We start from the raw sequence: 72,089 nt of genomic DNA on the forward strand, positions 1-72,089 counted from the left end.
GAAATCTTGTTAGGGTCAACTTGGATCCCTTCCTTAGAAAGGAAGTGACCTAGGACAATCCATGCATTCATAAAAAAATCACACTTTTATGGACTTAGTGAGAGATTCATTTCAATGCACTTTTTTAAAACTTTACATAGATTGGAGAGGGCTTCCTGGAAATCATTCCCATAAGGAGTGAAGTCATCCATATAAATTTCAATTGTATCATGAACAAGATCAACAAAAATACTCAACACTACCCTTTGGAAGGTAGCAAGGGCATTGCACAAGCCAAAGGGAAGGACCCTATAGGAAAATGTCCCCCATGTACATGTGAAGGTGGTCTTATCCTGATCCTTAAGGTTGATTTGGATTTGATTATACCCACTAAAACCATCCAAGAATGAAAAGAACTTCTTCCCTGCAAGACCATCCAAAACTTGATCAATGAAAGGCAAGGGAAAATGATCTTTCTTTGTAGCCTTGTTAAGTTCCCTATATTCAACAAAAATTCTCCACTTCCCATTCTTCTTTGGTACTATAACAAGAGGAGACACCCACTCACTATCTGAAATAGGATAAATGAATCCTACATCCAATAACTTCTGTAGTTCTTCTTTCACAATGTCTTTAAGGGAAAGGTTCATTCTCCTCTGGGGTTGGCGCATAGGTTTACATCCCTCTTTAATGTAGATGTGATGTGTACAAATTGATGGATGCACCCCTTTCATCTCTTTATATTCCCAAGCAAAAGCATCAAGATGTTGCCTTAACACAGTGAGCAATTGCTCTTCTTGCTTTGTTGAGAGGGAAGGATTAATTTTCAGGGTTTTAGATGGACTGATTTCCATAATCTTAGCATGATCTTGATCATAACTAGTAGTAAATAATTCATCCCATGGGTTTTTCTCAAGTTTCCCTATATATTATTCTAATAGCTCATCAATTGGCATGGTAGCAAGAGGTTGATTTTGTAGAATGTTATCAATAAGGTCATCCTCATCTAGTCTCCTATTTCCTACAATGGTGTCTAATGTACAGATTGGGTAGGGGGATGACTAATAAAAATATTCCTCTTATTCTTCCTCTACCCACATAGGTAAATCATGCTCAAAAAGGGGTTGAGTAGGGGGGTATAATACAAGCTTCTTTGTAAGCTGCCCATTCTTGATTGTCATGTTTCCAACTCTACAACTAATGTAAGCATCAACAGTAGCTAACCAAGGTCTCCCTAAAATGAGAGGATACCCATTAAACTTGGTTTTGGGTTGGAGTACAAGGAAATCTGTGGGGTACTCCCAGGAATCAATGGAGACCATCACATCATCAATAACACCCTCAAGGGATATTATGGATCTATCTGCAAGCTACAACACCATGGTGGTCTTCCTCAAGGCTCCTTGGAGGTTGAAATTCAACATAGTTTCCCTGGTCATGACATTGATTGTAGCCCCAAGGTCAATCAATGTGTTAGGGACTATAATACTATTAATTTCTACATCCACTATCAAGCTACCAGGATCCAAATACTTTGGGGAGATGACCTTCCCAAGCATTAGGTCATCCAACTGCCCAACAACGTTGATAGTGGGGCATCTCTTTTTCTTCTTCGAAAAATCTTGAAACACTCTTCTTTTATAAGCTTGTTATATATGGGAACATCTTTGATGGCTTGGAGAAGGGGTATTTTAACACAAATTTTCTTCAATTCTCCTAGAATTTTGGCCTCTTCTGGGGTGTGTTATTCAGGTTGGACCAATCTTTCAGAATATGGAAGTATATTGGCTTGAGGGGCACTGTCTTCTTTCTCTTCTTCAAGACCTTCATATGGATAATGTAGGTGAACATTTGGAAGTACCTTCCCGGACCTGAGGTTGATTTCCTGGATCTCCACAACATAGGTAGGATAGGATGTTTCCCCACTATATACCTGTTGGGATGGCTTGTTGTTCAGGTTCATAATTGTTTTGGCATGCAACTAAGGTTTCTTGGGTCGATTATTGTGGGGTATATGTGGTTTAGGAGGAGGAGGGGGAATTAAGGTAGGTGGTTGGGTTGCTTAAGGCCTCCATCCTTTTGAGGGGTTACCCCATTGAGGAGGTTGAGATTAATATGGTTGGAAGGGTGGATTGATATGCTAAGGAGGACAAGAAAAATGGGTAGGCATGGACCACTGTGTGTTGGATGGAGGATACCAAGGTTGAAAAGGTGAACTCTGATTTGGATTGAAACGAGAGTAGTGCACAGCTTGCATTCCTTGTTGGTATGGCCAAGCACCTTATGACCTTCTCTAATTGACAAAACAAAACTTCTCTAAGCCACCCTCTACCCCTTGATATACAACCTTCAAACTTGGAAGAGGGGAAATTTTCAGTTGCATGGTTCTCCTCACAAACAAAGAAAACTATAATGACATTCAGTGGGCACTCATTTCTAGGGTGCCTCTTGGTGCATCTAGGGAAAAGATAACTAGTGCCCTTGACTAGACCTACCCGTCTTCCTTGCAACCATAGAATGATTCTTAAATACTATCTTGATTTCCTCATAAGTCAGTTGGTAAATGTCTCCACCAGAAAACATATTGAGTGTCTCCATATAATCCTCTTTAATCTCCCAGAGAAGTACAAGATTCTAAGATTCTAGGTCAAGGGTGCAGTTAGCTCTTCTATAGTTGAGTTAAAATGTTTCTTCATAATGATCTAAGGATCCATTTGGTCCCACGGTCATCCTGAAGATATCCTCTTTTTTGTCCCTTGATCTAAAATAATCCTTGTATTTATGATTGAAAGCTTGTTGCATTTGAGCCAAAGTGGTAATGTTGCCTCGTTCCAAGCTCATAAACAAACACAAGGCTACATCCTTGAGGGTGGAAGGAAACAACTTCAACTTCTTCTTGTCAGAAGTGTAATCATAGGTTTTACAAACCACAACAAGCTTAAACATGAATGTATCAGGGTCCTCAAAAGCTAGGCCATGGAAACATTGTGGGAGAGCAGTGGGGATGTAATAGCCTCCTCCCACATTTAACCAAGTTAAATGGTCCGATGGGGTAAACATGTGACGAGAGGCTACTATGATGTGATTCAAATCCCCATGTTGATCCAGGAATTTTTTGCTTATAGATGTATAGAAAAGAATCACATGTAAAATCGCAGCTTAACACAAAAATGTGCACATAAGAAAAGAAAAAGTAAACACATAAAAAGGCACAAAAGAAGACACCAAGGCTTGATAATGGATTTCGTCCAATTCGGACTACATCTCCAGGCCCAGCTCAACAATGGGGAGTCCTTTCTTATTAAATGGCATGAAAGAAAATAGAATTGCATTCATCAACTATCCACAAGAGGCTTATACCTCCAATCTGCAAGATGGCTTGTGAAATGGATGCTTGAGATGGAGAGGTAAGCAGCACCAAAGCGTCTGTAGCAATGAAAGGGGCTGGAGTCATGTAAAGCTATCTAAATCATAGACAAATAGTTCTCTTGGCCTCCTGCCAAATGAAACAGCGTGCTGCCCAAAATGCCTCCTCCCCTTGCGATTTCCAATGATTGTGGCTTTATAATGGCTTCTTTGGACAGAATCCCATTCAAATCAAGGCTTGTCTTGGTTCATAATAGAGGCTGGTATCGAGGAATGATCGGCGGGCATAATTGCCTCTTTAAATGGCCTTTTAATTGTTGAGGCGATAAGGCCTTAAAAATCCCGAAAACGCTGAAAATCCGCCCCAAAACCATTTACCCAGACTTCAGAAAATATAAAATCGGGCTTATATGATTATCGAGTCTGACCTGAGGTCGCAATCGGCGTATCGCTGTTTCCAAGGTCCTGTTAACGGGGATGACCAACCACCGATCACCAATTGCTGATATCGGCGTCGGCCGATCACGTCGGCATCTCGCTCACATATCCCCCGGTGTCCCAACAATGATCCCGCCAATTGTGTTATCTTTGATCACTCTTCCTGCTCGCCAAGTAGGATCTCTGATCTGGTTGCCTTTGGTCTGCCGACCTGATTTGATCGGCGATCGGTGATTGGGGGTTCCACTGCACCTTTCCTAAGTCCGCCTTTATGCAACCTCCGATTTCGATTTTGCCTTAAAGGCTTAAGACCCAATTTCAAAGGAAAATCCTCATTTTCTTAAGGATCATAGCATCCTTCTTTATGCGATAACTTCATCATTCGGACTCAGATTGAAGTGCCATTCACACCGTTGGAATCAGGATGATGAGAACTACGCTCTAATTCTGAGTTGAATTCCTTTCGATCACTTTGATTTTCTGATTTTTTCCATGCCATTGTATCTGAAGATCCACCTGGATCAATCCTCCCCATTGGGGAGCTTTTGGACTGCCAAAAGCTTTTCATTATTCAATTGGCAAGTGAGGGAACTGTTCCCTCACTTTCTCTTTCTCCACCCATTTGGCCTTGCTGGGGTGCATTCCCTTGAACCCAACTCGAAGGTATTCTACTTATCCTCACCGTGAAGTCTTGGTTCTTCTGTCGAGGATGATGTCTTCGGGCAATTCATTGAGATATTCTGGTGCAAAATCATCGACGGTAGGAACTGTGCCCACCTCATCAGTGTCCATGATCAAAGGTGGTTCATACAACTTTAGGTTCTCCACATTCACTACTGAATACATCTGCATATATACCAGCAAGTCAAGATGAAAGGCATTGTTCCCAATCTTCTCCAATATGGTGAATGGTCCATACCGGATTGGTCACAACTTCTTTCCTTCTCCCTTCATCCTGTCTTTGCTGATGTGGAACCACACTTTGTCGCCCACTTGGAATTGATGGTCAACTCGGTGTTTATCATGTCGAGCCTTGTAATGGGCTTGACTTTTCTCCAACTGCTCTTGCACTTCTTGGTGAATCAATTGGATTCGCTGAATGAACTACTGAACTTTGTCCCTATCATTACGTCCACTAGAGCAATATTCCCCTCCAAAGACCATATCAAAAGGGTCCTTTGGCAAGTAACCAAAACATGTCTTGAATGGTGAACGCTATGTAGATGAATGCACTGCTCAGTTGTAGGAATGTTGTATATAGGGGAGATGTTCATACCATAACTTGGGATGTTTCTTACAATAGCCTTGTAATAAGTGTACGATGGTACGGTTAACAACCTCTGTCTGTCTGTCGGTCTGCGGGTGAAATGTTGTGCTTCTTTTCAATTTGGTGTCCATCATCCTCCACATGCTGGTCCAAAACTCTCCAAGGAAGCAAGAGTCCCGATCTGAAACAATTGATGTGGGTAATCCAAAGTGGACCCAAACATGCTGAAAGAAAAGAGAAGTAGTCTGCTCTGCAGTAATCTGCTTTTTACAAGGCATAAGAATACACATTTTTCTGAAACGATCAACGACAACATACAAATAGTTGTGACTCTTCCTAGACAAAGGTAAACCTCCTACAAAGTCCACTGACGCACTTTCCCATGGACAACTCGGGATAGGGAGTGGTGTGTAGAGCCCAAGTTTTCTATTAGAGGGCTTTGAAACAAAACATATCACACAACCCTTTACATAGTGAGTCACAATGTTTTTCATATGAGGCCAGAAACAAAATCTTTGTACATGACATAAAATCTTTTCGACACCGAAGTGTCTAGACACAAGAGAGGTGTGGGCCTCTCGAATTACATGTACTCTTTCTCCTGTGGGAATACACAATTTACCAAGGTGATACAACAATTTCCCCTGCAAGTGATAGTTGTCCACCTGTGAACCATGGGTTAGTTTTGCATAAACCTCCTTAAATTCATCATCGTTAGCATATTGTTCAGAACAACTTTCAAAAGATAACGAAGCATTATGCAATATAACGGAAGCAGAAATAGGAGGGCGAGATAGCACATCAACCACTTTATTACTAGTGGCCTTCTTATACTTTATTACCAAATGAAACAATTGAAGAAAGCCCATCCATCTAAAATGATGAGATTGTTGCAACTTGGTTTGTGACTGAAGGTATTGCAAGGGCTGATGATCTGTATGGATGATGGTCTCCTTGCCAATCAAATAGAATTTCCACTTTTTCACACTCTGCACCAAGGCATAAAGCTCCTTGTCATAGGTGGGATAGTTTATCACAGCTTAAGAAAACTTCTCAGAATGGTAACAAATTGGCTCCTTTTGTTGCATCAGTACAGCTCCCATGGCATAACCACTGGCATCGGTTTCGATCTCAAATGGTTGTTGGAGATCAGGTAAGGCTAAGACTGGCACAGTGCTAATTTTTTCCTTCAATGTTTCAAAGGACTTATGCTGCCTTCCTCCCCATTGGAATACCTATTTCACACTTTTCAAGGTGTGCAAAGGTGCTGCAATAACAGAGAAATTAGCAATAAATCTCCTCCAATACTGGACTGCACCTAAAAAGCTACGGACCTCGGTTACACTAGTAGGCTTAGGCCAATTTACAATTGCTTCAACTTTAGAGGGATCAATTTTTAACTGACCATGACCAACAATATGACCTAGGTAACCCAAAGAGGTTTTCCCAAACTCACACTTTGACAATTTTACAAAGAGTTTTTCCTTTTTCAGCACATCAAGCACTTTCTTTACATGACTCACATGTTCAAACCAACTCTTGCTAAAAACTAGTATATCATCTAAATACATGAGAACAAACTCATCAATGAAAGGCTGAAATATATCATTCATAACCCGCATAAAGGTGGCTGGAGTGTTGCAAAGCCCAAATGGCATCACCATCCATTCAAACAGCCCCTGCTTGGTCTTGAAAGCAGTTTTCCACATGTCCTGCTCCACAATTCTGACCTGGTGATAGCCACTGCACAAATCCAACTTTGTGAAATAAACAACACTTTTTAATTGGTCTAATAAATCATCTATGCATGGGAGGGGATAGCGATTTTTCACCGATATCTTGTTGAGTGTGCGGTAGTCCACGCACATCCTCCAGCTGCCATCTTTCTTTGGCACTAGAACAATTGGAAAATCACATGGAGAGGAGCTTGGCCTGATGATGCCCTGGTCCAACAATCCCCGCACTTACCTCTTGATCTCCTCCATTTCAATCGCCGACATCCGGTACATGCTGATATTTGGCAAAGGGGCATCATGCAATAGATGGATTTCATGTTGGATTTCCCTCTTCGGAGGTAATCCCTTCGGCTCCTGGAACAGTTCAGTATAATTAGAAATTAATTCAATTAATTCCTGCTTATGCTCCCCATCACATCCCTGGAATGCATTAGCGAATTCAGCCTCTTTCTCCCTTACAACCATAAGCATGCATGTTTTACTGGAATTCACCAATCTTTTCATTTGCCCAGCGCTTACAAGGCTGGAATTAATCTTATTTTGATGAGCCCGCACTATGTATTCTACCCCATCCTTGGTGATGTGATATTTATTCTCATGGCAGAAAAATATTGCTTTTTTGTCATACAGGTATGGGCTCCCTAATACCATGCCACAGATATCTAGCGGTATAACATCCAACTCTACTTCGTCTACTAGCTTAGATGCAATCACAAATTTGACCTTGCACTGTTGGGTTACATTCAATTTTGCTTTATCATGTATCCATCCTAGCGGGTAAGGCTTTGGGTGTGGTTTTGTCTCTAAGCCAAGCTTCTTTACCAGGGATTCTGCAATTAAGTTTGCTTGGGACCCAGTGTCAAACAGAGTTTCAACCTTGGTATGATTTACTACAACTCTGATATGAAATAATTCAATTCTTTTTCTATCATTCGAAAGGGACTCATCTACAAAACTAGTGCTTTCATGCGATTTAGAATCAACAGGAGGTGTAAGGGTACCTTTTGTTCCCGCTGCTGTGATTAGCGCTTCATCTCCCAAATCTGATCCAAGGTCTTGCTGTGCCGCTGCCACTGTTTTCTGCTTCCCTTTTCCTCCATACTTCTTTGGACACTTTTCTGGGTGTTTCTTCCAACAGTGATCATCATCGTGGCCTTCCTTCTTGCAGTGATTGCAATAAGGCCACTCTCCCTCTTTGGTTGTTGTTGTTTTCTTCTCCTTCCCTTTCCATTTTGCTTTGGATTTGCCATTGGGAGGTTTGAACGGTGGCTTTCTGGATTGATCCTCTCTTTCATTCTTTCCCCTATTCTCAATATGAATTGCTTTTACACTGGTTGAATCAATAGTGGTTGGTTCAAACAATAACAATGAATGCCCAATATAACTTTGCAATGAGCCAATATACTTAGTTACAACTTCAAGTGCATCCAGTGCAATACCCAAATTTAGTGCTTGCTTCCTAAATTCTTCTGTAAAACTCTGAACATCCCGCCCTTTGCCTTGCCTTAAATATTTCTAATTCATCAAAGCTTTATGTTTGTATCCTAAGGGATAAAATTGTTCCTTTAACGCAGAAGTAAAATCATACCATGAGGAAAAGAGCTTACCCACATTTTTACTGCTCTGCAATTTGTTCTCCCACCAAACGAGAGTTGTGCTGCCCAACTATAGAGAGGCCAGCTGGATTTTCACCTCATCCTCTACAATTTGTTGAATCCTGCAGTAAACCTCAATCTGCCTAATCCAATTATTAAGCTTCTCTGCATTACTTTCACCATTAAACACGGGAAGATCAAATTTAACATCTAATTTAAAAAAAGGTTTCTTAGACGTATCCTTTGGATTTCTCTGATTATGGTGGTGAGAGGAAGGAGAGCCTTCACTAAAAGAAGGAGAAGGAGTGGGTTCTTCCCCACCATTCCTATGTGCTAAACCTTGTCCTTCTAGATTTCTCTCCTTTACTTTCTCTAGTCGTAAAACCAGTTGACTAATGTTGTCTGCCATTGAATAGAAAGTCTTTCTGAAATTACGCTCCTCTTCAATATGAGCTTCATCTTCTGCCATGTTTCTCCTTTGAGGTGCACGCCCTGCTTCTTGATCGAAAGGTGCTAGATCCCTTCACCTCTTTGAAGCCTGCCTCTTGTTAGCATGCAAAAATGCAATTCACATCTAAAAATCCCTTCTCCGATACCACTTGATCCAGGAAGTTTTCTCTTATAGATGTATAGAAAATAATCACAAGTAAAATTGCAGCTTAACACAAAAATGTGCACACAAGAAAAGAAGGAGCAAACATGTAAAAAGGCACCAAAGAAGACACCTAGGCTTGATAACGGAGTTCGTCCAATTCAGACTATATCTCCGAGCCCAGCTCAACAATGGGGAGGCCTTTCTTATTAAATGGCATGAAAGAAAAGAGAATTACATTCATCAACTGTCCACAAGAGGCTTATACCTCCAATCTGCAAGATGGCCTATGAAATGGATGCCTGAGATGGAGAGGTAAGCAGCACCAAAGTGTCTGTAGCAATGAAAGGGGCTGGAGTCATGTAAAACTGTCTAAAACACAGACAAATAGCGCTCTCGGCCTCCTGCCAAATGAAACAGTGTGCTGCCCAAAATGCCTCCTCCCCTTGCGATTTCCAATGATCGTGGCTTTATAATGGATTCTTTGGATAGAATCCCATTCAAATCGGGGCTTGTCTTGGCTCATAATAGAGGCCAGTATCGGGGAATGATCGGCGAGCGTAACTGCCTCTTTAAATGGCCTTTTAATCGTTGAGGTGATAAGGCCTTAAAAATCACGAAAACACTAAAAATCTGCCCCAAAACCATTTAACCGGACTTTAGAAAATATAAAATCAAGCTTATATGATTATCGGGTCCGACCTAAGGTTGCAATCAGCTTATCTTTGTTTCCAAGGTCCTGTTAACGGGGATGACCAACCGCCGATCGTCGATCGTCGATAGCCAATATCAGCATCGGCCAATTGCGTCGGCATCCCACTTGCATATCGCCCCGGTGTCCCAACAATGGTCCCGCTGATTGTGTTATCACCGATCACTTTGCCTGCTCACCAAGTAGGACCTCCAATCCAGTTGCCTCTAGTCTACCAACCCAATTTGATCAACGATCGATGATTGGGGGTTCCACTGCACCTTTCCTAAGTCCACCTTTATGCAACCTCCGATTGCGATTTTTCCTTAAAGGCTTAAGACCCAATTTCAAAGGAAAATCCTCATTTCTTAAGGATCAAAGCATCCTTCTTTGTGCGATAACTTCATCATCTGGACTCTGATTGAAGTTCCATTTGTGCCGTTGGAATCAGGATGACGAGATCTACGCTCTGATCATGAGTTAACTTCCTTTTGATCACTTTGATTTTCTGAGTTTTTCCATGCCATTGTATCTGAATATCCACCTAGATCACATGTACAGTTAAGGAATTGGAACCGGCCACACCCAACCAATCTGACCTTTCTTAGGAGCTATAGACCCTTCAAGAGGAAACCAACCCTTCCATGTGCCTAACCCTTGAGACAACTTGACATTTTACTGATATGGACCCTCAGCCACTCCCATGAAAATTCATGCATGCGGCTGAGACCTTCTAATCACTACCACAGTAAGGCATGCTAGTGACTATGGACTTTTTCAGCCAGTCCTAAGCCAATGACCTCGGATTCTGAGCCACTTTTTCAGGGCTACGTCTCAGGCCACTGCCTATAACTTCATGAGACCTTCAAAAATGGTAAATAACAATGGAATAATTATACTAATGAAATCATTGGTATAAGTACTTGACCCGACCCTTACTATCCATGATAGGGATTTCATCAAACATGTCACAAATATGTAATCTACAGGTCATAAAAACAACTCTAAGCATAGGAGTCTCATACTTGTAAAGAAGCATTGTTTCCTTATCACAATAGCTACATTATCATCTATTAGGTCATATATTAATTTTACATTCATTTTCTAATCAAACATTATGAGATCCATACATCAAGTTTGTCATAAAACATACTCATAACCAACATATAACCAACATAAATAACAAGGATATAACATCCATAAGAATTACATATGAACCAGTGCATTTACATATGAAATGTCAAGGAGAAGGAGTTATTATTAATGAATGTATAATCCAACCAGGACTGGGACTTCCATGAACCACCCAACCATAGATTGGGCTAAACCAAATCTTTCTTTCAACTAGTCACCCTCGTGCTATATTCCAAGCCTGAATGTTGGACTCACAAAACAAATGACCAAGGCTTCCTCAAGCTTTATCGTATATCCCACCAACAGATTCCTAGGCCCAAACACTCATCGATACAACCATGATTTACCATAATCCCCATCGGATCACTAGGCCCTAAACAAGCATGGATGCCTCCATATCTCTCCACCGAAACCATGAGGAATTTGTCTGTCTTAACCTCTCAACTTTACCATGTATCTCGCCAATACCGATCAAGGGATTCCTAGGCCTACAAGGTCACCATCCTTTGAGATTTACTGTGTATAACGCCATTGCTAGCCAAGGGATTCCTAGGCCCAAATCAAGGGTATTCACCTCTGAGCTTTACCATGTATCCTGACATTAGCGGTCAAGCGATTCCTAGGCCCAATCGAGGTGTTCATAACCAGGCTTTACAATTTATCTTGTCCCAGGATTCCTATGCCTTGTGAATAATCCTGAGACCACCCCACTTAGCTTTGAATCCATCCGACAATCCATGATCCAGGTGGATCTTCAGATACAATGGCATGGAAAAACTCAAAAATCAAATTGATCAGAATGAAGTCAACCTACCTAGGACCAGAGCAGATATCTTGTCTTTCTGATTCCAACGGCGCAAACGGTACTTCAATCCGAGTCCGGATGATGAAGTTATTGCAAAAAGAAGGGTTCTTCAATCCTTAAGAAAATGAGGAATTTCCTTTGAAAAAGGAGTCTTAAGCCTTAAGGCCAAATTGAAATCGTAGGTTGCATGAGGGCAAACTTAAGGTTTGGGCTATGGAACCCCTTATCGTCGATCTCCGATTAGATCAGGTTGGGTGCAATCAGTGATTAGCCAGATCGGCGGAACCCTTATCAGTCACCCAGGGAAACCCATGTGGGAGATGCCAACGCGATAAGCTGACGCCGATATCGGCGATTGGTCATTCCCAAGGACCAGGACAGGGACACAACGATATGTCGATTCGTGACCTCAACACAGACTTGATCCATATTATATGCCCGATTTAATAATATTTGAAATCCGGGTGAACGGTTTTTGGCAAATTTCTTACTGTTTTCCTTATTTTGGAAGTTTTATCATTTTAAACGATAGGAGGCCATTTTCAAGGACGGTTGCGCCCACCGATCCTTCCACTCTACCAACCTCTCTTATTAACCAGGCAAGCCTCGATTTAAATGGGATCTTGTCTGAGAAACCATTATAAAAAAGGGATCAATGGAAGAGCACGAGGGAGAGGCAATTTTGATGGTTGCAGCACGTTGTTTCGCAAAGGCCGAGAGCATCTATTGAGTTGTTTGGAACAGTTTACACAATTCCAACCCCTTTTATTGTTGCGGGAATCTTTGGTGCTGCATACCACTCCATCTCAGGCATTCATTTCATAACCATCTTGCAAACTAGAGGTATAAGCCTCTTTGTGGATAGATTGATGAATGTAATTCTGTTTATTCATGCCATTTAATAAGAAAGGCCTCCCCATTGTTGAGCTGGGCCGGAGACATAGTCCAAATTGGACGAACTCTATTATCAAGCCTTGGTGTTCTCTTTTGTGTCTTTTATGTGTTTTCTTATTTTCATATGTGCACATTTATGTGTTAAGCTGCAACTTTATGTGCAATTCTTTTTTGTACATCTATAAGCGAAAACATCCTAGATCAAGTAGTATCAGAGCAGGGCTTTTTAGATGTGAATTTCATGTTTGTATGCTAACAAGAGGCAGGCTTCAAATAGGCGAAGGGAATATAGAACCTTTCAATCCAGAGGTAGGGCGTGCACCTCGAAGAAGAAACATGGCTGAAGAGGAAGCTCGTATTGAAGAGGAGCGCAATTTCAGAAAGACTTTCTATTCGATGGCAGAGAATATCAATCAACTGGTTATAAGACTGGAAAAACCTGAAGAGAGGAATCTAGAAGGACAAGGTTCAATACATGGGAATGATGGAGAAGAACCCCCTCCTTCTCCTTCTGGTGGTGAAGGTTCTTCTTCCCCTCACCACCATAATCAAAGAAATCCAAAGGATGCATCTAAGAAACCTTTTTTTAAATTAGATGTTAAATTTGATCTTCATGTGTTTAATGGTGAAAGTAACACAGAAAATATTAACAATTGGATCAGGTAGATTGAGGTTTATTGCAGGATTCAACAAATCGTAGAGGATGAGGTGAAAATCCAGTTGGCCTCTCTACGGCTGGGTAGCACAGATCTCATTTGGTGGGAGAGTAAATTGCATAGCAGTAAAAATGTGGGTAAGCTCTTTTCCTCATGGTCTAATTTTACTTCTACATTAAAGGAACAGTTTTATCCCTTAGGATACAAACAGAAAGCTTTGATGAATTGGAAATATTTAAGGCAAGGCAAAGGGCAGGATGTTCAAAGTTTTACAGAAGAATTTAGGAAGCAAGCACTGAATTTGGGTATTGCACTAGATACACTTGAAGTTGTAACTAAATATATTGGCTCACTGCATAGTTATATTCGGCATTCATTATTATTGTTTGAACTAACCAATATTGATGCAGCTAGTGTGAAAGCAATTCATATTGAGAACAGGGGCAAGAATGAAAGAGAGGACCAGTCCAGAAAGCCACCGTTCAAACCTCCCAATGGAAAATCCAAAGCAAAATGGAAAGGGAAGGAGAAGAAAACAACAGCAGCCAAAGAGGGAGAGTGGCCTTATTACAATCATTGCAAGAAAGAAGGCCACGATGATGATCACTGTTGGAAGCAGCACCCAGAAAAACGCCCAAAGAAGTATGGAGGAAAAGGGAAGTAGAAAACAGTGGCAGCAGCACAGCAAGACCTTGGATAAAATTCAAGAGATGAAGCGCTGGTCACAGCAGCAGGAACAAAAGGTACCCTTACACCTCCTGTTGATCCTAAATCACATGGAAGAACCAGTTCTATAGATGATTCCCTTTCAAATGATAGAAAAATAATTGAATTATTTCATATCAAAGTTGTAGTAAATCATACCAAAGTAGAAACTCTATTTGATACGGGGTCCCAAGCAAATTTAATTGCAGAATCCCTGGTAAAGAAGCTTGGCTTAGAAACAAAACCACACCCAAAGCCTTACCCGCTGGGATGGATACATGATAAAGCTAAATTGAATGTAACCCAGCAGTGCAAGGTAAAATTTGTGATTGCTTATAAATTGGTAGATAAAGTAGAGATGGATGTTATACCACTGGACATCTATGGCATGGTATTGGGGAGCCCCAACCTGTATGACAGAAAAGATGTCTTTCTCCGCCATGAGAATAAATATCGCATCACTAAGGATGGGATAGAGTACATAGTGCGAGCTCATCAAAACAAGATTAATGCCAACCTCGTAAGCACTAGGCAAATGAAACAGCTAGTGAATTCCAGCAAGACATGCATTCTTATGGTCGTAAGGGAGAAAGGGGTTGAATTTACTGAAGCGTTCCAGGGCTGCGATGGGAAGCATAAATAGGATTGATGGACTTAATTTTTGATTATAATGAACTGTTTCAGGACCCGTGGGGACTACCTCCAAAGAGGGAAATCCACTTATTGCATGACGCCCCTCTGCCGAATATCAGCATGTACAGGATGTCGGCAGTTGAAATGGAGGAGATTAAGCGGCAAGTGCAAGAATTGCTGGACCAAGGCATAATCAGGTCGAGCTCCTCTCCATGTGGGTCACCAATTGTTCTAGCTCCCAAGGAGGATGACAACTGGAGGATGTGAATGGACTACCACGCGCTCAAAAAAATATCAATAAAAAATCACTATCCCCTCCCACCCATAGATGATTTATTGGATCAATTAAAAAATGTTGTATATTTCACAAAGTTGGATTTGCGCAATGGCTATCACCAGGTCCAAATTGTGGAGCAGGACATGTGGAAAACCACTTTCAAAACCAACCAAGGGCTATTCGAATGGATGGTAATGCCATTCGGGCTTTGCAACGCTCTAGCCACCTTTATGCGGGTTATGAATAATATATTTCATCCTTTCAATGATGATTTTATTCTCGTATATTTAGTTGATATACTAGTTTTCAGCAAGAGTTGGTTTGAACATGTGATTCATGTAAAGAAAGTGCTTGATGTGCTGAAGAAAGAAAAACTCTTTGTAAAATTGTCAAAGTGTGAGTTCGGGAAAACCTCTTTGGGTTACCTAGGTCATATTGTTGGTCATGGTCAGTTAAAAATTGATCCTGCTAAAGTTGAAGCAATTGTAAATTGGCCTAAGCCTACTAGTGTAACTGAGGTCCGTAACTTTCTAGGTGTAGTCTAGTATTGGAGGAGATTTATTGCTAATTTCTTTGTTATTGCAGCACCTTTGCACACATTGACAAGTGTGAAACAGGTCTTCCAATGGGGAGGAAGATAACAGAAGTCCTTCGAAACATTGAAGGAAAAAATTAGCATCGTGCTAGTCTTAGCCTTACCCGATCTCCAACAGCCATTTGAGATCGAAACCGATGCCAACGGTTATGTCATGGGAGTTGTATTGATGCAGCAAAAGAAGCCAATATGTTGCCATTCTGAGAATTTTTCTCAAGATGTGATAAACTATACCACCTATTACAAGGAGCTTTATGCCTTGGTGCAGAGTGTGAAAAAGTGGAAACACTACCTGATTGGCAAGGAGACCATCATACATACAGATCATCAACCCTTGCAATACCTTCAATCACAAACCAAGTTGCAACAAACTCATCATTTCAAGTGGATGGGCTTTCTTAAACAGTTTCATTTAGTAATAAAGTATAAGAAGGGCACTAGCAATAAAGTGGCCGATATGCTATCTCGCCCTCCTATTTCTGCTTCTGTTATTTTGCATAATGCTTCGTTGTCTTTTGAAAGTTATGTTGAACAATATGCTAACAATGATGACTTTAAGGAGGTTTATGCAAAACTAACCCATGGTTCACAGGTGGACAACTATCACTTGCAGGGGAAATTGTTGTATCACCTTGGTAAATTGTGTATTCCCACAGGAGAAAGAGTGCATGTAATTCAAGAGGCCCACACCTCTCTTGTGTCTGGACACTTTGGTGTCGAAAAGAATTTATGTCATGTACAAATATTTTGTTTTTGGCCTCATATGAAAAACATTGTGACTCGCTATGTAAAGGGTTGTGTGATGTGTTCTATTTCAAAGCCCTCTAATAGAAAACTTGGGCTCTACACACCACTCCCTATTCTGAGTCATCCATGGGAAAGTGTGTCAATGGAATTTTTAGGAGGTTTACCTTTGTCTAGGAAGGGTCACGACTATTTGTATGTCGTTGTTGACCGTTTTAGCAAAATGTGTATTCTTATGCCTTGTAAAAAGTAGATTACTACAAAGCAGACTCCTCTTTTCTTTCAGCATGTTTGGGTCCACTTTGGATTACCCATGTCAATTGTGTCAAATCAGGACTCTCACTTCCTTGGAGAGTTCTAGACCAACTTGTGGAGGATGATGTACACCAAACTAAAAAAAATCACGGCATTTCACCCGCAAATCGACGGGTAGACAGAGGTTGTTAACCGTATCGTGGTACACCAATTACGAGGTTATTGTGGGAAACATCCCAAGTTGTGGGATGAACATCTCCCCTATATACATCATTCCTATAACCGAGCAGTGCATTCATCAACACAAGGTTCACCATTCAAGACATGCTTTGGTTACCTACCAAAGGACCCTTTACACATGGTCTTTGGAAGGGAGGATGGCTCCAGTGGATGTAATGATAAAGATAAGGCTCAGCAGTTCATTCAGCAAATCCAAATGATTCACCAAGCAGTGAAAGAACAGTTGGAAAAGAGTCAATCTTGTTACAAGGGTCGACATGATAAACACCGATTTGACCATCAATTCCAAGTGGGTGAAAAGGTGTGGTTCTGTTAGGTTCCTATACCAATAGGTGTCATATTTCATGATTGACTATGGAAATGCCAAATATGATCATCCTTTCCATGCTACAAAGATTCCATATTTTCAAAAAACCAAAAAAATTAAAAAAATGTAAAGAGGGTATGCCCTAAAAGAAAAATCAAAGGGAAAAAAGAATGAATTGGTTAAGAAAGAAAGAAAATGAACCCCAAAGAAAAGACCAGGAAAGTGTGCTAGTTAAAATGCCACTACTATCCTATTTTTTGCAGACAACTTCAAATCATGCAATCAGTGACTTCTGTCACACTTGATGGATGGCCCAACAGTTCAATCTTGGCCAGACCATGTTTAAATTTCTTGTTTTAGCATTAGAGAATAAGGTCAGTTCAAACAGTTTAAGCTTGGCAGATCAGTAGTTAGGTAGAGAAGCAAGGGTTCTCAACAACTAAATCTGAGCCCCTGGAAGAGATAAGGGTAGACTTAGATAGGACGACAGCTAAAAGAAAACAAAAGAGAAAAGGGTTTGCTAGTTCAAATGCACCTAATCAAAAGGAAGAAAAAATGTTAGGTATATTAGGCTGGGTAAGCAGTTTGATGTTGCAGAAGCAAGTTTGTGATCAGTTTTGTCTTGTTGAATATGATCTATCTTATGAATATCATAAGTGCAATGGCACTTGTTTGGTCACAGTTCAGGTGGAGCATGACTAATTTCCCCTCTCATTTCCCCGAGAACACTTACTAACATCCCTTCAAGGACAAGTGAGATCTGCTCAGTGGTCCTAGTTCATTTCATTTTATGAGAAATACTAAGTGGAACTTTGTGTTTACTTAGCCAAAACAAGCCACATTTCTTGTGTAAAAATAATCATTCCATTTCACTTTCATTTCCCTAAAAACCTAAGTTGTTACCTTATAAACTTAGTGTTTCCTATCTACAAAACCATATTAACACTTTAACTCTATTATATAGCTCCTATTTAAAGTTTTCCCCGCCCCTATTATACATAAAATAGCATAAAAGTCCCTAAAAATATAAATATCCCAACCCCCAGCTTAATATAGCCATATACTAAGGTTTACGGGAATTATAGGTTCACTTGGAACCTTATAATAACCCCTCCGCATACACAAACCTTGGGATTTAATTAACATTTGGTTAATTAAATAACCAACCCACAAAACCCAAAATTGAAATACACTGTGATTTTCTGCAAAAACCTTAAAAAAACGATGGAATAACATGGCGGGTCCCATATATTACCCCTCTGCCTGCTTAACATGCCGCCAGCCGTTGGATCCGATCCCCCAGATCGGACGGCCCTCATGCATATCGCAAGCCATCATATGCCGAACGATAGCGTCCGGGGGATGGGTGGTATTGCCGCCGTACAGAGGACAGGTGTCAGGCGCCCGACGTGATCGCTGCCCCCTCTGACAAAACCACTTTGGCCCAAAGGCAGTGCGGGGGCCAAACCGCTTACCGCCTATGCCCCCGCCCCGCTGACGTCACCCTCTCGTCACCCTCACGTCATCAGACACGTCATCCACCACCCTGCCTCCGTATCATCCGTCGTGTCCGCCACGTCACTGCCAAGTCAGCCTCCGTACCCCCACTATACGACAAAATCATGACGTCATGTTGACGTCACCCGACCAAAGCGCGCCAAAAACCCGCCAAAATCAAAATTTTTGTCAAAAAGCCGTTAAAACGTTGTTTTTGTCCATTTCACCTTGTTTCTTCTGCGCGATGTTTGCATGATTTTCAACATCCAAAACACCATTTTCGCTGCACAGTCCACCACCCATGGAAATCAACTCCGCTGCTCGGTCCCTCAGCTCGGCTTGCCACCCACATTGTGCACCAGGCGTCCATAAAATAGGTATTTACCCAAATTCTTCTCCCAAACCTTGTTTTTCCAAGTTTTTCTCCAAAAATTGCCCGTAGAACCAAATTTCGAATTAAAAAAACAGTGCTGCCCCTGAACCTTTGTTTTTTTCCTCTGTTCGGTCCATTTTGTCAAAGAAAACCTGTGAACTGTATTTCCCTCTGCAAATTCGCCCATCGAGCTGAAATTAAGCTTATTTCGCCTGCAATTTCCACAGAAAAGCCCACAAACTATCATTTTACCATATTGTTGCTGCAAAATCCCTAACTACAAGTTGAAAGAGTCATAAAATAATTTGAAGAATGGAACCTCCAGTGGCCCTCAATGTTGCCCCCTTGAATGCACCACACAAGGAGCTGGAATGGTTGCCCTTAGCTGATAGGGACTTCCAAATACAAGACTTAATGGGTATCAAAAACCATCTGCAAACCTTTTGTGAAATTAGAAACAGCTACCTAAACAAGACTGATCTCTATGGCATATGGGAGTCCAATCTGCCCATATATTATCTTCCATCAGTCAATGTATTTCCAGATATAATCTGTTTGTGTTGTGCTAACTATGAGCCCACTCAAAGAGCAGTCATGTCCCCAAATGGCACTGTCCTATTCTATATCACTCCTGACTCAATCAATGAGATGTTGCATTTCAAGCCTAATCATCCTTTGGCTCCTCTGTCTATGAAACATTTGCTGGACCAAGGCTCCAAACTATCCTCTGCAGAAATAGGCCGAATTGCCAAGTTATTCATGAGCCCAGACTCCCAGCCCAGAGACTCACCTCCTTTTCACCAATTCTGTTTCAATGAAGTTGGGAGAACTGTTATTGACATGATATCCTATGTCCTGGGTTTTAGAACAAGTGAGTATGTTGATGAAACCATTCTAGCTCTGATGTCTATATTTATTCCAGGACACCCTCCTGCCATCAAGTTTGACTTTGCTACCTTCATTAGCAACAAAATCCATGAACAATTCATGAGCCTAAATAGAGAAGGGGTTTTCAAGTATACAACCTATATATATCATCTATTCTTATACTATCAAATAGATAGTTTTCAGTTCCCTGTCAAGAAATTGGATGCAAAAGGAGAAAGGAGATCTGTCATATTTTGGACCCCAGTCTTCCATATAGTCCATAATTCTCCTTATACTTATTTTGAGTTCATTTATCTATTCATATATCCAATCTCATCTCTGCTGATGAGAAGTCCCCCTCCCAGACTCTCAGCTGAAATGCAGAAAATCTTGCAGCTGTCCAAAAGCTATAAAATAGGTGACTGGTACTTTTACCAAAATCACACAGAGATCAGAATTTATGGCTGTGAATTGTGCCCCTACAAGCTGCCAAGATATGTGCCTATGATATTTTTTGCCCTTGAATACTTTAGGCAGTTTATTAGCTCAAATTTGACTCATTTTTATGAGGCCAAGAAAAAGGCTCAGCTAAAGCTAAGAAACCAATTAGGCCCCCTCATCATTAACAAAAAGGAAGGGTGGAAAGATGCTGAAAAGATATTAAGTGAGCCACTCAAACTAAAAAGGAGTTTTTGGTGGGTGCCCTATGACCCAAAAGGATTTATCCATGATAGAAAGACAAAATATAGGCTATCTGGCTATGAACATTGTAGAATCCCTGATATAGAACAGTATGCTAATCAAGATGAATGGGTAGAAGGCACATTGGTAGAACAGATTACTGAGGAAGAGAAAATGGAGTAGGCAATGAAAGACCTTGAAAAAACTCTTGACCTGGACTCTTTTGGACAGGTATCATTCAAATTGCCTCAACACATTGGAGCGAGCACATCAGCTGCTACAACTTCACAACAACCTGCCCAAGAAAATACTCCACCTGCAAGGGACATCCAAAGGCAAAGAATTGCTGCATTCAGAACAACAAGAAATGACTGATCAGTCAACATCATCACAGCAGCAAGGCCAAGGGAAAATTCCTCCTGCCCAAACCCATGCAACTGAGATACTAGCATTGCAGACTCCTCTCAATGAGGAGAAGGGCAGAAAAAGGGATTGGGAAGAGGACACACCAATAAGTGGGCCAACAGAACAGCCAGAAGCAAAGAGGAAAAGAGTGGATCCTCTACCTGAAGAGGAAGTTATTGAGGAGATCATTGAAAGTCCAAGAAGTGAAAGGGCAGCCAGCCCACTAACTTCCCCAGTGACAGAATCACCTACCAGTTCTCATGGACAGCAATTTGGAAAACAGCCTATTATGGAAATTTCATCAGCATGGCCACAAAGCAAACAAAGTTCTGATACTAAGAGGCCATTCATGGTGATAAAGGCACAAAATGAGCCAATAAGAATGCATCTTTACGATCAGTTCCTTAAGATGACTCCTGCCAAAAAGCAAATATTGATGTCTGCATATGACATCAAGGAAGGGAAATTGATCTTGAGTCATTTCAAGTTCACAGTGCAGCAGCCACAGTCAGCTGCCGATTATATTAGAACAAATCTGGAGGCTCTTGCCAAAGACATTCACCCTTTGGACCAAGTTGAGCTGCACAAACAAACCGGTGAAATGGTTTATTCCACTTTAGCAGATAAAGCCATACTAGCTCAGCAATTGCAGAATTCACTAAACAATACATCTGCTCAATTAGAGTTGGAAAAGGTATCCTCTCTGGCCAAGGACAATAGGATAAAGTCCTTGGAAGAAATCATCATTGAGCTGGGACATAATCCCAAGGATCCCAAGGCAATAAAAGCACTGATAAAGAAAAAGGAGGATGACATAGCTGCCCTCAAGAAACAGTTAAAACTGCCAGTTACTATGCATCCGCAGGCCATAGAGATGGTGAAAGAAAAAGAAGAAGAAGATATGATGGAGTTGTTAATAAAAATGAATCAAAGGCTAAGTGAAATAGAGCAGGCTTTGGAGAAAGCATTGCAGGAAAAACAGGGAGAGTTGGCCTCTCAGCCAGCTCAAACAACCCCAATAGCTACAACTGCTCCTCCTACAACAACAACAGCAGTCCCTCCCACTGCCCCAACATCGACAACAGGTACATCAGCCACAGATACTACAGCAGCAACAACAACAGTGCCAGATACCAGCATGAGCATGGAAAAGATGATGGAGGAAATAAAGGCCTTAGAACTCCAAATGGCAGAGCTAAAGGAAGCCAAAGAAAAACTGGCCAAATTAGAGGTAAGCTATGATAAATCACAAATAACTGTGGCTGAGAAAACAGGAGAGGTAAAGGCCTTGGAAAATAAGGTCAAATCTTTGGAGAAAGATCTTACTCTTCATAAGACTCTGTCAGAAATCAAAACGATTTTGTGGACTAAAATTGGCCAGTCCATCACTGATCAATGGAGATCAATACAGACTATCCATGAGCAAATCGAATTGATAGAAATAGCTCGAGTGGAGATTCAGAAGGCCAGAGCACTATTGAGAAACATGCCCGAACAGGCCAATAGGCTGATTCATTTTTTGAATACTCATACCAGAGAGCAACTAGCAGCTCTAGATATCAGAGACAGAACAGGTGCTATTTTGACAATTAAAAAGGTGTTGACTATGAAGAATTTTGTACAAAATCTGGAGAGAAAGTGTTAAGAAATGCAGATTGAAATAAATGATTTTACAGAAAATTTTACAGTCTTGCAGCAAAAGGGTCTACCCAATTTGTTAACCAGCAATCAGAGGCTGTTGACACATGAACAATATGCTCACAGGGTGAATACATATGTTGCAAATCAGATCACAGCATCATTAAGCACTTCAGAAGACATAGTACCTCCCTCTGGACAAAGCTTATATGATAAGTTAGAAAATCTGTTCTATATTGAGCATGAAATAACACATCTTTTTTAAGTCCAACCCAACTTCTACAGGTATACTGAAGCTGATGAAATATTGATAAAACTACAAAGACACCAGTTACCAACAAACCAATGGTGGCAGAGCATGTTGGAGGTTTTACCAAAGTAGTTTTTGGTTCTTTTTATTTTGATCATCTGCATATAATCGAATTCAAATGCACATGTCACATATCAGAAAAATGAAAATAAAAAAGGAAGGAATTCATGCTAAAATGCGTTAAAGTAGAATCAAGGATAGATGAAAGGGTCGGGACAGCAACGCAGGAACGCAAATTAAAGAGACAGCTACCAGCCGACTTGTTGAGTCAAAAAGTCAAGTATAGCAGACCACCTAAGGCAGCCAGTACAACGGAGTTACTCCTACATTCATTGCGCTCTGTTTTCAATGTCATTTACTGCCTTTGAAGAAGTAGATGGATAAATTTATTGCTTGATATTTTCTCTATGAGATATTTTGTAACTCTTTTTGTATAAATACCTCCCCTAGAGATGTATTGGGGGTTGGTTGGTGAATATCATTCTGGACCTGCGCTGTAAATTTTGAGAACTCTTCTGAATAAAGATTGCTGGAATGCTTTGCTGATGAACTTGCTGGTTGTGGAATTAATGGCAGAAGAATATGTTACAGAATTCTCGTATTACCTCATGGATCAATAAGTCTTTTTAACTCTTGTTTTATTGTTCCTATGTTTTATATATCATCTAAATACCATGTTCTAAATTTCAGGAAAAAAGAATAACCCATAATTTACTTTGTTGTACTCTGTGTTCAATTCCTGTCAATTTTTATGTTTTCTACAGGACTAGCATAGGCAGGAATTCTTGACTGCTCCTGTCTCCCTGGTTCTTACACTCTGAATACAATTAAGGAATTCTTAACTGCTCCTTGGTAGTATTTACTCATTTTCCCTCTGTTAGCATAATGAAATATTCTTAATTGCCTTTCATTCCCTGACTCCATTTCATCCTATTCCAGCTTGAAGATTGTTCCATGTTTAATTATCTTGCTCTGTAGTTCCTCCTTTTGCCAAAGAAACCATACCCAAAAGTTTATTTTCATTTGACTCCATTAACCCAATGGTCTGAACTTCTCATACTTTGCAGCCCTGTTTTATTGAATGTCACCATCCAAACACCAAACAAAAACTTGTGCCTCATAACTGGCCTAACATATAGCAAAACAAAGCTAAATCATAAAGAGAGAGCCCTCTCTGGTTGCAGATTGGCTAAAATCTGCAACTAAAAGATTGGTTAGTGGTTACCTCAGCCGTATTCCCTTTTCCACTACTTTTGGGGAACAACCTAAGTGATAACATCATTGGGGACTCCGCTGGGGAACTGAATGATTGTGTTTGTTACTGCTGTCTATTTTCTAAAGCTACAGATGGAGCCTGAAGTTAGCCAGGTAGCCTTTGAAACTGTCTTTGCTGTGCAATTACAGGAGTAAATAAAAGCTGCTTCAGTCAATCTCCAGTCTAGCATTAGGCTTTATATAGTTGTCTCAAAAATTCGATCAGTTTCCTTTTGTTTTCAAAAAAAAAGATCTTCAGGAAAATTCAAGGCTCTTACAATTTATATTTTCCTAGAAAGATATTGTCAAAAGCATCATTCTTCAAATATCTTCAGAAAATACCAAAAACAGATTTAGAAGTTGGCTCCAAAGAAGAAAACTCGTTACACTAGATCAAATCCAGATCCCAATCCTCCAGCTATTTTTGAAAACCCTAACTTGATCTCTAAGACCCTAAGAAGACAAGAAAGTCTAGAAAATTCTGTTGATTTAAATCTGCATATACTTCAACAAAACCTTACCCAATCACCTCCTGGAAAAGCAGCAGTCCTTTCCACTGTGGCTACAGCTTCTTCTAGCTCACCATCGTCACTTCAAAGCATCTCTTCCACTCCTTCATCCACTCCATTTATCTCAGCTGTTATCCCTGTGCTTCCAGCTATCCCATTTATACCTGTAAATATGGCAAACCGATATGCTCCTCTGCAGTTGCTCGCAAATCCAGGAGCTATGCCTCAGGATTATCAAAGCAAAATTACATATTTTGATGGTACTAGCTCCTACACGGCACAACAACACACTAAGAAAATGATGGAATATTTTGAGAACTATGAAATTGATGACAACGATGTCAGAATGAAATTTTTTGTCGAAAGCCTAACAGGTGATGTGAGGACCTGGTTTAGGGCACTTGCTGCAAACACAATTGCTAATCCAGATGCCCTTTATCAAACCTTTTTGAACAGATGGGAAAAGAAGAAAGACCCATTGCATATCCTAACAGAATCTGAAAATTTGAAAAGAGGTCCACAAGAGAGTGTTCAAGATTACTGCATTAAATTCAACAATGTATACAATTCTATCCCTCAGAATCTCAGACCTCCACCTGACTTAGCCTTAATCAAATTCCCTGATGGATTTGACTCTAACATGGCATATCAGCTAAGGGAAAGAGCCCCTCCAAGCTTAGAAGACATGCAGATCATAGCTGTTAGTGTAGAGGCAAATCTGATCTCTAAAAGAGCCCGAGTTAGAGCCGAAAGAAGGACTCCCTTCAAAGAAGAGCCTTCCGCATTTGAGCAAAAACTAGATGCAATTATCAAATGAATGGATAGACTGGGTGATAGAGTGGAAACCATTGAAAGGAAATCTTCTTGGGAAGGTCAACCAAGTAACACCACTAGAAATCCAAACTTTAGAAAAAATCAAAATCCTAACACCGGGAAGGCTGGCCCTGATCAGAATATCAGACCCCCATTTCAAGAGAACTATGTTGAAGCTTCAACCTCTAGTGAGCCAATAGAGGATACTCAAATCAACCTAATGGGTTTGAACAGTGAACAACAAATCTTTTTAACACAACTTGACCAAGAGGTTCACACTTTCAACCAATTTCAAACCAAATCCGGAGAATCATTTGATTTCAGAGAAGGATATGATGCAACTGTCTATGAAGTCCATAAACAATACAAATTGAGAAGCAGAATGGTAGATGTCCCAGAACCTAGCAAGCTGAAAGAGACCAAGCAGCCTAAAAAAGCAAAGGATAAAATTTCCCCTGCAGAGCTCCTTTCTAAACAAACCTCAATCCAAAAGAACCCACGGTTGAGGACATAACAGACTTGCAGCCCTCAAAAAATCAGCCATCCACCTCCTTTCCTCCAAAAGAAAATGTAAACAGCTCTCCTGAAAACAATTTCAAAGCAGATTTAGTTCATAACAGCACTCATGATGAAGAAAAAACCACTGAAAACACAGCAGAAAAGGAAAACCTTGCTGCCCGCAATACAAAAATTCAAGTGGAAAAACCTTTCAACCTAGAAACAGAAATAGGCAAATTAAAAATAGCCATTCCACTGTCCGAATTGGCTAAACATGAGGTTTATAGGGAACAAATCAACAGGTCACTTCAAATATCAGAGAATAGAGATGCAGTGAATGTTTTAGATGACCAACCAGAACTAATTTTTGGTCCTGAGGTAAATGGTAAAACAGTAGATGGAGGAGTTCCTCCATTTTATGTAAGCCTAAACATTCATGACAAAGTGTTGCATAATGCAATGTTTGATTCGGGAGATTCCCATAACCTAATGCCTAAGTCTGTGATGGAAATATTGGACCTAGATATCACACAACCATATAAAGACTTGTTTTCCTTTTATTCCATCCAGGTCAAGTGTCTCGGCTTCATCAAAGATTTGTGTGTATCTTTAGTGCAATACCCTACCAAGACTATTTTGATGGATGTAGTGGTAGCTGATATTCCACCAAAGTATGGAATGCTTTTGTCCAGATCTTGGGGTGCAAAACTCCAAGGATCCTTGCAGCTAGACATGTCCAATGCCACCATCTCAGTCTTTGGCCAGCCAAAGAGATTATACCGAGAAACAATGATGAAATATGTGGTCAGCAGTCAAGAGAAACCCCAAAACTTTCCCATTTATTCTATACATTATGATATGGATTCGTTTATCTTATACAACGCTGAAATGTGCCCTAAAACTGATGACAAACTTCTAAAATTAGCACAAGCAAGAGACATAAATGAAGAATCTACTGCCCCAGATCTAAAAATTATTGAAGTGATTGATGTAACAAGCAAACAACACAAACCATATGAGTCACAAAATCCAAATCTGCCCACTAAGACAGTTTCTAAAACTCCTCATCCTAGTGGTAATCAAGAAATCTTGTGGTACTTAGAGTTTGATGGGTCAGTGAATAAACTAGGAGCAGGGGCAGGGATTGAATACATAACATGAAAAATGACCATGCTCAAGAACATTCATATAGGCTGAATTTTAGATGTACAAACAATATGGCCGAATATGAAGCCCTTTTGCTGGGACTCAAACTGATTAGAAGTCTAGGGGCGACTAAGATTTCAATTCTAGGAGACTCAGATTTGATTATCCAACAGATGAAGGGGAACTTTGTTACAAATGATCTCAGGTTGAGAGCTTACAGAGGGGCAGCAATTGAAATACTCAACACCTTCTTAGAATTTCAGCTAACCAAAATTCCGAGAAAACACAATTTACATGCTCACAGTTTGGCAACATTTGCCAGCACTTGCAAGCTGCCATTTGAGCCTAATCACCACTTCACTGCTGAAATTAAACACAGACCTGTTGTTCCAGATAATGTCAAAAATTGGCAGGTGTTCGAAAATGATACACAAATCAATAATTTCTTGACTTTGAAAGAGGAATTCTCAAGCACAAACATAGACACAAGCACCCTTTGTGATCAACAGCAAATAGACAAAATTGAGAAAAATATATCAGCTGAAACAGCAAATCACATTTTGCATCCAACAATCTTTACCAGCAAAAATTTACAAGAGCTGAAACAAATGGACCTTGATGAAATTGCTGAGGGAGAATCTGAAGTAATTGAGTTGAAGGATAATTTTTTGCCCACAGGCTTGACTCCTTTGGAGGATATTTTTGATTCAAATGATATACCAAGAAAGCCAAAAATGCAGCCTTTAAATGCAGAAATTGAGGACTGTAATATAGGAACTGCACAAAATCCTAAGATGGTGAAATTGTCTAAAGCCTTGCCTCCAAATCAAAAACTGAAATACATTGAGCTGTTTAAAGAGTTTCAAGATGTTTTTGCATGGAGCTATGAGTACCTCAAGTCCTATGATACTTCAGTCATCCAACACACAATACCTTTAAAAGAAAATCAAAAGCCTTTTAAACAAAAACTTAGAAGGGTTAATCCAGTCCTCCTTCCTCTCATTGAAAAGGAAGTCAAAAGAATGTACCAAGCTGGAATAATTGCACCTATTAGATTCTTAGAATGGATTTCAAATCTAGTGCCCACTAGGAAGAAAACGGGAGAGATAAGACTGTGTGTTGACTTAAGAAATCTAAATAAAGTCTCTCTCAAAGACCACTACCCCTTACCAAAGATGGATCACATTTTGCAAAGGGTAGTGGGAGCTTCTAGGATCTCACTGTTAGATGGATTCTCAGGATTTAACCAGATCTTAGTTCACCCGGATGATCAAGATAAAACTGCCTTCACAACACCTTGGGGAACCTTCAAATATGTGAAAATGCCTTTTGGACTTAAAAATGCAGGGGCCACATTTCAGCGAGCAATGGACATAGCCTTTGCAAAAGAGATCCATGATTTCCTAGTCATATATCTTGATGACCTCACTGCTTTTTCAAAATCAGATCAAGAACATTTAGAACATCTCAGACAAGTGTTCCTAATTTGCAGAAAATATGGCATATCATTGAACCCAAAGAAGTCATTTTTTGGCCTAGAAGAAGGCAAACTCTTCGGTCACATAATCTCAAAAGATGGCATTAGAATCGACCCGGATAGAATACAAGCTATCCTCCAAGTGCCGTACCCAAGAAATATCAAATAATTGAAAGATTTTCTAGGAAAAATCAATTTCCTAAGAAGATTCATACCCAACTTGGCTGAACTAATAAGATTGTTGAATAACATGCTGAAGAAAGATTCCAAAGTCAAATGGACAATAGAAGCTAAGCAAGCCTTTGAGGAAATCAAAATAGCTTTAACCAAAACATTGGTCCTCACAAGCCCGAAGTTTGATAGAGACTTCATAATCTTTTCCTTTGCATCTGAGCATACTATTGTTGTTGTCCTATTACAAAAAGATGACCAAGGATGCGAGAAGCCCATTGCTTTCTTCAGCAAAGCACTTAGAGATGCACCACTCAAATATCAAATTATGGAGAAACAAGCCTATGCCCTTGTAAAGGCCATCAAGGATTTCAGAGTTTATATCTTGTACTCTCATGTGATAGCTTATGTCCCAAATGTCGTGGTCAAAGACATTCTAACTCAAGAAGGAATTGAAGGTAAAAGAGGCAAATGGATAGCTAACATTTTGGAATATGACCTTGAAATTAAGCCAACAAAACTGATAAAAGGACAAGGATTAGCCAAATTGATGACTGAAACCAATTTTCAAGCCCTTGACATCAATGAACTGGATAACAAACAGGACATGGTGACTCCACAGATCAATCAAGCCTTCTTACAATCACCTTGGTATGCTGATATAATTTATGTATTTTCAAACCTGCAAGCTCCTCCAGGGTTATCCAGAACTAAAAAGAGATTCTTGAAAATGAAAGCTTCAAAGTTTTGCATTGTAGACAATGTTTTATTTTGGAAAAATCATGAAGGTATTTTGCTGAATTGCCTAACACAGGATGAAACTGACAAAGTACTTAAGGAATTTCATGCATGGGATTGTGGTGGACATTTATATTGGAAGTCAACAGCTGATAAAATCCTAAGAGTTGGTTTTTATTGGTCTTCCCTATTTGTTGATGTAAAGAAATTTGTAATTGCTTGCCATAAATGTCAAATCTTTGAAGGCAAGAGAAAATTGTTACCTTTACCCCTAAAACCCATTTCCACTGAGAGACCATTTCAACAATGGGGTTTAGATTTCATTGGAGAGATTCACCCTTCCTCTTCTGCCCAACACAAGTGGATTTTAACTGCCACAGATTACTTCACCAAATGGATCGAGGCCATTCCTTGTAGGCAAGACAATGACTCAATCATCATGCAATTCCTAGAAACCAATATCCTATCTAGATTTGGCTATCTGGAGAAGATTATAACAGATAATGTTGCTGCCTTTAAATCTAAGAGAATGATCAATTTCTGCCACAAGTACCACATTATCTTGGGCCACTCCACATCCTATTACCCTCAAGGTAATGGTCTAGCTGAGTCATCCAATAAAAGCTTGAGCAACATCATAAAGAAAGTATTGGAGGAAAATAAGAAGAATTGGCACAAAAAGCTTGTCAATGCACTTTGGGCAGATAGGCTAACTACCAAGAGATCTATTGGGACAAGCCCCTATGAGTTGGTTTATGGCATGGAGGTAGTCTTCCCTTCATCTTTGGGAATACCTGTGATAAAATTGATGTAAGAAATACAGGCAAAACCCAATGATATTCAGAGAAGAATTAATCAAACAATTCATTTACAGCAGACTAGAGAAGAAGTGTATCACAGATCTCAGATCCTGCGAGAGAAACTGAAGAATATTTTTGACAAAAGGACAAAGGCAGAAGATTTTTTCATAGGAGACAAAGTGCTGAAATGGAATTCCAGAAGGGAAGATAAAGGAAAACATGGCAAATTTGATTTCCTATGGAAAGGACCTTTTGCTATTCAGGTTGTACAAGGAAACAACACTTACTTTTTGAGAAGTTTGGATGGTACACCAGCAGAGGATGGGCCAGTCAATGGGTGAATGCTCAAGCATTATTTTGAGCCTCTTTGTTAGCATATTAGGACTGTATGTTGTACATAATGGTGTCTATTTTTCTGCACTTTATTTCAGTAATAATGTAGGGAGTAAGATGCAGCGAATTTTGAGGAAAAGAAGCAAAGAATTGTGCTACTTTTTGTGTGATATTTTGAGTCTGTTGGAAGACTTAGGGAAGAAGACTTGCGAGCTATAAAAATGATGACAAATACTCAGAAAAACCAGTAAAGACAGAGCTATAATTGTTCAAACCAGCTTATGGTAAAAACATATATGTTTCAGAGATACAGTTTGTTGGTTTATAGCAGAAGGAAATTTCAGATTGCAGCAAGAGTTGAATATAAGGCCATCTGACCTGCTATTCTTGGCTTTTCATCTGGAAAAGCCATCCCCAAGTGGAGCCACTGTTAGGTTCCTATACCAATAGGTGTCATATTTCATGATTGACTATGGAAATGCCAAATATGATCATCCTTTCCATGCTGCAAAGATTCCATATTTTCAAAAAACCAAAAAAATTAAAAAAAAGTAAAGAGGGTATGCCCTAAAAGAAAAATCAAAGGGAAAAAAGAATGAATTGGTCAAGAAAGAAAGAAAATGAACCCCAAAGAAAAGACCAGGAAAGTGTGCTAGTTAAAATGCCACTACTATCCTATTTTTTGCAGACAAGTTCAAATCATGCAATCAGTGACTTCTGTCACACTTGATGGATGGCCCAACAGCTCAATCTTGGCCAGTCCATGTTTAAATTTCTTGTTTTAGCATTAGAGAATAAGGTCTATTCAAACAGTTTAAGCTTGGCAGATCAGTAGTTAGGTAGAGAAGCAAGGGTGCTCAACAGCTAAATCTGAGCCCCTGGAAGAGATAAGGGCAGACTTAGATAGGAGGACAACTAAAAGAAAACAAAAGAGAAAAGGGTTTGCTAGTTCAAATGCACCCAATCAAAAGGAAGAAAAAATGTTAGGTATATTAGGCTGGGTAAGCAGTTTGATGTTGCAGAAGCAAGTTTGTGATCAGTTTTGTCTTGTTGAATATGATCTATCTTATGAATATCATAAGTGCAATGGCACTTGTTTGGTCACAGTTCAGGTGGAGCATGACTAATTTCCCCTCTCATTTCCCTGAGAACACTTACTAACATCCCTTCAAGGACAAGTGAGATCTGCTCAGTGGTCCTAGTTCATTTCATTTTATGAGAAATACTAAGTGGAACTTTGTGTTTACTTAGCCAAAACAAGCCACATTTCTTGTGTAAAAATAATCATTCCATTTCACTTTCATTTCCCTAAAAACCTAAGTTGTTACCTTATAAACTTAGCGTTTCCTATCTACAAAACCATATTAACACTTTAACTCTATTATATAGCTCCTATTTAAAGTTTTCCCCACCCCTATTATACATAAAATAGCATAAAAGTCCCTAAAAATCTAAATATCCCAACCCCCGGCTTAATATAGCCATATACTAAGGTTTACGGGAATTATAGGTTCACTTGGAACCTTATAATAACCCCTTCGCATACACAAACCTTGGGATTTAATTAACATTTGGTTAATTAAATAACCAACCCGCAAAACCCAAAATTGAAATACACTGTGATTTTCTGCAAAAACCTTAAAAAACGATGGAATAACATGGCGGGTCCCATATATTACCCCTCCACCTGCTTAACATGCCGCCAGCTGTTGGATCCAATCCCCCAGATCGGACGGCCCTCATGCATATCGCAAGCCATCATATGTCGAACGATAGCGTCCAGGGGATGGGTGGTATTTCTGTCGTACAGAGGACAGGTGTCAGGCGCCCGGCGTGATCGCTGCCCCCTTTGACAAAACCACTTTGGCCCAAAGGCGGTGCGGGGGCCAAACCGCTTACCACCTATGCCCCCGCCCCGCTGACGTCACCCTCACATCATCAGACATGTCACCCACCACCCCACCTCTGTATCATCCGCCATGTCTGCCACGTCACTGCCAAGTCAGCCTCTGTACCCCCGCTATACGACAAAATCATGACGTCATGCTGACGTCACCCGACCAAAGCGTGCCAAAAACCCACCAAAATCAAAATTTTTGTCAAAAAGCCGTTAAAACGTCGTTTTTGTCCATTTCACCTTGTTTCTTCTGCGCGATGTTTGCATGATTTTCAACGTCCAAAACACCATTTTCGCTGCACAGTCCACCACCCAGGGAAATCAACTCCACTGCTCGGTCCCTCAGCTCGGTCTGCCACCCACATTGTGCACCAGGCGTCCATAAAACAGGTATTTACCCAAATTCTTCTCCCAAACCCTGTTTTTCCAAGTTTTTCTCCAAAAATTGCCTGTAGAACCAAATTTCGAATTAAAAACACAGTGTTGCCCCCGAACCTCTGTTTTTTAACCTCTGTTCGGCCCATTTTTTCAAAGAAAACCTGTGAACTATGTTTCCCTCTACAAATTCGCCCATCAAGCTGAAATTAAGCTTATTGCCGCCTGTAATTCCCACAGAAAAGCCCACAAACTATCATTTTACCATATTGTTGTTGCAAAAGCCTTAACTACAAGTTGAAAGAGCCATAAAATAATTTAAAGAATGGAACCTCCAGTGGCCCTCAATGTTGCCCCCTTGAATGCACCACACAAGGAGCTGGAATGGTTGCCCTTAGCTGATAGGGACTTCCAAATACAAGACCTAATGGGTATCAAAAACCATCTGCAAACCTTTTGTGAAATTAGAAACAGCTACCTAAACAAGATTGATCTCTATGGCATATGGGAGTCCAATCTGCCCATATATTATCTTCCATTAGTCAATGTATTTCCAGATATAATTCGTTTGTGTTGTGCTAACTATGAGCCCACTCAAAGAGCAGTCATGTCCCCAAATGGCACTGTCTTGTTCTATATCACTCCTAATTCAATCAATGAGATGTTGCATTTCAAGCCTAATCAGCCTCTGGCTCCTCTGTCTATGAAACATTTGCTGGACCAAGGCTCCAAACTATCCTCCACAAAAATAGGCTGAATTTCCAAGTTATTCATGAGCCCAGACTCCCAGCCCAGAGACTCACCTCCTTTTCACCAGGTCTATTTCAATGAAGTTGGGAGAACTGTTATTGACATGATATCCTATGTCCTGGGTTTTAGAACAAGTGAGTATGTTGATGAAACCATTCTAGCTCTGATGTCTATATTTATTCCAGGACACCCTCCTACCATCAAGTTTGACTTTGCTACCTTCATTAGCAACAAAATCCATGAACAATTCATGAGCCTAAATAGAGAAGGGGTTTTCAAGTATACAGCCTATATATATCATCTGTTCTTATACTATCAAACAGATAGTTTTCAGTTCCCTGTCAAGAAATTGGATGCAAAAGGAGAAAGGAGATCTGTCATATTTTGGACCCCAGTCTTCCATATAGTCCATAATTCTCCTTATACTTATTGTGAGTTCATTGATCTATTCATATATCCAGTCTCATCTCTGCTGATGAGAAGTCCCCCTCCCAGACTCTCAGCTGAAATGTAGAAAATCTTGCAGCTGTCCAAAAGCTATAAAATAGGTGACTGGTACTTTTACCAAAATCCCACAGAGATCAGAACTTATGGTTGTGAATTGTGCCCCTACAAGCTACCAAGATATGTGCCTATGATATTGTTTGCCCTTGAATACTTTAGGCAATTTATTAGCTCAGATTTGACTCATTTTTATGAGGCCAAGAAAAAGGCTCAGCTGAAGCTAAGAAACCAACTAGGCCCCCTCATCATTAACAAAAAGGAAGGGTGGAAAGATGCTGAAAAGATATTAAGTGAGCAGCTCAAACTAAAAAGGAGTTTTTGGTGGGTGCCCTATGACCCAAAAGGATTTATCCATGATAGAAAGACAAAATATAGGCTATCTGGCTATGAACATTGTAGAATCCCTGATATAGAACAGTATGCTAATCAAGATGAATGGGTAGAAGGCACATTGGTAGAACAGATTACTGAGGAAGAGAAAATGGAGCAGGCAATGAAAGACCTTGAAAAAACTCTTGACCTGGACTCTTTTGGACAGGTCTCATTCAAATTGCCTCAACACATTGGAGCGGGCACATCAGCTGCTACAACTTCACAACAACCTGCCCAAGAAAATACTCCACCTGCAGGGACATCCAAAGGCAAAGAAGTGCTGCATTCAGAACAACAAGAAATGACCGATCAGTCAACATCATCACAGCAGCAAGGCCAAGGGAAAATTCCTCCTGCCCAAACCCATGCACCAGAGATACCAGCATTGCAGACTCCTCTCAATGAGGAGAAGGGCAGAAAAAGGGACCGGGAAGAGGACACACCAATAAGTGGGCCAACAGAACAGCCAGAAGAAAAGAGGCAAAGAGTGGATCCTCTACCTGAAGAGGAAGTTATTGAGGAGATCATTGAAATTCCAAGAAGTGAAAGGGCAGCCAGCCCACTAACTTCCCTAGTGACAGAATCACCTACCAGTTCTCATGGACAGCAATTTGGAAAACAGCCTATTATGGAAATTTCATCAGCACAGCCACAAAGCAAACAAAGTTCTGATATTAAGAGGCCATTCATGGAGATCAAGGCACAAAATGAGCCAATAAGAATGCATATTTACGATCAGTTCCTCAAATGACTCCTGCCAAACAGCAGAGATTGATGTCTGCATATGACATTAAGGAAGGGAAATTGATCTTGAGTCATTTCAAGCCCACAGTGCAACAGCCACAATCAGCGGCCGATTATATTAGAACAAATCTGGAGGCTCTTGCCAAAAACATTCACCCTTTGGACCAAATTGAGCTTCAAAAACAAACCGGTGAAACGGTTTATTCCACTTTAGCAGATAAAGCCATACTAGCTCAGCAATTGCAGAATTCACTACAATACATCTGCTCAATTAGAGTTGGAAAAGGTATCCTCTCTGGCCAAGGACAATAGGATAAAGTCCTTGGAAGAAATCATCATTGAGCTAGGACATAATCCCAAGGATCCCAAGGCAATACAAGCACTGATAAAGTGTTGGAAATAATACTGAGAGGGGGGGTGAATTAGTATTATCAAACTCTTTTCAATATATCTTCCAGATTTATAATTTAATTTATTCTTCAGATATTGATCATTAATTTGTATGTTAGTACCATATAATAATGAGCAAGAACAAGAAAAACAGATAGTCACACCAAAGAACACCAGATATAAGGTGGAAACCCAATGTGGGTGAAAACCACCTGCTACAATATGTCTCTATCTTCTTTCAATTAGAAACTTCTTTTACAATGATTTTGTACTGGTGTAGTCCTTTACCAGTAGCAGGCTGCAACCTACAGAGAGATACAACCCTCTCTCGTTCTCCAGTCTCTCCTGGAAGGGAGCTACAACCCCCTTAGCTCTTGTACTAGCTGAACTACTAGTACGTAGGTGCTGACCTACTTCTTATCTTCCAAGGACCACTTTTCATAAATTTTCAAACTGGATCCATGAACATCAAATAATCATCAAGTACATGTGAAACAACCAATCTCCTTTTACAATCACCCAATGAATCAACCAAATAACTTCTCAGAATGCAGTAACCAGAAAAGCAATACCAGTAATCTAAACCCAGAACTCTGCAGCAATAGACAAAAGGCAGCCAATAGATGTTTTAAGAAAAGTCCGCAACTTCACCAATAGAAATCTGCGAATATCCACAGTTCTTCTGTGTCTAGACTGCAGAGCTCCGCACCTGCACTGTCTACCCGACAGCGCACCTCCGCACCTGATCCGTCTTCTGCCCTGCGTACCTCCACACTTGCGCCTTCTGCTGTGCTGCGTACCTCCGCAATTGTGCCTTCTGTTGTGCTGTGTACCTCCGCATTGCGCCTTCGACAGCGCTGCATACCTCCGCACCTGTGCCTTCTGCTACGCTGCGTACCTCCGCACCTGTGCCTTCTACTGCGCTATGTACCTCCGCACCTGCACCTTCTGCTACGTTGCGTACCTCCGCACCTGTGCCTAAGGATCGCCTGCGGACCTCCAAATAGATCCAAATTATCAGTCCTCCAATGTGCCATAGACTGTCAGATCCACAAATCTGATCATGCGCCAAAGAGATCACGATCTATCAATAGATCTGCCTTACAATTCACAGTTTTCACCTTGATTTAGATCTAGCTTTTCAAACCGTTCACCCAAAATTTCAGATCTTAAGATATTCAAAATTCACAAGTGACTAGCCAAGTTATCTCCTTTCCTTTTTATAGGCGAGCCCTTACTCAAACCATGGAACAAAACCATCGAAAACCAATACAAGGGATCCAAAACCGAGGTTCAATAATTTAGATGTTATACCACGGACCAAAACCATAGGATCATGTACGTCAAACTAAATACCATGGACCAATCATAAAAATTCCCACGTGCGCGCTTCTCTGCATTGAAGTGAGTGAATTTGACGCCCGCACCTTTTGTTCAGAGAACCTGCAGGTATGCCTGCACTTCTTGTTCGAGGCACCTGTGGGTCCGCAGCTTTTCTTAAGCTCACCTGCGGGTATCTCTTTTTCTATGATTTTGAGAGATTTGCCACTTGATTGAGTTGCCATCAAGTACAACACCTGTGCCATAGCGCCAAACCTGCCTCATAATGCCAACATAAAGAAAAAGGAGGATGACATAGCTACCCTCAAGAAACAGTTAAAACTGCCAGTTACTATGCATCTGCAAGCCATGGAGATGGTGAAAGAAAAAGAAGAAGAAGATATGATGGAGTTGTTAATAAAAATGAATCAAAGGCTAAGTGAAACAGAGCAGGCTTTGGAGAAAGCATTGCAGGAAAAACAGGGAGAGTTGGCCTCTCAGCCAGCTCAAACAGCCCCAATAGCTACAACTGCTCCTCCTACAGCAACAACAGCAGTCCCTCCCACTGCCCCAGCCTCGACAACAGGCACATCAGCCACAGATACTGCAGCAGCAACAACAACAGTGCCAGATACCAGCATGAGCATGGAAAAGATGATGGAGGAAATAAAGGCCTTAGAACTCCAAATGGCAGAGCTAAAGGAAGCCAAAGAAAAACTGGCCAAGTTAGAGGTAAGCTATGATAAATCAAAAATAACTGTGGCTGAGAAAACAAGAGAGGTAAAGGCCTTGGAAAATAAGGTAAAATCTTTGGAGAAAGATCTTACTCTTCATAAGACTCTGTCAGAAATCAAAATGATTTTGTGGACTAAAATTGGCCAGTCCATCACTGATCAATGGAGATCAATACAGACTATCCATGAGCAAATCGAATTGATAGAAATAGCTCGGGTGGAGATTCAGAAGGCCAGAGCACTATTGAGAAACATGCCCGAACAGGCCAATAGGCTGATTCATTTTTTGAATACTCATACCAGAGAGCAACTAGAAGCTCTAGATATCGGAGACAGAACAGGTACTATTTTGACAATTAAAAAGGTGTTGACTATGAAGAATTTTGTACAAAATCTGGAGAGAAAGTGTCAAGAAATGCAGATTGAAATAAATTCTTTTACAGAAAATTTTACAGTCTTGCAGCAAAAGGGTCTACCTAGTTTGTTAACCAGCAATCAAAGGCTGTTGACACATGAACAATATGCTCACAGGGTGAATACATATGTTGCAAATCAGATCACAGCATCATCAAGCACTTCAGAAGACATAGTACCTCCCTCTGGACAAAGCTTATATGATAAGTTAGAAAATCTGTTCTATATTGAGCATGAAATAACACATCTTTTTGAAGTCCAACCCAACTTCTATAGGTATACTGAAGCTGATGAAATATTGATAAAACTACAAAGACACCAGTTACCAACAAACGAATGGTGGCAGAGCATGTTGGAGGTTTTACCAAAGTAGTTTTTGGTTCTTTTTCTTTTGATCATCTGCATATAATCGAATTCAAATGCACGTGTCACATATCAGAAAAATGAAAATAACAAAGGAAGGAATTCACGCTAAAATGCATTAAAGCAGAATCAAGCACAGATGAAAGGGCTGGGACAGCAACGCAGGAATGAAAATTAAAGAGACAGCTACCAGCCGACTTGTTGAGTCAAAAATTCAAGTATAGCAGACCACCTAAGGCAGCCAGTACAGCGGAGTTACTCCTACATTCATTGCGCTCTGTTTTCAATGTCATTTACTGCCTTTGAAGAAGTAGATGGATAAATTTATTGCTTGATATTTTCTCTATGAGATATTTTGTAACTCTTTTTGTATAAATACCTCCCCTAGAGATGTATTGGGGGTTGGTTGGTGAATATCATTCTAGACTTGAACTGTAAATTTTGAGAACTCTTCTGAATAAAGATTGTTGGAATGCTTTGCTGATGAACTTGTTGGTTGTGGAATTAATGGTAGAAGAATATGTTACAGAATTCTCGTATTACCTCATGGATCAATAAGTCTTTTTAACTCTTGTTTTATTGTTCCTATGTTTTATATATCATCTAAATACCATGTTCTAAATTGCAGGAAAAAAGAATAACCCAGAATTTACTTTTTTGTACTCTATGTTCAATTCTTGTCAATTTTTATGTTTTCTGCAGAACCAGCATAGGCAGGAATTCTTGACTGCTCCTGTCTCCCTGGTTCTTACACTCTGAATACAATTAAGGAATTCTTAACTGCTCCTTGGTAGTATTTACTCATTTTCCCTCTGTTAGCATAATGAAAGATTCTTAATTTCCTTTCATTCCCTGACTCCATTTCATCCTATTCCAGCTTGAAGATTGTTCCATGTTTAATTATCTTGCTCTGTAGTTCCTCCTTTTGCCAAAGAAGCCATACCCAAAAGTTTATTTTTATTTGACTCCATTAACCCAATAGTCTGAACTTCTCATACTTTGCAGCCCTGTTTTATTGAATGTCACCATCCAAACACCAAACAAAAACTTGTGCCTCATAACTAGCCTAACATATAGCAAAACAAAGCTAAATCATAAAGAGAGAGCCCTCTCTGGTTGCAAATTGGCTAGAATCTGCAACTAAAAGATTGGTTAGTGGTTACCTCAGTCGTATTCCCTTTTCCACTGCTTTTGGGGAACAACCTGAGTGATAACAAGTTCCACATCAGCAAAGACAGGATGAAGGGAGAAGGAAAGAAGTTGTGCCAATCCGGTATGGACCATTCACCATATTGGAGAAGATTGGGAACAATGCCTTTCGTCTTGACTTGCCATATATATTCAGTTGTACTTAGTAGTGAATGTGGAGAACTTGAAGCTATATGAACCACCTTTGATCATGGACACTGATGAGGTGGGCACAGTTCCTACCATCGATGATTTTGCACCTGAATATCTCGATGAGTTGCCTGAATACATCATCCTCAATAGAAGAACCAGGACTTCACGACGAGGGGATGTAGAATACCTTCGAGTTGGATTCAACGGAATGCATCCCAGCAAGTCCAGATGGCTGGAGAAATATAAAGTGAGGGCCCAGTTCCCTCACTTGCCAATTGACTAATGAAAAAATTTTGGCAGCCCAAAATCTCCTCAATGGGGAGGATTGATCCAGGTGGATATTCAGATACAATGGCAAGGAAAAACTCAGAAATCAAAGTGATTGGAATGAAGACAACCTAGGACTAGAGCAGAGATCTCATCTTTCTAATTCCAATGACGTAAACGGTACTTCAATCCGAGTCCGAATGATGAAGTTATTGCAAAAATAAGGGTTCTTCAATCCTGAAGAAAATGTGGAATTTCCTTTGAAAAAGGAGTCTTAAGCCTTAAGGCCAAATCGCAAATGGAAGTCGCATGAGGGCAGACTTAAGGTTTGGGCCATGGAATCCCCGATCGCCAATCTCCGATCAGATCAGGTAGGCGGATCGGAGGCAATCGCAATCGGTGGTCATATATATATATATATATATATATATATATATGGATATCGGCAAGCAGATAGTGCGATCAGCGATTCGCCGGATCGGCGGAACCCTTATCAGTCACCCGGGGTGACCCATGTGGGGGATGCCAACGCAACCTGCCAATGCCGATATTGGCGATCGGTGATCGATCATTCCTGAGGACCAAGACAGGGACACAGCAATATGCCAATTCGCGACCTCAGCAGGGACCGATATAGATTATATGCTCGATTTAATAATATTTGAAATCCGGGTGAATGGTTTTTGGCGGATTTCTTAGTGCTTTCGTGATTTTGGAAGTTTTATCGTTTTAAATGATAAGAGGCCATTTTCAAGGATGGTTTTGCCTGTCGATCCTTCCACTCTACCAACCTCTCTTATTAACCAGGCAAGCCTCGATTTAAATGGGATCTTGTCCGATAAACCATTATAAAAAAGGGATCAATGGAAGAGCACGGGGGAGAGGCAATTTTAATGATTGCAGCACGTTGTTTAGCAGAGGCCGAGAGCATCTATTGAGTTGTTTGGAACAGTTTACATGATTCCAACCCCTTCTATTGTTGCAGGAAGCTTTGGTGCTGCATACCACTCCATCTCAGGTAGTCATTTCATAGCCATCTTGCAAACTAGAGGTATAAGCCTCTTTATGGATAGACTGATGAATGTAATTCTATTTATTCATGCCATTTAATAAGAAAGGCCTCCCAATTGTTGAGTTGGGCCTGGAGACGTAGTCCAAATTGGACGAAATCTGTTATCAAGCCTTGGTGTTCTCTTTTGTGTCTTTTATGTGTTTTCTTCTTTTCATATGTGCACATTTATGTGTTAAGTTGCAATTTTATATGCAATTCTTTTCTATACATCTATAAGCGAAAACACCCTGGATCAATCCAGATCAACCACATACAAGATAATGCACCACACCATGGTTATCCAAAAATGGAAAGGCAAGGCTGAAAATCATTGTTGCACCTGGAAAAACCCATGCCAATGAGAGCAAGAGAACCAAATACACACATTCATGTACCATGCATGCCAAATCTAGCAAGGAAATCACACATGAAAAGTGATAATTGCAATTAATCTTGTTGTAGCCACTTGACCCTACTATTCCTTGCTTGATATTTGCTTCCCTTTGCTTTCCTTGATCCAATGCTAGAGTGCTCCAAGAATTCTTTATGTGTTCAAGAGTGTGTGAGAGAGATAGTATAGAGAGAGAGAGCTCCAAAACTGAACTAACTAAAGGTACCAACTAATCCTCATAAGCCTTTTTCATAATGAGGCCTCTATTTTCTTCATTTTCCATTATTTTCCTTCATTTTCCTGCTCACAAGCAACCTGTGACATTTCACCTTCCTCTTCTCCTAATTTCCATTATTTTCATAAATAAAATGCCAATTAATGCCTCATGCATTTCCAAAGCCTTTTCCATTGCCTTTTCCAATTTCCTTTAGCTATAATAAACCAAATGAACACCCACACTAAGATATTTTTGCCCAATATTCAGCTTGGAAATATGTGTCCCATGACCTTAGTTATTATTTTGCATTTATTAACTTTATTACATGGAAGTTTGATTAGGGTTGATATAGAACCCTCCCCCTTGTGGGATTATTGTCATCAGTGTTCAATGACACCTATAGCCAGCAAATCTTGCTGAAAAGAAAAGAAAAAAAAACATACTTCCCATGGATATTTATAACATAGATCGCTGTAGTACTTACAATGATTAACCTGCTGAGAAGAAAACCAACATAACAACATGACAACCATAACGACATGACACCCATATCGCTTATTGGAGATTTATAACACAACTCGTGGTGGTATTTACATCCATATACATATGTACATATACCAAAAACACTCACTTAACTAGTGAATAGAGAAGGATACATAGCCTGCATATGATCCGCCATCTCCCATGTAGCTTCATCGGGCCCAAAGTGCTTCCATTGCACTTTAACCTACTCAATTTCTCAATTCCAGAGCATGAGAATATTTCTCTACAAAATGAACTGAGGTTCTGGATGGAATTATCCTTCTGGCTCCACCTGCAATACAAACCATTCGATCACATGTTAAACATATTTAACATACTTCTTAAGCAATTACACATGGAAAACATCATGGATTTTCATTTTCAAAGAAAGTTCAAGTCGATAGGCTATTGGTCCAATCCTTTCAAGAATATTGAAAGGTCCACAAAATCGAGGTGCCAACTTGGCACATGATCCAATCCTCAAGGAGCTCTTCTTCAGCTTGATGCACAAATACACTTGTTCCCCAACCTGAAACTCCTTAAACATCATCTTCCGATCTACATAAATTTTATGTATTTCCTATGTTTCCTTTAGGTTCTTCTTGATTACCTACATTCCCTACTCCATCTCTGCCAACATATTTGGTCCAATCAACACCCTGTATCACTCTAACTGAAGGGAGTATTACAACTCTGCCCATAGAATGCCTCAAACGGACTTGTCCTCAATGACTCTTGATAACCATTATTGTAAGTAAACTCAACCAATGGAAGGTACTCCTCCCATCTCCTCTACTTATGCATCACATGCATCCTCAACATGTCATCCAATGTCCTATTGACCCTATCTCTCAGTCCATCTTTCTGCAGATGATAATTTGTGTTGAAGGCCAACTCTATCCCCATGCCTCCCAATATCTCCTTCCAAAACTTGGAAGTGAACTTAGCATCCCTATCTGACACAATATTCCTTTGAATACCATGCAACCTCACTACATCTTTGATGAAGACATGTTCTACATCACTAGTCTAATACGTAGATTTTACTAAAATGAAGTGTGTTACCTTTATCAACTTGTCCACCACAACCATGATGGAATCATGTTGTCTAGATGTCCTCGGTAAACCTGTGATGAAGTCCATGGAAATGAACTCCCATTTCCACTCTGAAATTGGAATCATCTAAAGCAACCCTCTGAGTTTCTTACACTTTTCTTTCACATGCTAACAGGCTAAGCATCTAACCACAAACTCTGCCACTTCCTTCTTCAAATTCGGTCAGTGATAAAAAAAATTCACTAATGTCAATGTCTTCTAGTATCATGTGTAATAGATCTAACTTGAAAATATATACTAAAGCATATATACCCAAAAATAACAAGATCGAAATGGATAAAATTCTCTTTATTAATATCAAAACCCTTAAGGTAGGGCAACACCATACAATCACTCCTTAAGGAAGGAGAACACTCCATAAGCCATATTCTTGAAAATACAATAATCCTTGACATCTCTCAATGGGGAGTCTCTAGCCTCTATATAGGCCTCATACATATAATACCATGGGTCATTACCATGGTTCTCTCAATACCATATATCTAATACCGTGGGCTTACCAATTAACTATGGCCCATCCCATTATTACATTATTCCCTTGGGTACCTCCCTTTGTACCCCATACTATCCCCCCTAGGTATACCACATTCCACCCCCCTTAAACTTGTTTTGTCCCCAAAACATAAGAAGAACACAAATAATAAGATCTACTCAAAAGAGTAGTCCACTAGTACTATTGGGAACAGGTTCCCCCAAGAGCAGTTTTGGGGCTAAAAGCTGATGTTTTGGGACAATTTTGTAATAAAGTTGTAAATTCTTCACATTTTGTGGTCGCAGAGCATGAAGGTGTCAAGATTCATAAAGGGTTCTCCACCCTTATTTTGTAAAGTGTCGAGTCGGCTGTAAATATCTACCCATGGTCCATGGAACATGGGATTGTATAAAAAGGAGCTAAGTAAGCTCTAAGTAGTTGGTAGCGAAGAAGAGTGGAAAAATTCTAAGTGGTTTCATTTCTTAGTTAGGTAGAGGCTCTGCAGCTGAGTGGCAAAGGCCTAGGGTAGAAGTTTGCAGCTGAGTGTGCGGACCCCTGCAGCTATGTGTGCAGGGTGGATAGAGTTTGTATTAAACTGAAGATATCAATAAAGAGAAGTATTTTGTAATTATTGTGTATTTAGTCTCTGTTAATGCATCTGATTATATTGTGTTACGATCTGGGTATATATTACAATGTTTATTTGATGCACGAACGTATGTGATTATATTTGTTAATTGAACGCAAGTAAGAATATCAGTTTACGTGACGATAACTGCAATTTATTGGTAGAATAAGTAAAACACTTTGTATAACTTGGGAACCTATACAATACATTGTCATAGGAGCGCGAAAGTACTTGAACGATTGTTTAGGGTTTTGTGAAGGTCAATCGTACACCTTTGCGAAGGTACTGAAGGGTGGGATAGAGGGTAGATCAACAAGCCTTAAGGTTTAGTGACCTGCGCGAAGACTGGAGCAGGAGGTATAAACCAACATCACGACCATCTCAAGGTGCGGAAACTTGGTTCCAACATCCCCCCATACTACTTCGGGTGATACTTCGGTCCGTGCTCCTGATGAGCCTTAGTATTGCAACAATAATGTTGCAACTCCCAAGGCTACCGACTTTAATTATCAACCCGGAGTTCGTACAAACTTAAGAGGTGTCGACACTATATGTGTGGCATACAATGTGTCCTTCCTTTGCTATCATGATGTAATGGAGTGAATGTACTAAAGTCAAATCCTAAACTAATTGCAGAAAATGAAATGTTTGAAATGGATGATGAGCCTCGGTATTGCAACAAGAATGTTGCAACTCCCAAGGCTAACGACTTTAAATATCAACCCGGGGTTCGTACAAACTTAAGAGGTATCGGCACTATATGTACGACATACAATGTGTCATTCCTTTGTTGTCATGATGTAATTGAGTGCATGTACTGAAGTCAAATCCTAAACTAATTTCAGAAAATGAAATGTTCGAAATGGAACTTTAACCTATTGCAAGAAAGAAAGTACAAGGAAAGAGACGAAAAATTCAATGCTAAATCACACCATTTCCTAATTAACTGCCAAGAAACTATGCTTTGCAATAATTCTAAATTATCATGAACCAAATGATACTATCTAATCATGGAAGTAATAAGCATCAAACATCACTAATGTGCAAGTAAAGGGACTCAAATAAATTTGTTTCTGTCTTTTTGCCTTTTCATGCAAAATCAAGTATGCAAACTAATTTCATTTGGTGATGTGGCAAGTGAATTTAAGGATTTTGGAGGTTGGATGGAAGGGTTAGGAGATGGTTTGATGGTGTGGGAGACCCTTGGGAGGCTATTGGTGACTTCCTAGAGGTTTTCCATCAATTCAACCTCAAAACAGGTTGTTTCAGGAAAACCTACAGGATGTACTAGAAACCTATACGATGATCCTATATGAATTATAGGAAACCTACAGGATATAACCTAGAGAAAAATGTGAGGTTTTGGAGGTGATGGTAGGCCTAGGAAAGGTTTTTCATGGGTGGAATGGAGTGGGAAAATTCCTAGGATCACTCAGAACTCAAAACCAAAGTCGAGAGATGGATGGATTCGCTCAAAAGGCTTGGAGAAGTTTCCTTGTGAAATGATGAAATTGGTGAGGGTTTAATGACCAAAAAAATCAAATCCAAATTGGATGAGAAAAAAAAATTTATTAACTAGGATGTCTTAGGTCCATATTCCAAGTGGAATCATGCAAAAAGACCTATGTTAACCCATGTAAAAAGATTAAAAAAAACATTACTAGTCGAAAATCTAGAAATTTTAGAACTAGTGAGCTAGTGAATCTAAGAAATGCCTAACCAAATCAAGTGAAAATGAAATGGGGTAACTTTTTTTATAAAATAAAATATTTTTGTGATCTAATGCAAGTTTAATCAATTCGGTTGAATCTTGTTAGCATGCTCTAAAAAATAGCAAAAACTTACTGTTCTTTGCTAAAAAGGAGGTCCATCAATCTAGATTTGGGAATGAGAAGACTAATCCATGAAACTAAATGATTATTATGAACTTCCAAAGATTTTCCAAGGATGAAATAATTCTTGTGATCCTGCAAAATAACTTACATCAACCATTTAACTCAATCCTACAACAAGAAATTATTAATCCTAAATGCAGAAATAGAAAGACATAAAAACTAGAGATGCATGTGAATAAGAAATGAAAAGAAGGAAAGAAAATGATACAAAATGGCTCTAAGGTTCATAGGATGGCCACGCCAAAGGAAAATTAGAAATCTATGGAGGAAAACAAGATTTAGAAGCTGAACATGACACCAATCTTCATTATTTTCATCAATAGAATTACATCCCTGCAAGAAAATACAATGGAGCTGCAAAAATATAAGCTCTCTCCACAATAACACTAATGAAAAACTCCCCCTAGAGGAAAAATCGACTTGGTACTTATACAAAGTGATTAGGAAACATTCCCCATGAATGGAGGAAGCTTTCCCCACCAAAATCCCTTGATTAGTGGATCTAGTCGCTAATACTAGGAATTTGCATTAAATGGCAGGGAACGCATTCCTAGATTTTCTCAATCATTCCCTAGAGACAAATTCGACTTGGTACTTATAAAAAATGATTAAGAATAATTCCCCATGAATGGAGGAAGCTTTCCCCACCGAAATCCCTTGATTAGTGGATCTCCTCCCTTGATTAGTGGATTTTCTCCCTTCATTAGTGGAACACATTCCTAGATTTTTTCAATCATTAGAGTTCCACAATTTGTGCCATAATTCCATAATATATTGTTGAATTATTATTTATTATTGATCCTCTAGTAGTAGGGAACAAGTCCCTAAATTATCTCCTCCTCCAACTCTTCATAATCTGCGCAATATTCTCATAATATTCCACAAAAAATAAATAATATTAGACACAAATATTCAATTATTCATAAACCTTCTTAATGAATATATTAAAGTTAAAAATAAATTATCAAATGCAAAAAGAGAGGTTTAATGTGCTGAAGGATGGTCATAGGCCTTAATTTATGTTTTAATTTAGAGGCATGGGCCTTAATTTATGTCTAATTTAGAGGCTCGTCAATGGAACCTTAACCTATTGCAAGAAAGAAAGTACAAGGAAAGAGATGGAAATTCAATGCTAAATCACACCATTTCCTAATTAACTGCCAAGAAACTATGCTTTGAAATAATGTTAAATTATCATGAACCAAATGCTACTATCTAAGTGTGGAAGTAAGAATCATCAAACATCAATAATGTGCAAGTAAAGAGACTGAAATAAATCTATTTTTGTATTTTTGTCTTTTTGTCTTTTCATGCAAAATCAAGTATGAAAACTAATTTCTTTTGGTGATGTGGCAGGTGAATTAAGGATGTTGGAGGTTGGATGGAAGGGTTAGGAGATGGTTGGATGGTGTGGGAGACCCTTGGGAGGATTTTGGTGACTTCCTAGAGGTTTTCCATCAATTCGGCCTCAAAACAGGCCATTTCAAGAAAACCTACAGGATGTACTAGAAACCTACAGGATGATCCTGTAAGAATTACAGTGAACCTATAGGATACAGCCAAGAGAAAAATGTGAAGTGTTGGAGGTGATGAAAGGCTTAGGGAAGGTTTTATATGGGTGGAATGGAGTGACAAAATACTTAGGATCACTTAGAACTCAAAACCAAAGTTGGGATATGGATGGATTTGCTCAAGAATCTTGGAGAAGTTTCCTTGTGAAATGATGAAATTGGTGAGGGTTTAATGACTAAGAAAATCAAATCCAAATTGGATGGGACAAATTTTTTTATTAACTAGGATGTCTTAGGTCCCTATTCCAATTGTAATCACTCAAAAAGACCTCTGTTAACCCATGCAAAAAAATAAAAAACATTACTAGTTGAAAAATCTAGAAATTTGAGAACTAGTGAGCTAGTAAATCTAAAAAATGCCTAACCAAATCAAGTGAAAATGCAATGGGGTGATTTTTTTTACAAACTAGAATGTTTTTTTGATCTAATGCAAGTGGAATCAATTTGATTGAAGCTTGTTAGCATGCTCTAAAAATAGCATAAATTTGTTGTTCTTTGCTAAAAAGGAGGTCCAACAATCTAGATTTGGGAATAAGAAGACTAATCCAAGAAACTCAATGATTATTATGAACTTCAAAATATTTTCCAAGGATGAAATAATGCTTGTGATCCTGAAAAATAACTTACATCAGCCATTTAACTCAATCCTACAACAAGAAATCATTAATTCTAATTGCAGAAATAGAAAGAAATAAAAACAAGAGATGCATGTGAATAAGCAATGAAAATAGGGAAATAAAATGATACAAAAGGGCTCTGAGGTTCCTGAGCTGGCCAAGCCCAAGGAAACTTAGAGACCTATGGAGGAGAACAAGATTTAAAATTTGAACATGAAACCAATCTTCATTATTTTCGTGAATAGAATTACATCCCTGCAAGAAAATACAATGGAGCTGCAAGAATACAAGCTATCTCCACAATAACACTAATGAAAACCTATCCCTAGAGGAAAATTCGACTTGGTACTTATACAAAATGATTAGGAATCATTCCCCATGAATGGAGGAAGTTTTCCCCGCCAAAATCCCTTGATTAGTGGATCTAGTCCCCAATATTAGGAATTTGAATTAAATGGCAGGGAACACATTCCTAGATTTTCTCAATCATTTCTTAGAGGAAAATTCGACTTGGTACTTATACAAAATGATTAAGAATCATTCTCCATGGATGGAGGAATCTTTCCCCACCGAAATCCATTGATTAGTGGATCTGCTCCCTTGATTGGTGGATCTGCTCCCCTTGATTAGTGGAACACATTCCTATATTTTCTCAATCATTGGAGTTCCACAATTTGTGCCATAATTCCATAATATCTTGTTGACTTACTATTTATTATTGATCCTCCAGTAGTAGGTAACAAGTCCCTGAATTATCTCCTCCTCCAACACTTCATAATCTCCCCAATATTCTCATAATATTCCACAAAAAAAAAAATATTAGGCACAAATATTCAATTATTCATAAACCTCCCTAATGAATATATTAAAGTTAAAAATAAATTATCTAATGCAAAAAGAGAGTTTTAATGTGCTGAAGGATGGTCATAGGCCTTAATTTATGTTTCAAATTAGAGGCATGGGCCTCAATTTGTGTCTAATTTAAAGGCCCATCAGCTCTGCGGGCTGATGCCAAAAGGGTCAGTAGTGTAGGGATTTGTTTGGCTGACGAACGCTGAACTTGGGTCAGGGCCCACAAAGCCAACAAGTGGTTCTATTTCCAGGACCAAAATCTGCATGAGAGATGTGTGATGTCGTGTCACTAGAATCTGACTAAGAGAGAGATCGAAGGCTGGTTGATAGGAAGATCCACGAATTCGCGGTGCAGGAGAACAAAAATCCATCACTGACGAAGGAACAATGACTAGACAGGTACCTGTATACAGAAATCCACGAGATATTTTTCTGTTCATTTCCAATTGAGTTATATGAGTGGATCGTGAAGCTAGCGGATAACCAAGGAAGGTGGAGGCTTGACGGTCCTATTGTCTGGACCCCGCAGTTAGTGCAGACACTGGAAGCCTCTAAGGATAATATCGTCCACGATGTCGATCATTGGCTCAATCGTATCATAGGAGGGTTTGTGACTGAATTCGCGGTCGATACCTCAGTCAGTTACAGCGAGGCAGAATGACACTTTTTTAAAGGTCCATGAGGTAAGTACTTGAAGTCTTTAAATACTTGGATTAAGATGTTATTATGCGAAAAGCAGGTTATGCAGCTACCTTGATTTTCGGAGCTACGTGAAGTGGAAAGAATTACAAGAACGAAGGAAGAAAGGGTCCTGAATATAGTCCACTAATTTCACCTCCTTTGAGTGACGATGAGGGAGTAGTGCAGGCTTCTCTGCGAAGTTCAGTTCAGTTGATAAAACAAAGGTTCCCGCGACTACCACCTCCATAACAGTTCAACATGGCGAATTCAGTGAAGCTGTCATTGTTTAAGGGCTTGGGAAATGAGGACCCAAACCAGTTCTGGTTCATCGCAAAATATGTATGGGAAGCTCAGGGTATCACAGACGATCACATGAAGAAGGCAATGTTGGTTAGTGCTTTGCAAGATCGCACGCTAACTTGGTACATCAAGTACTCTAATGATAACCAAAACCCTACGTTGGCAGAGATCCAAACCGCCCTGAATAAAGAGTTTAGTAGGCCTAAATCTGAGGCACAGTCGATTGTGGGGTTCAAGGAAATCGCAATGAAACCAGGTGAGAAACCTTGGGAGTTGGATCAGAGGTTAAAGTGTACAATTCGCGAGGTGCGCAAAGAGATATGGTGCCTAAAATGTAAAGGTCAGGGGCATGACAAAGACCACTGCTCGGTCTTTGCAAACTATATTGCAGGATGAGGATTGATTCCTTTGAGGCCAGAAGTCCAAGCAAGACCGAATGTGGGGCCTGCGTTGTGGTGCGCTATATGTCAGGTAGCAGGAAAACATACAACCGACAATTGTCATTTTCTGTAGAAGTTTGTACAAACACCACAACAACTGTTTTGCAACTTCTGCAGGGCGGTAGGGAATGATGAGCGCACTTGCTGAAGTTATGAATTGATGATGGATAGAACACCCGCCTATATAGTTCAGCCAAAAATGCTGCCTCCTAACCAAGGCACTGGGATGGTGCAGACAGGCTTTTAGGGGCGTGGACGAGGTCGAGGCAGATGAGGACCTGGCAGAGGTTGGGGATAGCAGATCTATTATAATTGTGGAGGACCAGGACACTATGCCCACGAATACACTAACCCAACACGTCTGTCATGAAAATATTGTACTCAGTTTGATCATGAGACTGAGGACTGTCCTACACTGATAGCAAGGATACGCGATAAAGGGGTGCTACCTTCGCAGCTGACTCAGAACCTGCAGATGATGAGGGTTGAGCCTCGCGAAGAAGATCCAAATGTGAATATAGTGCTCCGAAGTGGAATTGCAATGGGCGATGATAAGGGGAAACAACCTGAAGACAGCGCGTGGGTTTGCAAAGCTCTAGAGAAGGAGGTTGAATTTGATTTGGAGCGCGCACGTGAAATTTTCATGGAAGCAAAGAAGAGCTTTGCTGAGGCCTCTACCTCAGGGAGATAGGATAAACCTATTTAGGAATGGACCCTTTGTATGCTTATGACCTTTTCAGAGACTTACATGAAGTTGTTCCGTGATAGCAAGGATGTGAAGGGGTTACAGGAACTTATAAATAGATGTGCCATAAACACTCCAGGTGAACCGCGTGTGGTACGGAAGATTGGTAAGCATAAGGCAAGGACAAGACGTGAGATGAGACTCATCGCGTAGATAGGAGAATATGAAATGGATCAGGTTATTCTAGATCTAGGGTCAGACGTGAACGTTTTTCCAAAGCAGACTTGGGAGCGAATGGGGAGACCCACGCTGCAGTGGTCTCTGATTCAGTTAAGGATGGAAAATCAACAAAAGATCATCCCCATGGGACGGTTGCAGGGAGTAACTGTAGATATTGAAGGCACGAGTGCATTGGTTGATTTTGAAGTAATAGAAATTGTGGATGATAGCAACCCCTACCCTGTGCTCCTTGGCATTGATTGGGCTACTGACATGAATGGGGTAATCAACCTAAAGAAGCGAAAGATGATATTTGAAAAGAAATCGCTTCGCGTAATAGTACCCCTAGATCCTGCAGAAGGATCGCGCTATACTAAACCAGTCCGCGATTACGAAAGCGATGACGATTTGGACTGCATATATAAGATAACAACGCGAGACCAAGATTGGGTGAATCCGACAGCGGATGGATGAATTACATGGGATTGTGAGAGTTCTTGCACCTCAGACTCAGACGAAGAATTAGAGCACTGGAAAAATCGGCTACATGAAGTAACTACGTTGAGCTGTAACATGATGACCTAGTCGTTGCGCTGTGTGTCATCAAAGGTAAGAAATCTGCCCACTTATGATGGCTTGAATGATGTGGATTTGTTTTTGGATACATTTGAGAGGGAATTACCAGAGAAGAAATGCTTCCAGGCTTTGGACTGGGCACTGCGCACTATGCCCGCGAGATGGTGGGGTATGCACAAGGGTAGTTTTGATGATTAGCGCAAGTATAGGAGGATGATGAGAACACGCTTTGGGAAGCCGAAGGTACGAGTGATGGACAAGTATGATGGGAAGGATGATCCACATGAACACTTGGCCAAATGGGCTAAGGCCTATGGAGCAGAGCCCCAACCTGAATGGGTGCACTTGTTCTGTCACACCCTAGATGTCATCCCGATGAACTGGTACTTGGAGACAAAGCTCCACCATGGCACAGAAGAATGGGATATTTTGTGCAAAGGGTTCATAATGATGTTCAGCTTCGAAGATGGGTTTGATTGTATTGACGAAGCACTACAAGAAGTTAAAGCAACGATCTTTAAGATACCGCGGGATCCTTTGGATCTGATTCAACCCGATTGGACTACTCAGCTGAGCCACGCGCTGGAATGCTATAACGTGACTGTTGAAGAAGAAGATGAGGACCCTTGAAAGATTAACATCCCTGAAACCGAGGGTCACCGCGAGGTCAAGGGATTGCAGATCGAGAATCCTAATATAATCGTGCTGCTAAAAACTAGATAGATAAATATTGGCATGAAGGCGGAGCCCAATTTCGCGAAGATTGGAGATTAGTGGGATGACACGAACATAAATAATGTCACCGAATTTCTCTACGAATACCAAGATTCATTCCCTACCAAGTTTATAGAGTTAAATGGGATAATAGGAGACTTGGGCGTTATGAAGATCACGTTAAAAGCCGACGCGAAGCCGGTCAAGAAAATACCTTACTGTCTCAATCTGAAGTATAAGGAGAAGGTCCACTTAGAGTTAGATAAGATACTTGCTACATGCATCATTGAGCCCATAGAGGAATCTGATTAGGTGAGCCCCATGGTGGTACAGGAAAAGAAGCAGAAGGATGAAATAAGGATATGCATAGATCTCAGGAAGTTGAATGACGCGTGTGTGCATGATCCTTTCCCAACTCCATTCACTGATGAGGTATTGGAAAATTTAGGTGGCCAGGAAGCGTATTCCTTCACTGATGTGTTCTCTGGGTACCATCAGATCAAAATCGTGCCTAAATATAGAAGCAAGACGACCTTTGTGACTGAATGGGGATGTTTTCAGTACACCCTAACGCCTTTCGAATTAAATAATGCACCTGCAATTTTTTCACGCGTCGTCATTGCTGCATTCAAAGACTTCATTCATAAGTTTCTGGAGGTGTACTTTGATGACTGGATTGTGTTTGGGTTGGTAAAATGCCATGTGGCAAGTTTGCGCTTAATGTTAGATACTTGTCGAAGGTACCAGATTGCACTCAATCTGAAGAAATGTTTATTTTGTGTCCCTTTTGGGACTTTTCTGGGTCATGTGGTATGTAGATAGGGATTGATGGTAGATCCTGTGAAGATCGCAGTGATAATTAACTTGGAGGCACCAAGGAGTGTGAAACAGTTGCGTGCAACATTGGGACATACTAGGTACTATAGGAAGTTTATCAAGGGCTATGCCCAGATCACCACACCTATGGAGAAGTTGTTGAAAAAGGATGTCACGTTCTGTTGGAACGAGGACTATCAGAAAATCTTGGATGTGCTGAAAGGAAAAATGGTCACCGCGCCGATTTTAGTCTTCTCGGATTGGGAGAAGGAGTTTCATGTACATGTAGACACGTCATGTATAGCACTGGGAGCAGTACTGACATAGGCTGGCGAAGGAGAATTGGACCATCCTATAGCATTCGCAAGCAGGAGGTTATCCAAGGCTGAGAAGAACTATTCCACCACCGAGCACGAAGGACTAGCCATGGTATACGTGCTCCAGAAGTTTAGACACTATTTGCTGGGTGGACATTTTAAGATGTATATGGATCATTCTGCGTTGAAATACCTAGTCAATAAGCCTATGTTGGGGGGATAATCTGCAGGTGGTTTTTATTGTTGCAAAAGTATGATTTTAAATTTATTGTGAAGCCTAGACGATTAAACGCGGGACCAGACCATCTGTCGCACATCGAAACGGGAGAAGGTCCCACTAGTTTGGAGGAAGGATTGCCTAACATGCAGCTCTTTGCAGTGCGTGTCGTGGATGGTCCTTTTGAAGATATCATACACTTCCTAACGACAGGAACTGCCCCGGAAGGCTACACCACCCAGCAGAAAAAGAAGTTAGTGGTGCGCGCGACAGACTTTTCTATCATTGCCGGAGATCTGTTCAAAATGGGGCCTGATGAAGTATTGCGACGATATGTACCGGAGTTTGAAAGAAGTATCCACACGAACGCTCATGGGGATGTCACGGGAAGGCATTACGCAGGAAGGGCGACCGCGCAGAAGATTCTACACGGAGGGTTGCGGTGTCCAACCCTCCATATGGATTCAAAAGCGTACTGTAGGGCATGCGATGTGTGTCAAAGGACTGGCTGGCCATCCCAGAGAGATGAGCTACTTTTGAACCCAGAGATGACGTTACAACCTTTTGAGAAATGGGCAATAGATTCTGTGGGACCCATTCAACTTCAAGGAAAGAAGACGGGTGTGTGGTACATTATCACTGCGACTGAGTATTTGACTCAATGGGCAGAGGCACAGCCTGTGAAGGACTGCACAGGCACGACTGAGTATTTGACTCGATGGGCAGAGGCACAACCTGTGAAGGACTACACAGGCACGACTGCCGCAAAGTTTCTCTTTGAGTATGTACTGACGTGATTTGGGTGTCCAAAGATTTTGATGAGTGATCACAGTACACACTTTCTAAACGACACAATCAGTGCACTGATGGAGGAATTTCATGTATATCACCAGAAAATCATGCCTTATCACCCATAGACTAATGGGATGGTGGAAGCATTCAATAAGGTACTAGAGAACGCACTGACCAAGGTTTGCAGCGTTCATAGAAGTGATTGGAACCCGCGCATACCCGCAGTACTATGGGCTTATCAAACAATGTGCAAAAATTTCACTGGACAGACACCGTTTAGGCTTGTATATGGTGTTGAAGCAGTGATGCCAATGGAATACATTGTGCCTAGTCTGTGCATAGCGGCATTCACAGGCATGATGGATCGTGAAGGCCTGGAATAGAGGCTCGCGTAGCTTGCCGAGCTTGAGGAAGAAAGGTTTCTGGCTGGATTTCACCAATAGATCCAAAAGTAGCGCGAAAAAGCATGGCATGATCGGCACATTAAACTGCGCACCTTTAAGGTAAATGATCTGGTTTTGTTATATGACAGCAAGTTTGACAAATTTCCAAGGAAATTTAAGATGCACTGGCTAGGGCCCTATGTCATTAAGGAGATTACTGATGCTGGACCAGTTCAGTTGGTTAAATTGAATGGAGATCCCTTTCGAGGAAAAGTGAATGGCAGCTGATTGAAGCCATACACCGTTGATCAGGCCAGGTGACTATATGAAGGTAGCATAGTATTAGCACTCCAGGCAGCTGAAACGAGGCGCGGGACTATAAACCACACTGCCCGGGTTGGGAAACTGCATGATCGGGGGATTGCGTAGAACGAGGAGATGTCACAGGGTTCGCAATGGTGCGAATAAAGTTGCGCTACCCAGGGAAAAACCATACAGTTCAGCCAAAAAGTGACCATTAAAGTCATTTTTCATGATTTGAAGATGAGAATGCAACCAAATGGAGCTGGGGGGAAAAATTTAAGACGAAATTTATGGGTAAGATCCTTGAAAATCTGCCGCCAATCTGGCATTAATGAACCAAATTTGGGGGGAATAGTTGGATTTGAATTCAAAATGGCCTATAAATTATAAGTGGCTGCCCAACAAAAAACACTTGGCATTTTGAGCATTGAGTTGGTGAGATTTCAGACGTGCATGAACCGTGCATCATTCAAAGAATTTCTTCACTATGTAGAAATTCTCACTGTAGATTAATCTAATTATGCAATGTACTAAAGCAAAATACTTAATCTACTTCTACAACCAAACTTGCAGAAGCTTAATCGATTTGAGAAAGATCAAACAAAACACATATAACAAAGAAGAAGAATCAATCACACATGAAACATAGAAGAATACTCTAGGGAAAGCCTCAGCTAAAAACCCTGTTATCTGTATTATCATACAAGTGGAAATATCTCAATATTACACAAAGCTTTAGCTCTCACAGCTATCCAGCTCTCAGTACAATCCCTCTCTGCTCATAGACAGACTAGACAACTCATATGCCTTTCTCTCTGCCCTCCAAGCCTCTATTTCCTTGCGCTGTTTTCCCTGGGTTTTCCTGTTGTAACCTTGTGTGACACTGATCTCACACATTGCTCCAACACACTGTAAAACTACGCAAATCTCAAGGAATGAATTCCTTCTGCATGCAAGAGATTTTCTTATAGGAAAATTCTTACATCTGATAGTACAATGTCCCTGCCTTTAATCTCAACTGGGTCTTTGTCTGAACTGACATGCATGAGTTATTTATGAGAGAATATTCAGTTATCTGGAGTACACTAGCTTGTTGCATTCATGCATTAACTGACTCAACTCATAATTAGTTCCAAAAACTGTTTGGAACTAATCTAACTGGACTTAACTCAGTTAACTGAGCTAACTAATTACAACTCAAATACAACTCATCCTTATCTCCTTAATTAAGGGGTAACTTCCTCAATCAAAGGGATAACTATTGCATGACTTCATAAAGACTTCATGTTTGAATTTCTCCAACTAATTAATCCAAGATGAATTAATTAATTATTTTTCAAACAGTTGGTGAGACTAAATTCGAATTTTAATTCTCAATTTTAATTCAAGGACAAACTAAAATTGGAATATTCTTGTTGCCACATTTCATCACTCCCTCTCAAAAATAAAGGGATTATCTGCCACCCTGATCCCATCTCCATGGAACTCGAATTTACACTTTGACAATGCCTTAGTCAAAATGTCAGCATCCTGCTCCTCGGTCGAAACATACTACAACAACATGATCCTCCTCACCACACAGTCTCTGAGATGATGATACCGAATGTCGATGTGCTTGGACCTGTCATGAAATATTGGATTCTCAAAGAGTTTGATACAACTATGATTATCACAATATATCACAGTTGGATCCATCCTCTGATCAAACAAACCAACTAGAGTTTTCCGCATTCAAGTGGCCTCACATGCTGCCTGACTTGCAGCCATGTATTCAGCCTCTCCTGAGTTGAGTGCAGCTAACCCAAGGTTGAAAATTCCTCCTGATGTGCTCTTCCGATCTGATGGACTCCCTGCCCAATTTGCATCTGTGAAGCCCTGTAGCTTCACTCCCTCTGTCCATCTGTACCATAATCCATACTGAGATGTGCCTCTGAGGTATCTCAAAACATGCTTAGCTATCTTCCAAAACATCTTGGTAGGTTGAACCATGTCCTGACCTAGTTGGTTCACCGCATAGCACAAATCTGGTCGTGTGTTCACTAAATACATCAGTGAACCCACAAGTTGTCGATACATAGTAGCCTCTACTACTTCTCCTGAAGTAGCATCCTCCTTCCTCTAGTTACCTGCTAGAGGAGTCTGCATGGGCTTGCACTTCTCCATGTGGAATCTCCTAAGTATCTCATTGGCATACTTTCCTTGAGACACAAACAACTCCCCATCCTTCTGCCACACTTCCATGCCAAGGAAGTAGTGCATGAGACCCATGTCTTTCATCTCGAATTCTCTTGCAAGGTCCTCCTTGCAATACATGATCAACTGATCATCACCTGTCAATATGAGATCATAAACATAAAGAACAATGATCAACTGCTTACCTTCTACCATGATGTGGTACAGGTTTTCATCCGCTTCACTCTTTGTGAAGCCCAACCCAGTGAAGTAGTTGTCGATCCTGGTGTACCAAGCACGAGGTGCTTGCTTCAGCCCGTACAAATCTCTCTTGAGTCAGCACACATGTGACCCATGATCGAAGGTCTCAAAACCTTCCGGCTGCTCTATGTACACCTCCTCCTCAATCTTGCCATTGAGGAATGCAGTCTTCACATCCATCTGATGTATATTCCAACCCATCTGTGTTGATATTTTCAACGTCGATCTGATAGATGAGTACCTTGCTACAGGAGAAAAATTCTCATCATAGTCGATCCCCTCGACCTGTGAGAAACCACGGGCAACGAATCTTGCCTTAAGTTTCTCCACACTACCATTAACAGCTTGCTTTACCTTGTAAAGCCAATGGGAACTCACAACTGACTTGTTCTCCGGTCTTGGAACAACATCCCAAACATTGTTTCGAACTATGGAGTCATACTCCTCCACCATAGCATCAACCCAAATCGACTGTTGCACTTCTTCCTCAAAGGAAGATGGCTGGGTCTCAACACATTCCCCAACAAGGGCCATTTATCCAATGTATCTATCAGGTGACCTCCTCTGTCTGCGCTGAGAAGATGGTTCTCCCACATTCTCTCTCGCATCCAACAACAATCTATCAGCTTCTCTCGTGCGCTTCCACCCATCTCTAGAAGACTCTGCTTGAGTGGATGTCTCCACTCCTGGAACCTCTGCATGCGGCTGCTCCGCATCAATCTGAGGCTCCTCCTCCTTAGGAACCAAAAGTTCCTCCATAGCTTGTAGTTGGAGCTCCCTCTCAAGGGAAACTCGCATGGCCTTCTGCTCATCAAACTTAAGATCTCTGCAAACCACTGTCCTTTGACTGGTAGGCAAGTACACCTGATATTTGTGGGGTGTATCAGTGTACCACACAAGTATGCCCAACTTTGTTGTCAGCTAAAGCTTCTTCTAGGCATCCTTGGTCACATGGAAATATACCGATGAGCCAAAGATCCTAAAGTGACCCACATCTAGTCTCTTCCCGGAGAAAGCTTCCTCTAGTGTCTTCATCCTAACTATGTGATGCGGGCTTCTATTCTGCAAATAGACCGTTTTGTTGCATGCCTCAACCCACAAATGAAGTGGTAGGCCTTGGTTATGCAGCATTGCTCGATCTGCCCCCACAATTGTTCTGTTCTTCCTCTCGGCCACCTCATTCTGTTGCGGGTTATGAGGTGTCGTCAACTCCCATTTAATTCCTTCCACTGCACAGAAGTACTTCAACTCTTGAGAAACATACTCTCCACCATTGTCCCTTCTTATGGCCCTGATCTTCTTTCCTGATTCTTTCTCAACCAAAGCTTTGAACTCACAAAACTTTGAGAAGGTTTGATCCTTCTTCTACATGAAATAGATCCAACAATTACGAGACAAATCATCAATGAAAATCACATATACCTTTGTTTCATGGTGGAGGCTGTCGAGAATGGTCCACACACATATGTATGAACTCGCTCCAAGATTGCTTCAGCTCAACTGTCTCGGTCATGAAATGAAGACTTTTCATACTTTCCCAAGGTACAACCTTTGCATGTGTCCACTTGCTCAAGTTCGCCTTTGGGAAGTCCGGTAGAAATTTGCTACATTATCTTAAAGGCCCCATGATGCAAGTGGCGTAACTGCCTATGCCAAAACTCGCCATTCTCTTGGCTTTGCACCAATTCTGCTTTTGAACTCAATGCAGCATAGTCATCTACCTCCAACTTGTAGAGATTCTTTACTCGAATCCCAATCCTCTTGGTCTGACCCGTGACTATGTGTCTCAGGAACACCTTTCCTTTACTGAAGACTACATCATAGCCTTTGTCTTCTAACATCGCGACTGATACCAAGTTCTTCTTCAGTCCAGGCACATACTTTACATCAGTTAGGGTGAGAGGAGCTCCATGCTCCCTCTGAAACACAACTGTGCCTTCACTTGAAACACGGTACTTTCCATCATCGCCCATCTCTATGCGCATCTTGAGGTCTTTCTCCTCCAAGGTACTGAATAAACTCTTATCACCAGTCATGTGGAATGAGGCTCCATTGTCCAGGTACCAAACACAACCCACCATTGATGAAACCATACATGCGATGAGGGTAAAATCCAATTTGAACTGAGAGGCCAGTGCCTCACCTTCTGATCCTTTGGAGGATCCCTTCTTGGATTTCTTCAATGGACAATTAGTTTCATAATGGCCCACCTCATGACAATTAAAGCATCTCACTTTAGATTTTTCAATCTTCTTCCCACCATGAGAAGAAATTGACTTGGATTGGGAAACCTTCCCTTTCCCTTTCCTTGCCTTACTGGCTAAGGCTAGATTTTCTTCATCATAATGCTTATATGAAGAACCATCTCTGGTGCTCCTCCTGATCTCCTCCTGCATCAGATCCAACCATAGTCATTCCCAATCCGGCAGTTTCTCTCTTCCATTCACTAAGTCCTGGTAGCTATGCCAGCTCTTAGGAAGATCGAGAAAGCAAGACTCACCATATCATCATCGGTTGTTATTATTCATACACTTCCAAGCTCATCTCTGCAGGTGGTGAGCTTGTTCAGATATGTAGAAATAGTGTCGCCCTTTTAAAACTTGATTTTCCGAAGCTTATCCTTGAGGGACAGTTTCCTCTGGTCGCTACTATTCTGATATAGGTCCTTCAATGTCTTCCACATTGAAAATGGAGTCTCCTTCCCATGGAGACTCGAGACAATATGGTCTTGAACTCCCTCCAGAAGAATTCTCCTCTCCTTCGTCACACACTTATTCCATTCTGCCAATTCTTGTGCATTAGCTGTAGTTGGCTTGGGGATTTCTTGATCAATTAAATCCTTCAAACCATTGTCTTCTAATACCACTTCCATGTGATCCTTCCATGCTATGTAATTTGAGCTGCCATCCAGAGCATACTCGAGTCTCAAGCCATTGAACACCATTGGTGAACTTTGAGGTGTGATAAGAATTCAATTTTGTACCTGCAATCAAGAACTTCAAACTTCAACTTTTCCATTCTCATTATATTGTTCACAGCTCTGTTCACCTTTGCTCTGATACCATGTAGAAATTCTCACTATAGATTAATTTGATTATGCAATGTACTAAAGCAAAATACTTAATCTACTTCTACAATCAAACTTGTGGAAGCTTAATCGATTTTAGCAAGATCAAACAGAACACATATAACAGAGAAGAAGAATCAATCACACATGAAACACAGAAGAATACTCTGGGGAAAGCCTCAGCTAAAAACCCTGCTATATGTATTATCATACAAGTGGAAATATCTTAGGATTACACAAAGCTTTAGCTCTCACAGCTATCCAGCTCTCAGTACAATCCCTCTCTACTCATAGACAGACTAGACAACTCATATTCCTTTCTATCTGCCCTCCAAGCATCCTACTTCCTTGCACTGTTTTCCCTAGGTGTTGCTGTTGTAACCTTGTGTGACATTGATCTCACATGCTGCTCCAACACACTGTAAAACTACGCAAATCTCAAGGAATGAATTCCTTCAGCATGCAAGATATTTTCTTATAGGAAAATTCTTGCAACTGATAGTAGATTGTCCCTGCCTTTAATCTCAACTGGGTCTTTGTCTGGAGCGACATGCATGAGTTATTTATGAGAGAATATTCAGTTATCTGGAGTACACTAGTTTGATGCATGCATGCATTAACTGACTGAACTCACAATTAGTTCCACAAACTGTTTGGAACTAATCTAACTAGACTTAACTCAGTTAACTGAGCTAACTAATTACAACTCAAATACAACTCATCCTTATCTCCTTAATTAAGGGATAATTGTTGCATGACTTCACAAAGACTTCATGTTTGAATTTCTCCAACTAATTAATTCAAGATGAATTAATTAATTATTTTTCAAACAGCTGGTGAGACTAAATTTGAATTTTAATTCAAGGACAAATTAAAATTGGAATATTCTTGTTGCCACATTTCAACAAATTGGCCAGCATTTGATTGATTTCCAGAGTCCGACATTATCCCAGGATCAAAACCTATGGATGTTGAAGCAGTGACAGCTGAGCGAGTTGTGCCGGAAGTTGTTATGGAGGCAGAGGGAGATGCTCCAGAGGTTGCAGAGGTACTAGCTAAAGTCCCCAAGTCACCACGGATGCCTAGACCAAATCCTACCCCGACCAAGGAGAGTGCGAAGGATAAGAAGGGCAAGCAGGCTATGACACCCATGCACACGTCGCCTAGAAGAAACCCATAGAAGGACAAGCCCACTGCACAGGAAAAGGGAAAAAATATTAACTTGGAACCAGAGGAGGAAGAAATTGAGGACATCCTGATGGATGATGAGGATATGGGGGTGGAAGTGGAGGATGTTGAAGTCGAGGGTTTTGACCCTATTACTAAGTTTCCCGAATACATCCCTCTACACAAGGGCAAGACCAAGGTTCTGAAGGACATTGATGAAAGCAAGGTCGCCTTGCACATACCTCTACTGTTGGACAAGATTTTCTTTGAAGGACCGCACTTGGGGTGGGTTCCGCTGTTGAAATTGGAAGATTGGGACTTAGCTGACACTGAGAAGTTCCCTCACTTGGCAAAAGACCAGCTAATGCATCGTGTTGTTCATACAACCACTGGGATGACTGTGTTGGAACCGCGAAAGTGGCTCAAGGGTGTAGACAAGGCAGGTATGCTCAACCTGCTATGGGTGCCACACTACAATCGCACACCCATTACATTATTGGTAATCAAGCAGCTGCTATGTTTGGTGCACGATGGGTGTCTGTGGCTGGAGGAGCCGATACCCATCACCGACATGTTGATCCATAGGATCACACGACTGCCATATATAGGGGAAAATATAGCCATGATGTTTGGCAAAAAATGTGGCGAGAATACCCTCACGGAGTCCATGAAGGAGAAATTCAAGATTGTAAAGAAGCCGCAAGGCTATGCCATCTTGAGTATTTGTGATCCTGCGATCAAGGTGGCCACGCAGATTTTGGCAGGAAAATTTATGTGGAAGTGTTGCGCAGATGAAGTGTCAGCACCCGTCGTCACTCTATAGGCCCAATGTGCAGAAGGATTTCAGTTTAATTGGGCACGCTATCTTTGCGGTGAGTTCCTCACGAACTGCCATGAGGCACAAGAGCTCAGCAAGACCTTCCACTATGCATGGCTCTTATTGTCCATTGTGCTGGTAGCCTGAGAGCTGCCTTAAGATAGTCAATTCCCCTCGGTCGTGCCAGACCTGCCAAAAGCGGTGAAGTACGCTTCAATGTGGGCGACCAAGGATGCTCAGCACATAAAGAATAGCAAGATCTTTTGGATCTTGATGGAAATGAATATACGCATGGCTATCAATCGCAAGACGCGATTGTCACCTATTGTTTTTGCCAAACTACAGGAGTACGTGGATTTCAAGGCATACTTTCACCATGTATCGATTAGGGCATAAAAGGACCCTGAGCAGAAGTGGCATGACTTGGCTTACTTGGCAACTGATGACACGATCGATACAGTTCTTGATCGTTGGCCGGCATAGTGGCGTACTACCTCAAACTCGGCAGTGGAATCGAGAAATTTTGTCGCGGAGTGCAAAAAGGAGGAGGCTAAGCTCAAGATGGTGTAGCTGGCCTAGAAGAGGAGGGAGAAGGTCAATGACAAGGCCAAGGCAGAGCGCAATATCGCATGATAGGTGGAAGTGCAGACAAGCGGAGCAGAGCGCGGCTCTGACAAAGGTCTGAGGTTGCCCTCACTTGAAACAAAGGAAGAAATGGACGAGAAGACATAGCAGCATGAAGCAGACCCGTAGACAGCGTCATTCCGTATCAAGCATCCAAGAGGATAGGAAAAAGTTGGGCCATGGAAGAAATCCAAATCCAGTGAGACGTCGTTGGACCCAATCACCCTAACAGAGGGAGATTTAAACAACATTGGAGATACGGTGCGAGATGTCAATGTGGAGGTACTACAAAAGTTTTAATAGTAGCATCAGCAAGTATTGGGGGCCATCTAGACGAGTTTGCATGAGTTGCAGATCCATTTATCATAGAGTGGAGCAGCATCCACCAGCCTCACCATCGGTACTTCAGAAGCCGTCCAGATGCTGCATGCAAAGGACTCCCGACCGATAGTGCTGCCGAAGAGAGCACTGAAAACAGAGATCGAAGCTGACAAGCCCACTATCAACGCCGTCAAGGGAGGAAAGTCTATGGAAAATGCAGGAAACTAAGGAAGAATTGAGGGGAGACTTGGGAAACCTATAGGGCATGGATTAGATGGAGGATGGAGTGGTTGTTGGTTGGACTACTGCTAGAAGATATCCGCTGCATAAACAACTGACAGTCAACCAATGAGATTAAGCAAGAAAGGAAATAAGTGCATCTAAAAAACAGAGCTTTTGCATCAAAGTAAACTATGATCTATGGAAGAAAATGCTAATAACCATTGCATGAAAGAAAAGCATGAAAGAAGACTATTGCAAATAAGGAAATGAGCATGATGAAGAAGTTCTGAAGCAAAGCAAACTAAACTATGAACCAATTAGAACTCTGCAAATACTAGAAGTCCTATGAAGGAGGAAAATTTGTGTTTTTGGGGCAGCAAGAGGGTCTTTGCCTCAGATCATTGTCCCAAAGGGAGGAAGATAGTCCAAGGCACTGCTGCTAGCCTTTTAGATCTTTTCTTTACCACTGCTTAACCTGCTATTGGAAACACAAATGGAAGCAAATTAATAAATCATCAAAAACAACCTATTCTTAACCATAAAAGAAATATATCTAACAGCAACCTAATCTACAAATTGAAATGAAACATACAAATACAAGAAAAGAGGAGATTGGCTGCTTGGATTGGGCCCTAACCCAAGAGCTTTAGCCCTCTCAGATAACTCAATGCTAACTCAAAAAGGATTCCATCTTTATTCTCAAAACAATAACAAGATTACATGAACTGTCAAGATAATAAGCTCGAAGTTGAGCAAAGTTACATAAGCAATATTGCAGAAAAAAAAAAAAAAAAAAAAAAAAATATATATATATATATATATATATATTCAACAAAAATTTGACCCTAGTGAGGCCCTAGGCCTCTTTACTTATACAAATGAAGCTCCCAACAACTTCCTCAAAATCAGGGAGGCTTGGCTCCCAAAACTCGAGATAAACATCATTTATCCTCCACTTGCTCAGCTGCCTACTAATGCATGACTTGGCTGCCTGTACTCCAAGCTGAATGAAGGGGAATTCAAAGTGGGGAGTAATAAATGAGGGGGATTCCCTCCTATAAGTCCTCTCCTTTGTCCACTTTGAGTTATTGCTACCATTTTTCCACTGTATTCTTGACTTTGACCACAAAAATCATCAATAATTTGCATTAAACACATATTAGACCTCATGGCATCATAACTAACTCAACTCACTCTATAAGCATAAATATAATCAGAAAATCATGTAATAAGCTAAGAGAATGGTTGATTTGACTAGGTTAGGAGGTAAAATGAGCCCATATAATTACCCATTTATGAGGCTCATCATCACCCCCTACTGAAAGTGTTTCTCATCCTCTGAGCAACTTAGTCCATCTCCTCATCTTTTATGGCCCTGGTGGCCTCCCTAGCATCCCATGCTTTTGATGTGGTCTCCTCTTCCTTTTCATAGAATCTTGCTTTCCTGTCTACCTCTTCCCACTGATGTTGCTCTTCTTCTTCTTTTTTGCCTTCTAGCATTCCTAGCAGCAGTGGGGGACTCAATTTGAGGCCAATCCAATTGACCCGCAGCCTCTGCATGGAGCACTTATACATGGGCACTCTCCTTAATGCCTCCCTCATCCTCATTGAGAAATGATATTCCCTAGTATGCAAACTGTGTGGTATGGTATTCCATCTCCTCATATAGGCATGTACACAGTCATCCCTAAGTAATCTTTCCATATCCTCAAAATGTGCAATGGCTTGTGCTTGATCACTTATATATCTAGGTGTAACCTGAGGATTATGTGCAAGCAGGTTATGTGTGCTGATGAGTGCCATGGGGTCTGATGGTTCAGATCTGATCATTAAGGGCTCATTATGTTCCTTTATCATCAACTTTCTTATTTCTACTACCCTTAACTCTTCATGGTTCATCCATGAGGCCATGACCATTAGTTGAAGGTCCCCTAGCCTAGCATTGGGGTCCCACACATTCATGTCTGTGGGGGACATATTATGTAGGTAGAATTCTGCCATCTTTTCCTTATCTTCATATGTGCTTTGGTCACACAGGTCCATAAACTGCCTGTAATCTTGGAAAGGCATGGTGCCTCTTTGTGCCAAAGTCTTTATCTGAAATTGCAACCATTGGTCCTTGAGATACAGGCCATAGGATTTTGTTGGTTGCCTACATTGCAATGCCTCCATGGACCAGCTGGCCATGCATGCCAGTTGGGTCTCTTTCTCTTGCAGCTACCTCCTTAGAAATTCATTTTTTGTTTCAAGTTGGCTTCTTGCAACTGCTTCTCTCTGTCTAATAGCACTTAACTCTCTGCCCATTTCTCTGAGTTTGTTCTCCATATGGCCAATATCCTCAACCCCTTTGGATTTTTCTATTTTCATCCATCTATGGATCCTTATCCTTTCCTTCTCTAATTCAAAGAATAGAGGGATTGCAATTTTTTGTGGAATTATTCTTCCCCCCTCAAGAAGATTGTAGTAGGAGCCAAGACTGGGCTGGGGATCAGGTTCTTGTGCCTTTGTTGCTTCCTCTTTTCCCTGTGGCTATCCTTCTACCCTTTTTTCAAGCTTTTGGGTCTCTTGTAGTTTTAATAGGGTCTCCTGTAGAACAGTCTGTGCCTCCTGTAGGACTGTTTTTGAGTCCTGTAGTTCTACTTTTTCTTTCCATGTGGGAGATCTAGGAGTCCCCCTTTCATAAGTGATAGGTGCCTTGGAAGGGGATTCTTTTCCTTGGGCAGAGGGTGAATCTTCAATAATAATTGGCACTTTAGAAGAAGGTTGGGGTTTCCCTATTTTGATTCTTGTGCTCTTCCTAGCCCTGAAATACATTGAGGTTTGCCTCTTCCTCTCTTTTTTTGGCTTAATTGGTGTGCTGAGGGCAGTGAGAGCAGTTGTTGCCTCTCTTTCTAGGGTCTCAGGGGACACTTCTGTCTTTTCTGCCCCTTTTTCTCCTCCTTCTATCTCTTTCTCTATCTCTGTTTCTCCCTACTCTGTTTCTTTAGCTTTCTCCTCCTCTATCTTGGTTTCTTCCTTCTTCCCTTCTTGTTCTTCTAAATCACCAGTTTCTTCTCCTTCTCCCCCTTGCTGCTCTTCCTCCTCACTACCAGTAGGGCTAATATCATAGGTCAGGGCCTTTATGTCATCTTCAGCAGTCATGTTTCAGAAAATTTCCCATGCTATAGGGATTGTAAATGTATGGAGGGATTCTTCCACTAAAATTTTGATTAACCCATGGTGAGCTAGCTGGTCTGGATTTCCTGCTTTTACTTTAGTACTGGAGTCAATGAGGGACTGTAGGAGGAAGTAAGGGATGCTAAGCTTCTGAGGGGCTGGAGTGTCCATGCCATACCTTAATTCATGCATGATTCTAAAGTGGTAACCATAGACAATGCTATACCTCCCCTCACAGGAAATATACTTGATTATTTGATAGCTAACCTCATCCCAAGGGTATGGTATGCTAGCTCTTCTTATGCCATTCTTATCTTCTACAGGGGTTTCATTGTTTTGGAAGAAGTTTTTCTTGGCAGCCTGGCCAATTGGTTTTTCATCCTTACTCCAAGGCAACCCAAGAGGAAGGGTGGTGACCCTACTGATAAATTCAAGGGTTATCTCCATGGAAAGGCCCCTAAAGGTGATAGTGGCATGTGTTCTGGAGTGAGGGACCAAAGAGTGGGCAAATTCCTGAGCAATTTCCTCATCAAACCCTCGAAATTTCTCAAAAAATTTCATCCAATTGGCTCTTGTGAATATGTCCACTACTTGGGGGTGTGCATGGAGCCTGGAGGAATTGGTGGGCTCCTTCCTCATAAAACCTCCTGTCATTTTTCCTATGCTTCCTTGGAAAACCAACTATGGAAATGGAGAGAACAATTTCTGAATAAAACAGAGAGATAGATAGACTGTGTAAGAAATAAGCAGCAATTATTTTTATCAATTTCCTCAAATATAAAGTTCTATTTTCTCCTCAAAACTAAACCATTGCTTGCATATTTTGATATTCAATGGAGGTATGCCAAGAACCTACCTCTTCAGCCTGAGAATTGTGCTAAAAACCGTGTTTTCCCTCTCCAAAACAGCTTACTAGCCCTCCTATAGAACACTGCCAGCCCTCCTGTAGGATTCCTATAGGTTCTCCTGTAGAACCTATAAGTGCTCCTATAGAATGCCGAGAGCAGGGATATGGGAGAGATCAGTGGAGAACAATAGGTATGAGGCTTGTGGGGGCACGAGAAGGTAGCAGGAGTGGAGTTTCGAGGAGAGAATGAAGGAGAAAGGTGGTGAGAGTGCTTCGGCAAGGAGTACTTATTGCTTTTTATGGATATTTCTGGTGATGGAGGGTGAGCTGGCCAAGTGTACGTTGGCCCCATTCGGACCGTTGGTCCCCACCTACCTTGTCATCATTTCCCTTTCCTCGTAATCATCTCTCATGATTGCATTGGAGTTCCCATCGCCTCCACTACTTGTCCTTGACATCTCTCTTGAGTTTGACTAAGCGCACATGTGGTGACATCTTCGGATGAGTGAAGTCAACTGGATGAAGGTGGCCAAGTTAACTGGCCACCTCAACCCCAACTAGCCTCAACCATCTCGTTGTTGTTGCATGCTTTCTAATTATACCAATGCAAATAGAGGAGCGGGTTAGTTACTTACCTGAGATCCAAATGCATTTGCTGTGAGGTGTTATGGCCTTTCCTTCTGCTGCATGCCTTTATTTCTTTTGATGCATGCTTGTCTTCTTGCTGAGATATGGTTGTGTTGTGTGTAGGTTCCTTTCTGGCTAGATCTGATCTTCAGGTGTTTGCTTCAACCTTCATATTTTCACCCTCATGCTGTTGATGCTAGATTTTAATGGGATCAGCGGCTACAGGAATTCCTACAGGAGCTCCTGTAGCTGCTTCTCCCTTTGAAATTTTAGCTTTTTCTATGCTTGGAGCTGTGAGGATGATGCCAAAAATGTGGATAGAGATGGAGAGGAAAAGGGTAGGCTTCAGGTGAGGTGGATGGTGCGGTTCCCTTTCTTATTTTTTTGTTTTTTTTCTTTTTCTAAAAAAACTGTTTTTTCTGTGTTTTTTTCTTGGGCAGGAAGAAGAATGATGCTTGGGATGTGATGCAGGTCTAGAAATGATGGAAAAGAGGTTTGAAGACTACAGGAGGATTTATAAATCTTTTATGAAGCTTCCCTGTTCCTCAAACTTCCTTTAAAATCCATTTCTGGCTCTTTGTAATTTCTACAGGAGCCTCCTGTAGAAAACACAGTTTTCGAAAAAGAAGCGCAGTGAGGTGAAAATAATGTCAAGAATGATGGAGAAAGTTGAGGGAATATAGGATAGGTGTTGGTATTGGTTTCAAAGCTCCCTTGGCACCTGCTACTGCTTTCTATAGTCCTCCTGCAAACCTACACTAGAACTAGAAATTCATTTTTCTTTTTCTTTTTCTTTTTTTCTTTTTTCTTTTTTTTAAAACAACTGGGGTGCCTCAAGGAGGTTTTCACCCTAGTTTCCTACCCTAGGTGCCTCCAAGGGAGGTTTTCACCCAGGGATCTTATTTTTTTCTTCTCTTTTTTTTGACACCACTGGGCCGCCTCTAGAGAGGTTTTCAACCCAATGATGGGACTCAATCACCTCATGGAGGTTTTCACTTGAGTCCTTATTATTTTTTTGTTTTTTCTCCTTTTTTCAGTGAGTGGGTGAAGTGGAGGCTAAGACATGCTCCACTACCATCACTGACTTATTCAATCCTTCAATGAACTCTCACTTGGAGAGGGGTTTCTTGTAGACTTTCAACCGATGTCCATTGACAAGCATGGGGATGGCTTCATCATCAATGGTTCTGATCAGAACTGAACCATTGTCATTACATTTCTCCACAGTGTAGGGTCCTAGCCATCTTGTCCTCAGCTTGCCCTTGAAATCTTTATATCTTGAATCATAGAGTAGTGCCCAATCTCCCTCTTGAAATTTCTTCTCCTTGATATTTTTTTCATGCCATATCTTCATCTAAATTTGAACTACCTCTGTGTGGAGAAGGGATTGCAATCTTTGTTCATCCAATCCATTGAGCTGGAGTAATCTTTTTTTCTGTGCATGGCTAAGGTCTAGGTCCAGTTGAGCTACCATCCTTAGTGTATTGAATTCAAATTCTATTGACAGCAAAGCCTTCTTCCCATAGACCAGTTCATAGGGTGTGAACCTTGTAGTGGTCTTCCATGTTGTCTTGTAGGCCCAGGTGGCCTCAACTAATCTGTCTACCTAGTCTTTTTTGTTGCAGCTCACTACCTTGGTCAGGATCCCTTCCAAAGCTCTGTTAGTGACTTCCACTTGCCCATTGGCTTGTGGATGGTAAGGGGTGGAAGTTCTGTGCTTGATCTTATGATGTGTGAGTAGGTCTTCAATCAAATTGGAAGTGAACTGGCTGCCTTGATTTGTAACCAACTCACTTGGCTACCCGAACTTGTAGAATATGTTTTCCCTCAAAAATTTAGCTACTTTTTCCTCTGTCACTGCTTTGATTACTTTTGTCTCTGCCCACTTTATCAGGTAGTCGGTGCACACAATGATGTATTGCTTCTGTTTTGAAGGAGGGCTGATAGGCCCCACAAAGTCCATGCCCCACTTCTCAAATGGCTCACAGGTCACTTGAGGTTGCATGGGCATTTCATCCTTTGGAGTGAGTTTCCCCATCCTTGGACACCGATCGCACTGGCTAACATATCTCCTCAAATCCTGATGAAGAGTGGGTCAATAGTAGCCTGCTTGCAGTATCTTGAAGGCAATTCTTTTTGTTGCAAAATTACCTCCACAAGGCCCATCATGACAAGTCGGGAGGATGTCAAAACATCCTCCTCCCTAACACACCTCCTCAAGATCTACTCTGGGCCAAGTTTGAATAGATTGCCCCCAATCCAGGCGAAAGGGGTGTTTTTCCTTACTATCTTGCTCTTCTCTTTTGAGGATAAGTGTGGTGGGAACTGTGTTGAAACCAAGTAGTTTGCTATATCAGCAAACCATGGAGAGAGTACTAAGATAGAAAACAAGTGTTCATCTTGCATTTCGTCATCCACAATTCCTTCTTCACTTGTAGGAAAATTTACTCTAGACAAAAGTCAGCAACAACATTTTCTTTACCAGGCTTATCAACAATGGTAAAATCAAACTGTTGCAGTAAAAGCAACCATCTAATAATGCGAGCATTTACATCCGGTTTTTTCATTAAATATCTAATTGTAGCATGATCAGTGTGCACAAAAGTTTGATAGTCTGTGATATAACATCTGAATTTTTTAAGGAAAGCACTACAGCTAGGAGTTCCTTTTCAGTGACTGTATAGTTTAGCTCCACCTTTGACAAGTTTTTGCTTATAAAGTATATGGCATAAGGCATCTTTTCATCAATTTGTCCCAAGGTTGCTCCTATTTCTTTGTTTGAGGCATCCGTGTGAATGTGGAAAGGTAGGGCCCAGTTTGGGCCTCTCAAAATTGGGGCAGTCACGAGCTTGCTCTTCAAGGTATCTAGGGCTTCTTGACAGTTTTCCGACCATATAAACTCGACATCTTTACCTAAAAGGCCAAACAAAGGAGAGGCTAGCTTGCTGAAATATTTAATGAATCTTCGGTAATACCCAACTAAACCTAGGAAACTTCTGACATCTCTCACCTTTTGAGGAGGTGGGACCCTTTGGATGATGGCAATTTTGTTGGGGTCCACCTGCAATCCTTGTTGAGATATTGCATGACCTAGCACGGTCCCTTTAGTCATAAAAAATTCACATTTTTCTGGACTGAGGGAC

Source organism: Pinus tabuliformis, chromosome 3_1, assembly GCF_031772625.1.
Source record: "Pinus tabuliformis cultivar Carrire ecotype Pingquan chromosome 3_1, CPIR1, whole genome shotgun sequence".
In the NCBI taxonomy this organism is placed as follows: Eukaryota; Viridiplantae; Streptophyta; class Pinopsida; order Pinales; family Pinaceae; genus Pinus; species Pinus tabuliformis.